Genomic DNA, 70609 nt, shown 5'->3' with positions numbered 1-70609 from the left:
TTCAGAAGGAGTTGAGAGGCCTATCTGTACAGAAAGGTAGCCCACAATTATTTTGTGTGGCCCAGTGTGGCTCTCAGCAGTGTATTTGCGTAATGGTCAGCCATTTGGTCTCTGTTGAAAAAACCTCTCCCCCTTCCATACCTCCCCAGCCAATGGCAACCTGGCTGTACAGCACTTGCTCCATGCAAGATTCTTCAGTGTTGCAGAGGAGCTGGAAAAATGTGAAAGGGCCATAATAGAGTGTCTTCCTCCAATAGTATCTGTTACCAACTTCCTACAAAAATGGCTAGGGTAGGGTTGCCAGGTCCCTCTTGGCAACCGGCAGGAGGTTTTTTGGGTGGAGCCAGAAAAGGGCGGGGTCTGGGGAGGGGAGGGACTTCAGTGCCATAGAGTCAAATTGCCAAAGGGGCCATTTTCTCCAGGGGAACTGATCTCTATCGGCTGGAGGGCAGTTGTAATAGCAGGAGATATCCAGCTAGTACCTGGAGGTTGGCAACCCTAGGCTAGGGGGCTCCCATTATAACACTGCGACAAAGTGGAGGTGGTGTCAGGGTCGGGGGGAGGAACATTGTGCTGGACATCTGTAGAAGAAGGGCTGGTGATATGACTGAGATCTTGAGCATAATGCCACCTCCTCTTGGCCTCAGTGTCTCCCAAATGCTTTCCATTCTAGACCACAAAGCAAAGGAGATCCTGGTGTTGAAGCTTCTGGAAATGTAAGATTTTAGACTCTCAAAAGTGTGAGTAAGAGGGTGTGGGGTGTGAGTGTGTTTTTTTCTTTCTATTACAGAATAGTAGAAGCAGAGCAAACCAGAACTCATGGATTCCTGCTCTGAAGGGAAAGTGGCCTTTGCTGAGCCACACTGTATAGAAAGTGCAGTGGGTGTATTTGTGAGTCAAGACCTGATTCTCCCTGTCCAGGCATGTGAAGTAGGAGCTGGCATTTTCTGTGTACATTAACTTCACTTCCTGTGTATAATTTCATCTTGCATCACCAGGGCAGGTGGCACTGGGAGGCTCCGTGGGCAACCGGCTGCTTCCCAGGCTAAGAATTTCCTCTACCATGTTGCAGGTACTGATGGGCATTCAAAGTTTTTCCTTTTTTTTTTTTTTTTTTTTTGGAGCCCATTTTCATTTTGCCCTTCTCTACTTGTAGGGCTCTTTCAGTTTTATCTGCATGTGCCAAGGCAACTGGGGGCATTTTGAATATTAGTGTGGGAAGGAGAGACTATTCAGACTGTCCATGGCTTCTGTACGTTGGCTATTGTTTGGTTATTTTAGATAAGTCTACCCTGCTTACTTACTGACTGTAGACAACATCATTCTCCACTCCTCCATTGTACTTCACTCCTCCTCATAACAACAACCCCGTGGGGTAGGTTGGATTGAGAGAAAGTGATGGTCCAAGATCACCAGCAAGTTTCCATGGTAAAGTAGGGAATTCGAATGCCTGTCTCCCAGATCCTAGTCTAGCACTCTAACCACTATATGTCGCTGGGAGGGGCCATGGCTCAGTGGTAGAGCATCTGCTTGGCATGCAGAAGGTCCCAGGTTCAATCCTGGGCATCTCCAGTTAAAGGGACTTGGCAAGTAGGTGATGTGAAAGACTTCTGCTGGAGACCCTGGAGAGACGCTGCCAGTCTGAGTAGACAATAATGACTTTGAGGGACAAAGGGTCTGATTCAGTATAAGGCAGCTTCATGTGGTCATGTGTGTTCATCTCTCTGCTTTAGGGCTGCACTCTAGTGGGAATTCCCCCACCCCGTGTTTAATGTATTTCACTGTGATGTTTGTGTGTACTGCTTTGAACAGAGGGAAAAGGCATAGGATTCTCTCAAATAAGTGAATCTGCAAGGAGAACTGCCAAATACTTTTATTCAGGAAAAGCCAGTTCTGCCCTGGAGAGTAACAGGCAATGTTTGCTGAGGATTTTCTCACACTAAGTGGTTTCCTGGTTTCTCTGGTAAAAGCAGTTTACATCAATCTCTCCTCTATTTTATCATAGAATCATGGAGTTGGAAGGGACCACCAGGATCATCTAGTCCAACTCCCTGCAAACTGCAGGAAATTCACAACTACCTCTCCCACACACACCCCAGTGACTCCTACTCCATGCCCAGAAGATGGCCAAGGGATCCCTCTCTGTCATCATCTGCCTAAGGTCACAGAATCAGCATTGCTGACAGATGGCCATCTAGCCTCTGCTTAAAAACCTCCAGGGAAGGAGCACTTACCACTTCCCGAGGAAACAGCCCTGTTTCCTCACAACAACCCTGTGAAGTAGGCTAGGCTGAGAGTATGCAATTGAACAGAGGTCACCCAGTGAGCTTCCGTGGCAGAGTAGGGATTCAAACATGAGTCTCCCAGATCCTAATATGACTATCTAACTGCTCTACCACACTGGCTCTCTAAACTCTTCTGTTTTGTTTCTAGGTTCATTCAAAATGAAACATGCCATTTTCTTCTTCATATTATTATTAGTAGTATTTTCTTCTTAGCCCAAGTATTGAACTGGGAGGTTACTTTGTTCAACTGCTGCTGCGAGGTTTAGAGCCAAAGTTTTCTTTTCAAATACCCATTATGACCACTGTTCCAATTGTTGATGGGGATCAAAGGGTTTGTTGTAGGGGAAACTGTGTTGTTCATCTCCAGAGCATGCATGCAAAAGAGCTTTGCATTCTGCTCTGGTATCAAAGAACCAAATTGGCGTCTATCAGCATTATCCTTTTGGTGCCATTGTTCTGAAAAGATCGCTGCAGTGGGGGTGGGGTGGGGAGCAGACCTCTTTTGCCTTTTATGGAAGGCCATGAGAATAAGTTGGAACCGGAGGGGACCAGCATGGGTGTTTAATCCTCTTTCCTCACTTCCCTGGTGCGCAGGCAAGGTGTGTCTCAGCCCTTCAGGTTGAAAGGATGAAATTAATCACTTGGGGCTATTTAACCAGCCTTGCATATTATGTCCTGCTCTTTTAACAAGGGTGCAAAACCTGATGCACAGCTAACTCCCTGTTGAGAGAAGTACATTGACTGGTCTGTTTTTAAAAAAGCCCATTATTTGAGAGAGCAGTTTGTTGTGGAGATCACATCACACATTTTTTTTAAACTGGGCAGTGGGCTGCCACCTATGTCTCTGGGGGCAGGTGGGGGCATACCCAGATGGAAAGGCTATTCAGGGGATCTGATTTTGCTGCCAGCTCCCTTCTGGTCCATGCTATGCTGCTTCCAAGTCTGCACATGAAAACATTGCTGTGTACTCTCTCTTTTTAGGGCAATTAACTGTCCGCTCCCAAAACTCTCTTCTGACATTCTCATTGGCTTGAGTTCAAAGAAGCGCCTTATTGAGGTACATGTAGCAAGAAGGAGGACAGGAGAGCCCCACTTCACGTGTGGTAATCTACGCAAGGTTCTTTGGATCCAAGCCCTTGCGTTTAATGCTTCCCTCCTTCCAGGGAACCTTGGCAAATGTTCGCCACTTTGGAAATCCAGCTGTTGGAATCTGCATTTCTAGGTCATGGCTAAGGAATACGAATGAGGGGGTGACTCATTTTCCCTGTTGAGGAAGGGTGGTTCTTCCCAAGAAAACGTTCTGGCCCAATCAGGCACTACTACTTTTAACAAGGTGACATCTTTGGTTATTCAAGCTCTTTGCAGTTAGTATGGATAGGAAAAAAGCTGTCCCCTTTTCTGGGGTGAAAAAGTAGATCTGTGTGCTTTAAATGGAATTGCCTAGAAAGGAATTTCATTTTCATGCATTCAGTTAGAAAATACTGAATAAGCTAAGTAAGACCTCTACTTTTTGACGCATGTTTTGGAGCAACGCATAAAGATGCTGCATGTCCTTCTCCTTGCAACCGGACCTTTCTCTTGTGGCTGCTGTTTAATTCACAAGTCACACTTCAGTGACACTCGTGCCCTAGATGGCAGGGCTAGACTGGTCTGTCTGGTGTCAGGCTCAGAGCAGGCGAGCGGAGGGTTTTGTCCTGAGTTTTTGCTGTGTAATGCAAGTTTCTGGAGTGGACGGGTGGCGGCGGGGCGGAGGGGGGCTTCCAATCGCTCAGCCTTCTGTCAGCATGCTCTCATTTGCTGGCAGGAAGTGTTGTGACTTGCTGCTTAGAATTACAATTGTCGGAGGAATGCTGGCCTTCCAGATTAATTTTCTGGGCGTGGGAGAAAGTTCCTCATTGCACCGGGGCTAGGCGAGGGATCGGGTCTGCTCTCCTCAGAAATTCCGTCAGGGCAAGGTAAGGGGGCTAAATTCAGAGATTCAAAACTGCAAATTGGGTACAGTTTTGCTGCAGTGCAGTGAAGAGCGACTCCTAGGCTCAGCTGCAGCCTTGCTCTGTTTCCTCTCCCCTTCTCTTCTGCCAGTGTCTGTGGCAGTCCTTTGCTAACGGCACACGAGGGACGTGGATTCAGTGGAAGCAAATTTTAAGAGGACGCTTCTTGCAAGGGAGCCAAGCAGTTGTGTCCTCTGCCTTTGGGAATGCTTCCGTCCGTCTGGTAGTGGGATGGATCCATAGCTCGGTAGTTCTGATTTGCTTCCTGCTGAAAACAGCTGGGTTAGTCAGTGCCTGGGCTAGTGATATCTTTTCCAGGTTTCTTTCTAGAGGGTTGTTTAAGCCCAGGATTCTGTGAATGTCCTTCCCCTTTAGATCTTATGAAGTAGGGGAGGCCTGGAGGGTTTTAAGGATCTGGGGCGGGGAGCATCAGGAAATGGTAGAGGCAAGACGGGGGCAGCTTTGTACATTAAGTAAATATTTTTGCTGACCTAATGTGAAACAGCAGTTTGGGTTGTGGAAAGTAGTTGCTGTTTGCCTTAGAGTACAGACAGCATTGAAGCAATCAGATAACGAGAGGCTGTAAATTTCATGGCGAGAACAGGCATGTATGGCTCAGTTCTGAAGCTTGCAATTTAATAAAAATTCTTTGTTAGATCTTCCTATAAAACTGTTCTTTGCTTTAGCATGCAAATGGAGAAAGTGGGAGGGAAGCTGAGCAGGATTCAGAAGAGGGGCCTCCTGGTGATGCTTACATTGTTTTGTGAATTGTGCTGTCTCTTCCTCCTGACTCTTTAAATGCTTATTCTGAAACTATTAGCGGCCAGGGCTGCAGTCCTGTCAGTTTGCTGGAAGCCAAATTGTTTGCAGGCCATGTTTTTGCATTTCTTGTCTCATGCCAGACATAAAAGGGCCTGTCCATCTTTGATCAGATGATCAAAGATATTGCCATAATAAGTTCCGGTATGTATTTTGATTTCTGGTTTGTGCCGTTAGTCTCCAGACTGGTAACAGTAGGTTAAAAGTGAATGTAAACAACAGAAGCAGTTTTCCAGATTTCCAAAGACTGTGGATCAAAACTTGGAGAAGTCATAAAACTGAGCAGTATATTTTAAAATTGTTTGAAACTACTGATCCTGCAGATTAAAAAGGTTCCCAGCAACTCCAGATAGGAGAGGAGATGTAAAAGTGGTTTTCTTTGCAAGTTTGTTCGCACAAGGATTTGAAACTCGAGACTGCTCCTCCCAGGGCAAACCCAACAGTTCTGTTATCTGAACTGGACTGGAGGGAGAGCCATGCTGGTCTTTTGCAAATGCAAAAAGGAGTGTTATAGCATCTTGAAAGACCAAACAGTGGTATTGTCATGGAATTGTTTGTGGGCTGTCTGACAAACAGCTCCAGCCCATGAAAGCTTCTGCCGCTGTACACCCATTAGTCTTTAAGATGCTGAAATGACCTGTAATCCATCCAATGTAGGCTACTCTCAAACCTCCATCTTCCGAGCAAGCAGGTGCAATTGATATCAAACTACAGGAGAGCTCAGAAGATCCCATTTTAATTTCTGTTTTGAGTGTACCTGTATGTGTAGTTAAAAAGGAAAAAAAAGATCAACATAATTAACGAGGCAGTTAATTCTGGCTGTTAAAAAAAAAAGAATTTTGCCAAGTCAGTTTGCCAAGTCAACAACATAACATGTGAATTATTTATAAATCCTGAGGGTATTGGTTTGGTTACAGGGTATCCTTTTCATTTTATCTTTTACTTCACTTCAGCCATTTACAGGTAACAAGTTAATGAGTCAAGACCACTCTGTGGGTTTGGAAGCTGAGCAGGGGTTTATGTCCTGACGGCTATGGTCCATTGGCGTGGACAAAGCCCCCTTTGTCTAGGTGGTTCCCATACCATAGAAATGATAAATCGGCACCTGTATTGTCTTTCCACTCTTTACCACCTAGAGTTCACACTACCTGGATTGGCAGTTTGGGTACATGGTCACAAGGCTCCATTGGTGGGGAACACACCCTACTGTTGTTGATGTCTGTTCCCCAAAGCGAGATGTGTTACAGATGTGGGGGGGATAGAATAACAAATACATATAATAGTCCAAAGTTTTTAAAAGTTTATAAATTCACCCGATTAGCTTTCATTTTGATTTGACCTGCACAGCCAAAATTCTAATTTTAGGTCTCTTTCTCACGTGGAGGAAGTGATATTGTAATCCCCAATCTGACATGGAACTAACAAGTAAAGCAAGTGATGAGGTTTCCCAGTGACCTCCAGGACAAGAGCTACATTCTGTTGTATAATCGATGAGTGGACAACCACGTCCAAAGCATGTCATGCACAGTTCTTTTTGTCTGTGCTAAACGGACTGTTGCAGTCCTGAGTATTGTATAATCAGAAGTAAATCCCATTAAGTTCAATGGGGCTTACTGCCTAGTGCCATGTTGGCGAACCTATGGCACTCGTGCCAAAGTCGGCACGCTGAGCCCTCTCTGCCGGCACGCGCGGGTAAGTGGCTCGCTGCGGTTGCGTGAGGGCCGGGCACACGGCAGCAACGTCCGCCCCTTCCCGAGCCTCCCGTCCTGTGCTTCCAGGGCTCCAAAAGGCCTCCCCAGTTCTGGGCCCCTCCCTCTCTCTGGGCTCCTCCCGCTCCGGCTCTGCCCCTCCCCTCCACCTCGGATGGGGGAGGCTGTGGCTGAGTGCCTTGCCACGGCATGGTTCCCGGCGGCAGTGTCTTTTGGGCTCCGCCGCCCCTGTGCCGTGTTGCCGTGGCGTCTGGCTCCTCCCTTCTCGGCCGTGTGACGCCAGGTCCTCCTGGGCTGCCGCGGTTGGCGGGGCATTCTGCTTTGTCCCTTTGGACGGTGACTGCAGGGGTTCCTGCCAGTGTGCCTCCGAGCACTCAGCTCCAGCAACCTCTCGTTCATCCTCCCCGGCGGTTTTTCTCTCTGGCCTCTTATCCTCTCAGCCTGAGATGTCCCACCCCCCGCCCTCAATCTCCCTCCCGGAAATTCCCCAAATGGCGGGGAGGCGGAAGCCTCCGTCTCTTCCTCGCCCCGTGGCAGCGGGCGTGCGGCGCGGTAATTCCTGCCCTGGGCCCGCCCGCCCGTCAGTTGTTGGGCGGGGCGGATGTCTTCCGCCCACGTCTTCACGGTGGTGGCCGGGGCCTGCGCCTCCCTGGTTGCCGCGCCAGCAGCGGCGTCCCCTCGTCTTCCTCCTTGCCCATTGGACCCTGCAAGGGAAGAGGGACACGCTGTGGATGTGGCTGAGTGCCGACCGGTACGTGAGTGGTTGGGGAGAAGGCCCGGGGCGTGGGGCTGGACCCCCGTCCCGGGACAGATATTGTTGTCTGCTAGCCCTTCACACTGTTTAGAAGAGAATCTAAAAGACCTTCTACCTCCCTTCCCCAAAGCTGGAGACCTGCTGGTCTGATAAGTGTAAGGGTCACAGCTGGAGGCCCTTGGCTCAAATCCAGCCCCAGGAGAATTATTTCTGGCTTCCCAACTGGATCTTCTGGCAAACCACATTAGGGGTGAGGTTTAAAGTGCTAGTCCTTGAGTCCTTATTTCCTAAAATGTGGTCAAAAGATTGCCACGTAAATAAGACAAGATCTGCCCAACCTTTGCAGGGGGAGTGAGAGAGCCCAGAGGGAGTGAAGGATTCCAGAGGGAGTGTAGGATCCCAGAGTGAGTGAAGGACTAACAGATGACCTGAGTGCTGCATGTGTTGCTCTCAAACTTACAAAGTATGAGCTAGACAAATTATCAGCATGCACACAACAGCAAAAATCACATTAATTGTTCAAAAGCATGCCAAATGCAAATTTTTACCTTTCATTAAAAAGTTGTTTGTATCATTGAAAGCTCTGTTATTGTTTTTCTTTTAAGGCAAAAGATGTGAATGTATGAGTTGTTTTTTCTAAACTAAAACCTCAGTATTCAGGTTAAATTGCCGTGTTGGCACTTGGCGATAAATAAGTGGGGTTTGGGTTGCAGTTTGGGCACGCGGTCTCTAAAAGGTTCGCCATCACTGGCCTAGTGTGTTTAGGATTGTAGTTTATGTATGTCCACATTGAAAAACAAAATATTCAGACCAGCCAAAATAACACAACACATTGTACAAGTTTTTAAGTTCTCTAGAACTTTTCATTAGGCTGAATGATCCCTTCCAATTTAAACCGTGAAGGAAAGTACAAGTTATATTGTCTTTAGATTTTTACATATTGTTCCATGAAAATTCCCACGTAAAGCTTTGAAATTTGTTAGCATATAACTTTTTTTTATCACCAAGTTGCAGCCAACTTCTGATGACCCCAAAGGTTTTTCAAGGAAAGAGCTGTACGGAGGTGGTTTGCCATCACCTGCCTCTGAGTAGCACCCCTGGATTTCCTGATGGTCTCCCTTCTAAATACTAACTGCGGTTGACCCTGCTTAGCTTCCAAGATCTGATGAGATAGTTCTACCACATTTTTTTCTTAATCAAATATTTCACTACAAGTATTTGTTGGTACTGGGATATAAAATAACATGGGATTATCTTTTAAAGTTAACGAAATAACATGGGATTATCTTTTAAAGTTAACGAAAAACAAGTCAGAATAAATGTGCTACATCAGATCATGCTGTATTTAGGACACTGGATAATTTTCTCATTATGATTGTTCCAGAAAATTCATCATTTAGACAGGTTCCCCCCCCCTTTGGTTTACATTATTTTCCAATTCTGTAATTGTTTATTGGATTTTCTATGCTGTTTGATCTTTTTTGGGGGGGTATTTTGTAAACTTCCTTAAGTTTCAGCGAGAAAGGCAATAAATGAAGTACCGTATTTTCCGGCGTATAAGGCGACTGGGCATATAAGACGGCCCCCCATTTTTAGAATTAAAATACAGAGTTTGGGAATGTCCCAAGGAAGGTGACACCCCGCCCCCCGCTCCCCAGCAAAGCATGGGGAAAAGGGCCCCTTCCCTCTGGCCCTTGCCCTGCCTGGAGAAAGAGAAGTCCTGATCCAGCACGTGCAGCCCCCCGGCCGGAGAGGGGGTGGGGGGCTTCTCTTGGTGTCACCTCCGCCCAGTCCGGATTTCAGCTCTTTCTGCAAGCGGTGGGAGCGCCCGAAGAGGCGGCCGCGTGCCGCTCCGGGTCTGTGGAGGGGTGGTCGTGCCAGGGCCGGGGGGCGCTCGTTGCGCGAGGGGCAGCCGGGGAGAGTGGGGGCGCAGAGCCCAGGCGGAGGAGCCAGCGCGAGAGGGCGCGGAGAGCCGGAGCGCTGGGATGGCGTGCCTCAGGAGGCAGGCGAGCCGGAGCCGAAGGTGCGTCGGGGCCCCCGAGGGGAGGGGAAGCAAAGCCCTCCCCCCCAATAAAACACGGGAGGGGAGGGACGGGAAGGGAGGAGGGAATATGCACGCAAGCCCCGCGCGCTTACGCGGGAGTCAGCGGGCGCGCCTGAACTCCGCAGGGCTGGGACGGCGCTCCGGAGCGGAGCCCAGAACTTGGGGGCAGGGGGGGGAGACCCCAACTCTTCCTGCGGGAGCTGCGCGCGCCCCGCCGAGCGCACTTGCCAAAGTCCGGCTGGAGTTGAGCTGCCCATCCCGGCCCGTCGGCGGGGCGAGGGGCGACCCCTCTAGCGCCCCCTCTGCTGGTCTCGGGGGCGCGCACTCACCGGGCGGGCTGCTGCTGGGGCAGCATCGCCGGCCGGGCACTTGGCGGCTGCTGCTGCTGCCCCTCGAGCAAGGCCTCGTCTTCTTTCCCCTCCCTCCCTGGAGGCGAGGTGGGGAGAGAGCCTCCCCGGGCAGCAGGAGCCCCACAGCCAGAGACGCCGGCTGTAGCCGAGGCTCAGCCCCGGGCTCCAGCGGGAGGGCGGGAGCCCGAAGCGGCGGGACGTGGCTCTCGGGGGGAGTTGGCGAGGGGAGAAGGGAGCGGGGAAGAAGAGGGGGACGGGGGCGAGAGTAAGGGCCCTCGAGAAGGGCGAGGCTAAAGGCGAGGGGAGAACTGAGCCGACGGTCGGCGGAGGGCGGGGCTAAAGGGGGGTTTAGAGGGGAGGGAAGCTCATAAAGGCGGAAGCTGAAGCAGAGGCCGGGGAGGAAAGACGATACCCGGCGTATAAGACGACCCCCCAGTTTGGAGAAGATTTTCCTGGGTTAAAAAGTCGTCTTATACGCCGGAAAATACGGTAAATAAATAAAATAAAACCACTGAAGGGGATTGCCAAGCAATGCTCCAAGTGTCTTGCATTGGACCAGGGCATTTTTTTTACTTCATAGTTCTATCCAGTTTTCAGCCTTGTAAAAAAAATCTGTTACTGGTACACCTGCCTTTGTTGGCCATCTCTGTTTCTCATGGTAAAAACTGGCGGCCTTTGTGCCAACCACAAAAGCATCACAGTGGGGACATAGGCAGATAAGGTGAAGGTTTCTCTATAATTGGGGAACTTCCCAGACATGCAGGACGTTGTAAATTAACAAAAATTAAAAATGCCACCACTCCATCCCCCCCCCAAGCGGCCTGATGTGGTCTACTCTCACTCCAGAAGGCACTTAATACCCACAGCAGCTGAGAGCCATTTAGGGTGGAGGGGTAGTTAGCTAGGGTTTCCAGGTCCCTCTTCGCCATGGGCGGGAGGTTTTGGGGGCGGAGCCTGAGGAGGGCGAGGTTTGGGGAGGGACTTCAATGCCATAGAGTCCAGTTGCCAAAAGTAGCCATTTTCTCCAGGTGATCTGATCTCTATCAGCTGGAAATCAGTTGTAATAGCAGGAGATCTCCAGCTAGTACCTGGAGGTTGGTAACCCTATAGTTAGCTCAAGCACCTGAGAACTTATAGCATTGTGGAAGGGTAGAGTTTTGGACGGCCTGACCTGTATGGTCTAGGCCAGTTCAATTTTATCAGATCTTGGAAGCTAAGCAGGGTTGGCCCTGGTTAGTATATGGTTGGGAGACCACCAAGGAAGTCCAAGGTTGTTACTCAGAGCCAGGCAATGGCAAAGCACCTCTGAATGCCTCTTGCCTTGAAAACCCCATGAGGGGGTCGCCAAAAGTAGGCTGTGACTTGATGGCACTTTCCACCACCACTAGAGTTGTGGAAAACAGGAAATTTCCAAATTCTTTCTCCCACAATGCTTCACATACCCCAGTTGGTTTGTGAGCTAACGGAGAAGAAACACTGACTTCTGTGCAGCTTCCCTACTTGACTGTCACTTGTCATTGGTAAGAAGCTGTTTACAGGCCTGCCCTATCGCTCCCATTTAACGGACATGATCATACCCTATTTGTAGTGTGAACTCTGAAATACCCTTCTTCTGGAGACTTGCCAGAACCCTCGTCTGGGAAAAATGCAAAACCGTTCCAGTTGGTTTTTGACTGGGAAGGTGGATTTTAAAAAATCCAATGAACCAGGGACATTCGTTACCTGCCCTGATCTTTTATGGCGGGGTAGATGTCTAATATAAATGCATTTTAAAAAATCTCTGTTCCTACTTTTAGTTTTTTAGGAGAGTTTTTCTTCCTCTGTATTCCCTGGTACATGATTACCAGAATGGCTTCTTGGGGATGTGGGCGTCTTTTCTAGTTAGGAATGTATTTGTTGGCTGTTTGGAATTTTTTTTATTTCTGTAAGAATGTATTGTTTGTAATCTGTGATGTTTGTGCCATCCTGTTCCTAACCTTTGCGGTCTAAAGATTGCATCTGTCTGACTCTTGTATTGCTATGATGACCTTGTTGAAAAATGCGTTTGAAGAGTTTTTGCTGCTTTTGTGAGGCGAAGTGAAACCAACTGCAGTTCCAAGAAAAAAGCCACTGAAAGGTGTCTGTCAGTCCCTGGCATCAGGTTCAGGAATGCAAAAAGCTCACTTTTTATGACTCTGAAAAGCTCACGTCAGCAGTGAGTGTCCCACTAGTATTTGCTTTACCATCTTTATGTGGCTCATTTTTTCCCATAATCTTCCCTTGCTGCTGCTGTTAAACAGTTTTAAAGACATGAGAGCTTAGCCGTTTTAACCCAGATTCTGCCAGTGCAGGTAATTTAAATTGATCCAGCTGGAAATGCTGCTTTGAATGGCCCCAGATTTGGATAAAATCCAGCCGTTGCCTTGCAGAGAGGCATGAAAAGCAGATTACGTCTGGACTGGGGAAAGAGAAGAATGCGCCATAGACCGCATACAAACTCCTGCCTGTAAAAAAGAGATGATGGCGCCCAGTAGCTTAGATGGCTTTAAAGACACCTTAGGCTGGTTTCTGGAAGCCATCTGTCACAACAGCAGACAGTGGGACCTGCACGGGTCACCCCCGCCGATCCTTTTGATTATGCATGCCTTTCCCAACAGTCAGAGGTCGCCATGCATTTTGCCCGCATTTGCCAGTTTCTGGCTAAAACAGCATCTGAAAAACACAGGCAAAATGCAAAAAGGGCAGCGAGGTGACCTCTGACTGTTGGAAAAGGCATGCATAATCAAAAGGAAGTCCCGAAGCAGTTGGCGGGGTTGACTGCAGGGAAACAGCCCTGCATAAAAGGCCTAAGATAGTGTGTCATTGATTACCAGGTAATGAGGAAACAAAAGGCAAAGTAGTAATTATCATACTTCGAATGTATATTTTGGTTCGTCCGTATGACCAAATGTTGATAGTTTTGTACTACAGGCCATATTATTGTCATTATCATCCATATGGGGGTGGGGGGCTGAGGTTGCCTTTTCTTTGGCTACTCAGCAAGCTCCTGGCTAAGCAGAGAGCTGATGCTGTGGCTCCATAGTTCACACCCTCACCCATTACTCTGCCACAGTTATTTAGCTAACTCCATCTCCGTTGTATCCTGCTGGTAAGTTATCAAGGAGGCACTTAGCTGCGCCCAAGGAACATAGAAACATAAAAGCTGCCTTGCTGGATCAGACCAAAGGATACATCTGACCCAGCATTCTGTTTCCAGTGAGGGCTAGCCTGGCAAGCAAAGCCAAAAGGTATAGTGTATCTGTACATGGAGGTTCTGTTAATCTATCTTTTGTCTTTAACCTGATCATCAAGGCACTGGATCACACTGTGTTTAAGGTGTCCAGGTGTGGGCATGTGCACATGTGAGCACACACCCCTTGCGTCTAGCAGCTTTTAAAAGCTATTGCATGACTACAGCATGAAATAAATCTTTTTGCCTCTGTTCATGTGATCAAAGCAGACCCCTCCCTGGAAACTCCGTGGAAACTCTTTGCCTCTGGTTGTAGCAGAAGCACCCACAGCATATTTAATTAAAAACATGTCTCTTCACCACTGTATAATGTGCATTCTTTTCTCTATGAAACTGGCAGGGAAAGGAGACACTGGAAACATTAACTGCATTTCGTAGGTGCTGCCCCACATTGATACACCTTTAACTGTTTAGGAAGTAGTTAGGTCTATACAAAAAAGGGTGAGGAAAAGATTCACTTTCCCAAGGGTGTTTGGGAGTTTCCCCAGCCTGAAAGGAGAGGCACCCCTGCCAGGCAAATCTTGTCCTGGTTTGCTACTTTGTGCTAGCACAAGCAGAGCTGAAAATAGTCATACTGTTGGAAGCTGGTTTCTAACAAAACGGATAGTGGTTACCATCAAACCTGAGTCTGGCAGCCAGACACTGGAGATGCTTCTTCCTGGTCTGTGGGCAGGCACACCTGGCTTCTCTGTGCAAATCATCACGTGGGACCTTCTGCTGCCAAAGAGTGAGTGTTCCTGTGTTGAGGGATGGGGCTGGCACCAGCCCCTCAATTTTCATTCAGCCACAACAGCATCATAGAGAAAAAACTATCTTTACTGTCTTCTACAATCCAGTGTAAATTTGAAAAGCCCTATTAAGTTAAGCCCCTGTATTAACTTGTTTTTAATCAAGAGGATTATCCTGTTTAGTGCTACCAAAAAACCAAACCTTCCATGCGGAATGCTAATCCCCTCTGCTCTCCTGCCCCTGCTTAGGCCTGATTCCATCGGTAACTTTTTCCCCCTGCCCAAACGAAGAGTGTGAACTCACCTTCCAGGTGTCTGTCACTAAATGCCAGGCCCTGTGTCTGATAAATTTGGGAATAGATCTCACCTCTCTTGTCAGTTTACTGAGTGGCCTTGAGCAAGCACCTCACTCTCTTTCACCTGCAGTATGGGAATACAATTGAATTGCAAGGTTATTTTGACAGTGGATAAAATAACCATGGTACAGAGTACTGGTTGACCGGAGTGCACACCTGAACATTAAGAGTTACCGGTGTGCAGGATCACAGCAGATTCCTGAAGGCCCCTGTAAATTGTGATAAAAAGAATTTGTGCCACAGAGATTCGTCTTTCAGGGCCCCCACATCAATCCCAAATTGTGCTGTTGCCTCTCCAGAGACCCAGCTATCGGCAGCCATGGCCAGTTAGCAGGTGAATTTGTGCAACTTCCCCAGCTGCACCCGAAAGTGCCTTTGTCCTGTTTCCACTCCTTTTGGTGTGGCTGGTGAGTCTGTCCTTAGTCAGCGCGAGCAAATGGCCTGGTTTTCCCGTCCTCTGAGCTGGGCGTTTCCTGAGCTTGTGGTTTTACTCTCAGTCAGGGCTTCTGATTGCATCCAGCAAGCTAAAGCAAATACTTAACTAATTTGTGAATAAATACATCTTTTGATTAACTAAATAGTGTCTTTGTCATCAAGATATTGTGGCTGTGTCAGTCAGTCAACAATCATTGGCATTCTTATGGGTCGCTTTCCGCAAACCTGAATGAAACAAAGACTGAGCCTGGAAAATCTTGTGGAGTTGTTTTTGTTTTTAAGTTGCCTTGTGCTGGACCATTTGGACTTTGTCTTTCTGACTTCACCTAAATTTGGTTAAATATGGGCTAGTAAGTAATATTCCCAGGCAACTCAGGGTACATTAAGAAAGAGAAAGAAGAAAGAAAGTTGCATTTCTTGAGAATTTATATACTGTGCATGAGGGTCAAACCAGACTAGAGCCAGCAGAGTGTTGAGTATTGAACTGAAGAAACTTGGATTCAAATCCCTATTGAGCCATGAACTCATGAAGATGCCTTACCTTACATCAGGTCTGTCCAGATGTGTACTGTCTACTCTGACTGGCAAAAGTCCCTCTCCAGGGTCTTAGATCTTGGTCTTTCACATCATCTACCTACATGTTTCCATCAAAGAGGCAGGTAGCCTGTGCGTATGAGGGGTGCCTTCAAATCAGGCAAATTGTGCTATTGAGAAGAGGTAACCCCCCTTCTGATGCTGTGAAATGTTATGATATTGAAATCACTGAACTCTTAATTAGTGTATTATCATTGTACACATAGCATATTATTTACACAAAATTAATTATGGAGATAGATCACGATGGGTAGCTGTGTTAGTCTGTAGCAGTAGAAAAGGGCTAGAGTCCAGTAGCACCTTAAAGACTAACAAAATTTTAGTCTTTAAAATGGTTATCCTTGAAAAGACCGTATATGTTTGCATTACACTCACAGGAGTTATTCACTAATGCTGTAGATGTAGGGAAGGTGGCATGGTATAGCCTGATCTCATCAGATCTCGGAAGCTAGGCAGGGTTGGTTCTTGGAAGAGAAACCACCAAGGAAGACTCTGCAGAGGAAGGCAATGGGAAACCACCTCCGCTTCTCACTTGCCTTGAAAGCCCCTTGCTGGGGTTGGCGTAAGTCGGCTGCGACTCGATGGTGCTTTACACACACACAGTGCTGTAGATTGTCTTCATGCTATACATTTTGACTGAGTAAAACCTTGTATTAAAAGCATTTCACTGGCTGCTTCTACACGGAGATCTTTCTGTGCATGGAATGCATGGAGGGAAGGTGAGGGGGTTGGCTCTGAACCACAGAGAAGGATCCGAGCAAAATCTCCATCATGGCGGCCCTTTTGTGTGGGTGTGAGGGGAAAAGGAGGAGGAACTGGGGAGGTGGGCAGCAGCAGTGAATAGCATGAGAACAGGTTAAGTGTGACAACACTGATATTTTCCCCCTTGCCATACAGCTTTGTTCAGAGTGCTTTTGGATGGTGGTGTTAGAAGTGCAGGCTGTTTAACAGTGTGTTGGGCAGTTTCATGCTTTGTGGTTTTCCTGCAGCTTAGCAAGTGATTATGCTTGTTTTCAAATGTTTGCTGAGTCTGTTTATATATATCTGTATAATACACATAAATGCATAAATTGCCTCTGGACACTTTTGGGGAGGCAAGGTGGGATAGAGGGAGGAAATAAGTAGAAGAAGAAGAGGTGGTTTTTATACCCTGCTTTTCTCAACCTTAAGGAGTCTCAAGGCGGCTTACAATCGCCTCCCCTTCCTCTCCCCACAACAGATACCTTGTGAGGTAGGTGGGGCTGAGAGAGTTTGGAGAGAACTGTGACTAGCCCAAGGTCACCCAGCAGGCTTCATGTGTAGGAGTGGGGAAACAAATCTGGTCCACCAGATTAAAGTACTTACAGCCCCCAGGGGAATTTAGAGAAGGATTGCCCTGTTGTGGTCTCTGAGGGAATGTGGCAAAAGCGGAAAGCAGAAGTGAACGTCAGGCAAGAACAACAACAAAAGGAAGTGATACAATATTAAAGAAAGGAACAAGGGAATTAAATTGTGCGGAAACCGAGAGCAGAGAGGCTGAAGTGTTTTCTGCAAGAGACCCCCACAGGAAGACCCATTCAGAGTGGTGGGTGGGAGTCCATTGCTCAGTGAGGGTGAAGGAGATCAAAGGGCTCACTTAAAGCCTCCCGTCTATGACTCGGGTGAGACCTCTGAAGTAGCTGCTCGTCCGCTCTCAGCCTCTCTTCGGGCTTCATCAGCTTGCCCTCCAAGCTCCGGTGTCTGTTTCAAGGAGAACTTAAAGCGCCTCCAGCCAATCACTTGGGAGTAATCTTGATGCACCAAACGGTGCCCTTGGCATGTGAGGAATTTGGTAAACAAGGCAACAGGTTAAACCTTCCAGCTGTCTGGAGTCGTTGCGGAGAAGTGGAGATGGTTCATCTGAAAGCCTTCAACTCCCATCTAGGGTTCAGGCAGCCAGCATGGTGTAGTGGTTAAGAGTGGTGGTTTGGAGCGGTGGAGTCTGATCTGGAGAACCGGGTTTGATTCCCCTCTCCTCCACAAGCGGCGGAGGCTAATCTGGCAAACTGGATTGGCTTCCCCACTCCTACACATGAAGCCAGCTGGGTGACCGTGGGCTAGTCACATTCTCTCAGCCTCACCTACCTCACAGGATGTCTGTTGTGGGGAGGGGAAGGGAAGGCGATTGTAAGCCGGTTTGAGTCTCCCTTAAGTGGTAGAGAAAGTCGGCATATAAAAACCAACTCCTCTTCTTCTTGTGCTGTGCCTTTTCAGGCCCTGTTGGGACAAAGAATGTGAAATTAGACTCTTTCCTCCTTCACAGGTTAGGTTTTCACTACACCAAGGACATTGAAACCAGGGGCGGTCTTAGCCGATGGGTGGCGGGGCAGCTGCCCTGGGCCTCATGGTGGGAGGCACCCTTACACGGTTCCACCTCTCCAATGAAGGGGGAAAGAAGAAAAAGAGCAGGCTTTCTGCTGCCACCCATACCTGGTCTACTGGGGGCTTGGGTGCCTGCTTGCAGCAACAGCCACTCACACCCACTGAGTTGTGGCTCAGTGGTAGAGCATCTGCTTGGCATGCAGAAGGTCCCAGGTTCAGTCCCCGGCATCTCCAGTTAAAGGGACTAGGCAAGTAGGTGATGTGAAAGACCTCTGCCTGAGACCCTGGAGAGCTGCTGCCGGTCTGAGTAGACAATGCTGACTTCGATGGAGCAAGGGTCTGATTCAGTATAAGGCAGCTTCATGTGTTCATGTATCAGGGGCTTGGGTGCCAGCTCAGCTGTGACTTCTTGTGCCCTCTCCATCTAGGGCTCAGGTAGCCAGTTTTCAGCAATGGCTCCCACCTGCCATTCACAGGATGAGGGCTGCCATTTGCTTGTCCCCAACAGGAGGGCTCTGGCAGAGGATGGCAGTGATTCTGGGGCCCTAAACTAGACTTTTTCCCAGGATCACCCTGAATGAAACGCTGTAGTGCACTTATGAGTAAGCAGTACTCCTTGGGGTAGAAATACAGCCCCACTCGTGGCTGTCTCTCAGCCCTACCACCATTTTTTCCCTGGTAATGGATTAATTTTTCAGCTTGACAGCCACAAAGAAAACAGCCTCCAAGTTATTCTTTCCAGGGCATTCGTATCTGTTTTCCTGGGCAGTACTCTTTTGGTACCTGTTGCCAATGGCGACTTCCCCAATAGACACCAGCTTCACACCCTGATGGGTAGTGTAGGTTACTCATCCACAACGAGCCAAGTTAAATTTTCCTCAAACGGCAGCCTCACTGGGAAAATTCTATTAAATAAAGGTGTGAAGCAAGGTTGCATTCTTGCTCCCCTTCTTTTTAATTTGTTTCTGTCAGACTTGGCTTGTTTTTTAGACCCTATCAATGGACACCCGCCAAAATTAGGTGGCAAAACAATCCCTATCTTATTATATGCCGACGATACTGCCATTTTATCCTATACCAAAATTGGACTCAAACGCTATTTAGTAGCTTTTGAGAAATATTGCCAGCTAAATTTTCTCAAAATAAATTATTCTAAGTCCAATGTTTAGTTTTTTCTAAGAAGTGGTCGCCCTCCAGCTGGCGCATTGGGAGGGCCAAAATCCAACAGGTTAAGAGTTTTAAATATCTGGGCATTTCTTTTAATTATAATTGTAAATGGGCAGTACACAGAAGTAGAATCACTAAATTAGGGAAAATATCTGTGAGTCAATTGAAGTCCTTTTTCTTTTATAAGGGCAACCAATACATCCCTGCCACAATTAAGGTGTTTAACTCTAAAATTTTACCCCAGGTCTTGTATGGTATCCCTATCTGGGTAAATGCTTTTAATCGTGATTTAGAATCTCTTCAAGCCAATTTTTTTAGACATATTTTGGGTTTCCCTCGTTGTGTGTCCTACTACGCAATCATCTCTGAACTAGGCCAAAACCTGTGTGAAACCAAGGCCTGGTTATTAACTGTTCGTTACTAGCTTAAACTATATTTTAGAGCGGAGCAAGGTTCCCTTTTATCTTTATTATTAAAAGAACTTCATAATACATCCTGGGACAACTTGATATTGACTAAAATAAGATCAATCGGAGTCTCTCTTGATGACTTGGTTCCATTTACAGAGGAGCACATTTTTAAAATAATCAAACATCGTCTTTTAGATATAGAGTTACAATGGTTGCATCCTACTCAACCTTTTGTCTGCTCCTCAGCAATGTTGTGCCTTTTGAATAAAACAGACAGTATTCCCCATTATTTTTATAATTTGGATATACCTACTCTCCATAGAGCTTTCTCTCTTGCCAGGGTCAATGCCTTCCCATCTAGGATACTGTATGGAAGGTTCCATCAAATCCCAATTCATGAACGGACTTGCCCCTGTAATTCAAATTCCTTGGATACAATTGAACATATTTTATGTGATTGCCCTCTATATGAAACACCTCGTAGAAAATGGTTAAAAAACTGGTTACATCCCAAGTTTTACCTGTCTAATAAAGTTAAATGTCAATTTTTAATGAATGATTCAGTTCCAGAGGTTACTGTGGATGTCGCCAATTTTTTAGTAGAAGTGCTAAATGTCCAAAAACGTATAACCTCTGATATCACTGGCTATGATTTTATCTTATCGGTTTTAAGATTTATGACCATTGTTCGTATCAATTGTAACAATTTATATGCCATTAAAGGTTTATGAATGAATGAATGGGTAGTGTAGGTTCCCCCTCCCATGTGTGTGTGGGAAGGGGGGTGTCTTCACACTTGGTTTGCAGAACTTTCTGAGGAATTTGCTCGTATGCTTGGTGGGAAAGTTTCTGCAGGGCTCCAGCAACACCTGCAAGCTAAAGAGGAAGTAAATAGCAAAGGAGCATGTGGGTAGCGTGCATGGCTCTCCTCCATGTGGGAACTGGGTCTGCAGTGATTATACTTCTCTGGGAACCTCAAGTGGGCTACAGGAAAGAGCTCTGTAGCTCATAAACTGCCTCCTCCCTGTCTAGAATTGAACCAAGCTATCCTTGAGACTTCGATAACTGCAGCGTTCCAGACACGTTCCGCCTTAGTACTACCTCACCCCACCAAACTCCACCCTCCCAAAGCCTCTTTCCCCTTTATAAAAACATTACAAGTGGTTTTACTAGCATGCTCTGTTTCTGAAAGCAGTAGCTGACCTCACTGTTCTCTATGTTTAATAGAGCCGACCAGGCATTATTAACCGACATCTCTCTCTCTTCTCCCCCGCCCCCATCCCCAAACAGGGCCTGAATCCCCACAGCCGCAATCTCCAGTTGGCTGCAGCTCTGCTTCTATGCATTCCTGGCCCAGAGGGTGACCCTGTTACACAAACTAGAACACCGTAAGTAAGAACCGCTTCAAAGGTGTGTGTTCACTAAGCAGGCCTGTTTTTTTTTAAATCTCACTTTCCTGATGAAGAGGGCTTTCCCTTCAAAAGTGTGTGTATGAGAAGCATCTTAGAAGGCTTGAGTCAGTGTGTGTGTGTGAGAGAGAGGGAGAGATGTAGCCTTCTTCTTGTATTGTTTGCCACGATGCAGCCCTCCAGTATATTCTTGGCTGGAAGCCTGCACTCCTGACTCCAGTATATTCTTCCCCTTTACATCCAACTGGAATAATTTGACCCAAGACAACAGCCACTTTCCCTGTGGTCTTCAAGATATTCTGAGAGCATCCTTTTAATCTGTGGCATTCCACCCATGCCATTTATGTGATGAGGGCGGGACTCCGGCTGGACTAACACTGCTGCTCTGACCCATTCTCAACAGCAAACCTCTCGCATTTCTCTCAGTTCTAAATTCTTACTGACAAGAGCTACAAACTTCTTAATATTCCACACCATAGGACCAAGGGCCATTTCCTGCCACTGCTTGGGGGTGGATTCCTTCCCCCCACCATGGGACTGGTAGCCCTAGAAACTGAGGACCAGTACCTGGATAAATGTGGGATTCGTATCACATGTTCTGATGTACATGTGTTGACTGTAATGTGAGAATTACTCAATACAGATATAAAGAAAAACCAAACTGTACAGATTGTATGTGTGTTCCTGAAACTTGTGAACCTGCTTTTTGCAAGGTAGGTCAGTATTCTTATCCACCACATTGCTTGATAAGGTGAGACAGTGATCTGCCTAAGGCCACTCCATGAGTGTATGGAAGAGGGAGATTCAAACCAGGGACTCTTGGCTGTTATGCTGCATTAGCTCTTTTTAAAGAATGTTTTTCCCTTTTCTGTCTTCTTTCACACAACTATAATCTTCCCCTTTCTTTGGTTTCAATGTCTGGGCCATATCTCTCAGTCTCTAACTTCAAATCCCCGAGGGGTCGGCCACGCTAGCCTTTTGCAGCCAAAACAACAAAAGAGTTCTGTGGTGCTTTAAAGATGAACGGTTCAGTCACGGCAGAAACTTTTATGGGCCAGAGCCTCACTTTATCCAGCTGAATAACACTTTTGTCTAAATTGATTCTACTTGGCAGGAATCGGCCTTGGCTTTAAAACTTTTGCCTTTGCAAGGTCAGCTTGCTGGGGCAACAAAGCTGCAATGGCAGGTAAAGCTTGCTGATGACAACCTGTTTATCGAAGAAACTCCTATAAAAGCTGGCTTGGTCCCTTCAACCTGTTTACCTGCCGTTCCTCTCTCTCCCCTCCCCTGGGTGCCACTGTTAGCCTGTGTTTAAACTGTGGGTGTTTCTCACCTGGTAGCAGCTGGGGTTGCTGATTCCCTGACAGAAATCAAGCCTCAGCCCTTGCTTGGACACCGGTGTTAGTTCAGAAGCTCAAAACGGTCCGTCGCTGAGGTAATATAAATTGCCCAGATGACCAGAAGCTTGGTCAGAATGGTTTGTAGCCAGCTGGGAAGCAGCCCTGGCTTGCTGATATTTCAGCTCTTCATTTGCTATAACAAAGCTTACAACGAAGCCTATCTACTGTGAACATGTAGGTAATTTTAGTCTTCTCAGATGCTCGGAGCCTCAGAACTGGCCAAATAGGGAAATCTCCCTTTTGCCCCCCCTTTTCCCCCTTGTAACTACTGTGTGGTCACTTGCCTTCGCTTCCTGTTTGTGTGTGAGAGAGAATTGTGTTTTTGTTACACTTCTCCATTGTTGCAAGAAGTTCCCTGAATATTCAGCATTCACTGGGGAGCTGCCTCCCAGCCTGGGGAGTAGATTTTGACAGAGGAACTAAAGTGTGTGTGTGTGTTAGTGTGTGCATACATGTGTGTGTGTAATTGCACACAGGACTAGCTTCTGAATGCAGCAAAGGTGTACAAGCTATCCAGTTGGTGGGAGATGCTAGTAGTTGGGAGTGGGAGGAGATTTGGCTCTACTTTGCTTTTATAAAATTACAAACTGGGGCCAATGATAAACTGCAAGAGGGAACGTGAAAAAAATAATTGGAAGCTTCCCTCATGTGTGTGCCTGTGCCATCAAGTCACAGCAACCCCATAAGATTTTCAAGACAAGAGTTGTTCAGAGGTAGTTTGCTATTGCCTGCCTCTGTGTGGGCTGAAAGAGTTCTGAGAGAACTGTGACTGGCCCAAGGTCACTCAGCAGGCTTCATGGGGAGGAGTGGGGCACTGAACCTGTCTCTCCAGATTAGAGTTTGTCACTCTTAACCATTACACCCCTACATACACACATCCAAATCTCCCTGTCCAGGATTCTATATGGAACCCCATTTCCTGACTTTAGATGGCCTGATTTGGCTGCTTTCTTAATCAGCAAAAGCCACTCACTTTACTATTAGATACCATGATAATAGTAATGGGGAGGCTCACCTTTCTCTGGTACTCTGATTTGTGCGTATTCCCTAGTGTGCTGTGCAAAAATCCAGTGTGCCCAGTCACTAACAGAATGAAACAGCAAACTGGGGGTGGGGAGTATGGGAAGCAAAACACTGGAGTGTTTCAGTCAGCTGCTTCCAAGCAAGCCTTAAGCAAGTGTGCACTTTCAAAAAATTAATGGGATAGTAGGAACTAGAAGCATGGCGTGCCCGTTCCTCCCCAACCATAGCACAAAAGCAGAGTCTACCATAGATTTAGCCACAAGCTAAGATCAAGGGAGCCTGGTTGATCAGTGAGCCAAGTTGCCAGTAGTGTTGGATCATTCAAAGACATGGTCAAGCCACACACGGTAGGGGAAGGGAACCACCTGCTCTCCTTCTATCCATTCTGGACACTGTCATTCTGATCTGGGATGGGGAAGGAAAATTCCTTCCTGACACTATATGACATCAGCCATACTCTGGGTGCAAAGAGATGCGTATGATAAAGCCACTGCAGATAGTGCTACAGAAGCACTAGATGTTTAGGGTGCCTCTTTTCCCTGGAGGCTCCGGCACTTACCCTGTTTTTATTTTGTGACCTTTTCACACACAGACACACACACCCCATTAGAAACTATTCTTTGAACACACAAAATAACACACTCAAACTAAATATTTGCAACCTCAGGCAATATGCATTCTAAACATAACAATTGCTGTGAGCACACTCGAAGCTTGAAACGACAAGCAGATTCTCTTTAGTCACTCTGCAAACATTTTGGCGGGGAGGAGGACACTCTCAGTGCTTGTTCAAACAACATAGTCTGGCAAGCAGCCACCACTTGACAAAATGCTTTGGTATGACCCATTTTATGGCCTGCTCCTCCCTTGCCAGAAAGACCTTGTGACTCCCTTTCCATATTCAGCTGGAAATGTGTAACCCTCTATTGTAATGCAGGGTGCTGGCTGTTGGTTTGGCATTGATAATACAGGGCGAATTATTGCTCTATCCAGTATGTAGCACAACTCTGCGTTTTACTGCAGGAATGAGAATGCTTGTGGCTTATGTAGCCTTGGCTCTGTCTTCAAAGTCCCTTCCCTCTTTTTGGGGTGTGTGCTGCTGTTGCCCACAGAGGGGAGAATTTTGGCCTCGCTTTCTACATGGACCTCTCCCCACATCCTTGCCCACTTTGCCAGTTCCTTTGTCCTAGGTTGGAAGGATTCTCATTGCAAGAGAGAGCTTTACGGCACTTCTGAAACGTGTTTTGTCTCAGGTGAATTTCCAAGAAGGATGCAGATCCGTCAAAGTGTTGGGAGAAAGTGTGTCTGCTAACAATTTGCCAGTGTTTCTGGGTAGTCTGAAGCCAGGACAGTGAAAACCAGTTCAGAAAGGAAAGCAGAACTGTATATAATTATTGGAGCATATCTTCTCTGTAGATGCTAAAAACCCAGAATGTTAGTTAAGAGCTATTCATTAAACGCACACTCCACAAGACCAGAATGAAATTGTGCATCTGTTTAACAGTTAATTGCAAGGCATTTTTTACATGTGTATCTAGAAAGATGCATTTCCAGAGAGTTTTGCAAAACTCGGGAACCAGCAAGATTTCCTAGGAGCCCAATAGGAGAAGAAACTTGCTTCCTGATCTTCTAGTCACGAGGCCAGATTTGTAGGGTGCCTCCAGCTACTTGATGCCTGGGGTTTTGCACCCCGAAGCATTACCTGTGGTCATCTTCCATAGCAATCAACAGAAATATCCATTGCCAAAAGATATTTCATGGATTTTTGTGTGCTGCTTTTTTCCGTTTGAAGCATGCATGATAATGAATCCTGAAGGGCAGTCACAGTTTGTGCTGTTCTCAGAAGAAAATGGTTACAGACAGAGCTAAATATTAACAACACTAATGGTTTATCTAGGACTGGGGGAGGGGATGGGGTATACCTCTCTTCTGGTTGGAGAAATTTCAGCTTCAAGAGATTCAGCAGTTGTCCATTTTCTATTTATTTCATGGCAGACTCTGTTAGTTAATGGGTCTTTTGGTCACAGGCGCTCATTTTCCTAACTCATTTATGTCTTCCTCTCTCTTTTCTGCAGGTCCTTCTTGTAGTGCATGAAATGGCCAACGTTACACAGATATCCAAAGATGAACTAGAAGAACTCCGAGAGGCCTTTGCCAAAGTGGGTAAGTGGAAAGATGGCTTCTGCTGTCATGGATTATGCATTTGGTGTTGAGAGCCAGACATTGGATTGGCTCCCTGGTAAGAGCATTTGTGCAGCTGTCGTGTATTTATACATCCCCTCTTCCCCTAACGTTTGCTTGTATTTGCACAAGATTAAATTACCGGTGTAGAGTTAAGGAGAGGAATACTGATAGGGCTCTTCGCCCCTGCCCCATGTGGCAATATTCCTCTATTGTTCTCAGTGGCTTTTGTGATATTATGCTGCCTGCCAGCCAAAAGTGAGGTAGAGTCGAGGTAGATGTTGCACCAGATCCTTATAACTTTGGCTGTCAATGAACTGAAAAATCTGATGGCTAAGCATGGACCACACAAATGAATCCTCCAGTCCAACGTTTCCTTTGAATGACTGGGGACTGTGGCTGAGTGGCAGAGCACCAGTTTTGTAAGCAGAACGTTCAGTCCCTGTCAGTGCCTCCAGTTAAACTCTCTGGTATCTCAGACAGATAAGGGGGTTTCCCAATGCTTGCTAACTGAGATCCTTTACTTTCTAGAGCAGGGGTGTCAAACATATGGCCTGCAGGCCGGATGCGGCCCCTTGAGAGCACTTATCTGGTCCGTGAGGCAGCCATCCCCCCATCCCAATTTGGGCTGGCAAGGCATGGCCTGGCCCAACCAGGTGACATTTATGTCATATCTGGCCCTCGTAACAAAGGAGCTCGACATCCCTGTGGTAGAGGATCTCAAAGGACAGTATAAGGCAACTTCATATGTGCATATGACTCAGGTTCTTTGAGTCAGGATTCCTTCACTAACAATAAGGCTAATAAAATAGTAATTAATGTGAATACTTTTTCCCGAGCATTTCATATATATTGTTTTAGTGATATTTACAATAAACTTATAAGACACCTTTGCAAAAAAAAAAAAAAAAAAAAGTCCACAAAACTGACTGGCCCCATGAACACCTAAATATCCCTCTGTTAATCATTTGTGGCATAAAAGGTAATAATTTTCATCATGTTGCCTTGCCCTGAGGCAATTAATTCCTAACTCGCTACAGGCAGCCAGGTGAGTAGCTTTTTATTCTTTTGTCGTCAGGTCACAAGCGACTTATTGCGACCCCTCGTGGGATTTTCAAGGCAAGAGTTTTAGAGGTGGTCTGCCGTTGCCTGCCTCTGTGTCGTGACCTTGGACTTCCTTGGTCCCATCCAAACACTAACCAGGGCTGACTCTGCTAAGCTTCCAAGAACTAATGAGATTGGGTTAGCCTGGGCCATCCAGGTCAGGGTGCTATTTATTTACAAATGGACAGTATACTTTTCAAGAAATTAAAAAATAAAATAAACGAATTGCAGAACAACAACAGAACAAGGCAAGGTGGGAGAAAAAAGTTTCCAGGTAGAGTGGGAGCTAGACACATTTCTATGGAACCTTTCATAGAATAGAATCATAGAGTTGGAAGGGACCACCAGGGTCATCTAGTCCAACCCCCTGCACAATGCAGGAAATTCACAACTACCTCCCCCCCACCCCCAGTGACCCTTACTCCATGCCCAGAAGATGGCCAAGATGCCCTCCTTCTCATCATCTGCCTAAGGTCATAGAATCAGCATTGCCGACAGATGGCCATCTAACCTCTTCTTAAAAACCTCCAGGGAAGAGCTCACCCCACCTCCCAAGGAAGCCTGTTCCACCGAGGAACCACTCTGTTAGAAAATTCTTCCTAATGTCTAGATGGTAAGCATTTTGGCTGTCATAGACAAGGCCCTGCTATTTGCAGAGCCAGGTTAGATTCCACACTTCAGTAAGACCTCATTAGCAAACCTTAAGTGGCAGGATGGGGTGATGGTGATTCGTGAAAGCCTGTTACAAGGTATGGTGGCATTATCAACCCCACCTGGGGCTCATTATGCGAGGGATGGGTGCTAAGGTGGAAGAGAATAGCTTGCGTAATGCTGCAGCTAAGATTTGAATGGGAGCCCCTCCCCCCTCGCTCACAGCTTGCCCTGCTCTGTAACAGCTCTTGCTAAACCCAGTATAAAAATAAGACAGTTGCTCCAGATTCTACAATTGCTGTTTCTTGGGGCGGAAGGTTCTCTCCATTGGATACTCTGAGAAAGGAGGGAGCTCCCAGGCCTTGTGTGCCAATGCAGAAAAGCCGGTAAGGTGGCAGACAAGAATCTAAATTTTGTTATCCCTTTGAATCGAATAATTTTGTTTGATGTGTAAAAATTGTCCATATGGGAGGTTGTTTAATAAATGCTTTGGATGACAGGAATGAAAACGAAGGAAAGAATTTCTGCCTGTAGGTTTAAAGTATGTTTTTACTGCTAACCTGTTTTTAGGATCTCTGTATATCATAGTGTCCAAAAACGCAATGGAATTATTGTTCCATTGACAACTAAATTTATTGGAGTAATGGATGTAATTAACCCATTTAAAAGAATCTAAATTTTGTTATTTGGAAAAACATCTGAAAGCAGTTAGACCACCTGCCTGATCCGCAATAGTGAACACCGGATAGTATCCGCCTCCTCACTGAGCTTCTGCATCCTGCCGTGCTATGCAGAAAGGGCCTTTTCTTTTTCCATTTTACTGGATGCATGTGAAGTTGCCAGAGGGGCACATTATCCAAGAAATGGGGGGAGAGGGCTAGAGATTTGATCCACAAAGAAAGGAAGAATTCTTTGATCCAGAGTTTGCCTCGGTGGCTCTGGGAAGCCAGCCAGATCCAGAAAGCTGTCCAGCATGTTTGCTTGTGAACCTGGAACTGCCCTCTAGTGTACAAACTCGATCCTGCAGCCATCCCATACTTTTACTTAAAAGTTAGCAACAACAATAACAAAAAAGGAGATGCCAACCAAGCCACAAAGTTGAACTGTACACAGGGAGCCTGTGCAGAAAAACTTATGGGTGGCTCAGGTATCCATGGTGATGCACCTGCTTTGCATGCAGAAAATTTCCAGTTCCTCGGCGCCCACTTGCTAAACCATCTCAGGTTGCAAGTGTTGGGAAAGGCCTTTCTCTGCTCGAGGCCCTGGAGAGCCGCTCTCACTCTGAATATGTTAGGCCAGGAGCCAAGTTTACCCTGGGCCCAAAGAGTGCTGTGCAAGAGGAATTGGTTATGAGGTAGCCAAGCATCCTCCCTAAAGTGTGTGTCTATGGGGGGGGGGGTTACTATGACAAAGTCCTAGACTTGCTGGGTTGCTACCAAGCAATATTTCACCCATATCACAACTTGCTTTTCTGCCTGTCTCTTCCTTGTATGTGCCAGACCTCAACAGCAATGGGTTTATTTGCGACTATGAACTGCACGAGCTCTTCAAAGAAGCCAACCTGCCTCTTCCTGGCTACAAAGTGAGGGAGATCATTCAGAAACTCATGATCGATGGTGACAAAAACAAAGATGGAAGGATCAGCTTTGAAGAATTTGTTTACGTAAGCATGTTTTAAGGTTCCATGCTGCTACTCCAAGTTTTCTGTGGTTCTCTGCATTGCAAGAAAACCAGCTCTCCCATCTCTGAACCATAGGAAAATAACATTCTAGGACTGAACAGAAATAATTGGAGCAGCAGCAGGAGAAAAGTAGAAACATTGCTGGCCTCTGTGCCAGTATGTCACTTCTGGGCATACTCCAGAAGTGACAATGGGGAGCTCTAGGAATTATGGGAAACTCTATGTTTTACCACAGAGTTTCTGACAATTCCTAGTGCTAACCAGTGTCACTTCTGGATTGTACCCAGAAGTAACGTAGTGGTGTCAATGACATCACCGATATCACCCCACCATATCCCTGTTCCCCCAAGCCTCCCACTGGTTGCCAGGCTTGGTATAGCCTCCCTACCCCCACAGTGACTGATGTGGTATTGGGGAGGGGATCTGATGTGGTATGGGGGATGAATCCAAAATCGCACTAAGAATTATCAGGTTGTCTAGAGTCAAAGCAGGTCAAATGTATTTATCTGGGTGCAAATCATGATTTAATATGTAGGAAACAGAAGGTCTTCTTCATCTTAATGTTCTGGTTCCTGCTTTGTTATGATTTGGATTTTGGAAAGATTTAATACAAAAACCTGCTCATAGATTGTCTTTCAAAACTCGTTTCCTAAGGACCAAACTACATATGACACTGAGCTGTGTATAGTTTTCCCCTGGTGTTACAGAGTGGGTTTCTTCCCCCTCCCCTTCCAAAAATGCATCTGTGGAAGCTGCAAGCTGCCTTCAAAGATCTGTGCAGGGACAAAAGTTCTCATACTGGTACTTGGGGGTACCCAATGAAATTGTTCAGTGTGACACATAGAGCACAGAAATGTACCCCAGCATCACAGGAGCCAATCAGAGCAGCACTCTGAGCCAGCCAATAGGAGTGTTGTACTGGGAAATATTAAGATATGACGGGAGATTTAGGGAGTATGGGGTTGAGGACTGGTGGGTGGGAGTTAGGAATAAGAGGGAAGGGATAGTTTAGCAAGAGAGTGAATTGATCTATGAAGCGCTCAGTTCACCTGCCTGGGTAACTGAGGTGTTGCAGTATGCCAGCAGGGATTGCAGGGTCCAGTATGAAATTTGGTTGCAGCAGCGTGCTGTATTTATATATTATAAACCTGCCTGAGAATGTTTTTCTTTAGACATGTATTGTTTGAAACCTAACTCCCCACAACTCCCGGTTAAGTGTTAATATTTACTTCAGTTGTGTGTATCCCTCTGAATAAACTTTGTTCTTGTTTGCTGTAAAAGCAAACCATCATGTTCCTACCACATTATCTGCCTGAACCCTTTTACAAATCCCACTGAGAACCCTGGTGTAGTGGGAAATTTATGTGATGGTGGAGAAACCCTGTGGGGTGGTGTCTGACTTCCAAGAAAGCCATCCCAGTGGGCAATTAGCATAGACAAAAGGCAGTACTTCTTTACACAATGAGTAATTAAATTGTAGTATTAATTGTCAGCATGGACGCATTTACAATGAGATTAGACAGAGGATGAGTTCATCCATAGTTACTTGCCATGGCAACTAAAGGGAACCTCCCTATTCCGAGGCAGGGAACCTCTGAATATCAGAGCTTAGGAGGCAACATCAGGATTTTTGCCTCTATACCCTGTTTGATGGCCTTTCAAGGCAACAAGGTGACCACAGTGTGAAAGAGGATGCTGTAGATGCACCAGTGGTCTGCTCCAGCAGGGCTCTTCTTATGTTCTTATGATCTTAAAACCTTCTCCCGCTAGCAGGTGTTGTGCCAAAAATCTGTCACTCTTGAACACATGTGGACACGCACATACATAAAACTGCTCTACTCCCACATAGTTACCTAGAACTCTCACTGAGTTGTATCTGGTGAATTTGTCCTATATCTGAGTACACATGAAGCTGCCTTATACTGAATCAGACCCTTGGTCCATCAAAGTCAGTATTGTCTACTCAGACTGGCAGCAGCTTTCCAGGGTCTCAGGCAGAGGTCTTTCACATCACCTACTTGCCTAGTTGCTTTAACTGGAGATGCCGTAGACTGAACCTGGGACCTCCTGCATGCCAAGTAGATGCTCTACCACTGAGCTACGGTCTTTCCCCAATATCACTGAGGTAATATCACTGAGGTACAGAAATCATGATTCTATTAAAAAAAAAAAAACACACCTTCACATAGAAAACAAGCATCCCAGAAAGAGGGTTCGAGTCTAGCCTTCTCCCTTAAGTCTTTATTTTCTGCTACACTCCTTTTTTGTATGGAGGAGTATTCAGCCTTCTGAATACCCAATTTGCTATCTGACAACGATACATTCCACAGATACGTTTATCAGCTCATTGAGTACTAGCCTGAAAATGCTGCATGTTTTGTAATCATTATTTTTTAAATATATATTTTCTTTTTATAACATTATTTAACAAATTAGATCTTTCAAGAGGTGAAGAGCAGTGACATTGCTAAAACGTTCAGAAAAGCGATCAACCGGAAAGAAGGCATTTGCGCTATTGGTGGGACATCCGAGCTGTCTAGTGAAGGCACCCAGCACTCTTACTCAGGTATTTATGTGATATTCAAATAGTTTTGGGGCTAAACCAAAATAAACCGATGAATTAGAAGCCACCAAGGAGCTGGTGTCAGGGAAGCCCACTGGAGTCAAGAAGCTATGTTTATGCAGATCCGTGCCTTTCAAAAAGTTACACTGACAGCACGCAGCCCCCTCACGCTGAAGTCCATTTTGGCAGCCCTTCTTTAGACCAGACCAGCGCTTCTTTAGAAACCGTATTCTGCAGTTTGTATGTGGCAGCTTTCGTCATGCAGGTACATCCCCCTTTGGTTGCTAAAGTCACAGCTGTTAATACTGTGCCACGTCCAGTGTAGCTGGTATTTCTGGTGGCACATCCCTAAAGAATTTCATACCTTCTCCTTTCCCCATAGTTTTTATTCTCAAAAGATTGGGCAGTGAGGAACTTGGTGCAAGATTTTCTGGTACCACTGAGCTCTGTGTTACTTCACCAGGGTGAGGGAGTGGTAAATGTACAGGGTGGGGACTTACAATCTCTCCCTTTTTTAGAGGAAGAAAAATACGCCTTTGTGAACTGGATAAACAAAGCCTTAGAAAACGACCCAGATTGCAGGCATGTCATTCCAATGAACCCAAACACAGATGATCTCTTCAAAGCTGTTGGGGATGGGATTGTTCTGTGGTAAGTTGAGAGCTTTGGTTGTTTCACATTGTAGATGCAACTAGAAACATGCAGGGAGGAGGAAATGGCTGTCTCTGTACTCGCAGTGCAGTCCTAAGCAGAATTACACCCTTCTAATTTAGGATGGCTTGGTGAAAACTGAGTTCATGCATAAGGCACAGGTGATATTTCCTTATTAATTTTTTGAGGTCACTCCACCCATATGTAGTAGAGTCATGATTCAGCCACACCGAAAAGATGCATTTCCAGTCACTGCATTTTATGTGATTAAATTTTGATCTTACTCTTCGTTCCAAATATTTGTTTTTATCCAGTGCATTTTAATTGCATGTTTCAAAGAGGGCAAGCATTCTGATTACATTTACGTCCTGCCTTTCTTCCATGGAGCTGAAGGTAGTGTTCATGCCGGGCTGGAGGGTGTTCCTAGGCAGTCTCCTATCCTGCCATTGACCTTATCCAGATTTGCCCAGCTTCCAGAAAGGTGGTGGCATTGTGCCCTGACAAATCACAGAAAGATGCTATTTTATTTTCATAAGTGTTCAAACCTGACTGAGAAGATTTTCACTTTATTTCCAAAACTTCCCCCAGCGTGGTATCTGAACATAGTAAATAATTTTCAGGCCAAAATTAAAAGCTGAAAGGTTAACCAGCAGTTAGGGAGCAGAATTTAAAACAATTCCTAAACAAGTTCACTGACTAGTTGTAATGCTGCCAACTAAATGTCTGTATACTAAATTAAAGCTCCAGATGAAAGATGAAATCCTTAGCATAATTCGAGTAATCTGAACTTCCATGTCTAAGAGTTTAAACAGACAAGGTGCTGGAAATTCATCAATGGACCTCCATGGTTTGCTGTTTCCCCTCTAAAAATCACGGCATTCAGGGTCCCAATTCAGATTGGGGGTGTGGTACAAAAGGAAGGGGGCTTAAGCCTCTCCAACTTGAAATGGCTCCAGGGAGCTGCTTTTTTTGCATTTTGTGGGCAAACTTCCAGGTACTGATTTCAGTACTTGTCTGTTTACTCATCAGTACAAAATAGAAAATCCTCAAAAATCCCCCATAGAGCTTAATGGTGTATCAATGCCACAGCACGAAGAGGCATTCCTGGGGCAAAAGGGGTCTGGAAGCTGACTAATGTCAACTCCGCCCCTGGGAATGCCCCCACCCATGCCAGCGCAGGCTTTCCCTTCCAGGATTTCCCTGCTAGCGTGGCAGCAATGGCAGAGGAGACTGGTGCAGCTCCATAGCTCCCCGGCTCTAGCATGTTTGCCCCTGCTGCAGCGTCCATGCCACTTTGTGCCGAGGTAAAGTGGCACGGATGCCAGTACAGGGTCACTCCGGCTCCTATCGAGCTTCACCCCTCTTCAAGAATGCACAGTATTGTGATTATTTCATAGAGTTTTGCTGTGAGTGTTTCCTTTTGTAAAAAATCTGGTTTCGCAATTAGTTATAAGGAATTATTCAGCCATCACAGGTGTCACTTGAATTGGATTCTGCATGTTTTAGTTGAAAATACAGTTTGCCTTTTGCATAAATACTCAACGCATGTACTGAGCACTTGAATATTCTTCTCTCTCTCTTTTCCTCCTAGTAAAATGATCAACCTTTCCGTTCCTGACACAATTGATGAAAGAGCAATCAACAAGAAGAAGCTGACACCATTCATAATTCAGGTGGGGGATCTTGTTCCGACTGGCTCTTCCAGCAGGCTAAAATAACGCTGGATTTGTTCATTGATCCAAGGGAATTGCCTCAAGAGAGGAGTTTTGTTTTCCTTTAATTATTAAAGGGTCCTTTGTACAGTGCCTTTGTTTCCTCCTGAAAGGGAGCCTCATTGCAAAGGGACACTGTTCAGTAAATATTAATCGCAGTGAGAAGACGGGGTCTGCACGTGACCAATAATGTACATGGAGCTTATTGGAGTGGGAGAGCTTTCTAGCGAGGCCAGCTTACTGACTTCCCCAGATCTGTTAGTTTTCCCTTTCCACTCGGAAGTTCAAAGCCCCAAGCCGGATCACATTCCTAAAACAAACATAGGCATTTAACTGTAAGGTTAACATGTTTTTACAGAGCTAGATTCAAGTCCAGTAGCACCCTAGAGACCAACAAGATTTTGTAGGGCATAAGCTTTCTGGAGTCAAAGCTCCCTTCGTCGGACTCCTGAAATTGTCCTTTACAGTTTGCCAGCTGTGCAAGTTCATGCTTTGCAGCAAAGTTGCCAGGAAATATTAAACACCACCGTCTGTCTAGTTAAGCTTTTATTCCACCCAGTTCAAAGGTAACGCTTTTTTGGGAAAAATAACTAGGAAACTTGGGCCATCTGTCAGCCTGTGGCACATGTTGGTCAGATGTTTTGGCTCAGAAGAGAGCTGTGAGCCTCTCACCCAAGACTAACCTGGCCCTTTGGCCTGCAGGAGAATTTGAATTTGGCTCTGAACTCAGCCTCTGCCATTGGGTGCCACGTGGTCAACATTGGAGCTGAGGATCTGCGGGAAGGGAAGCCACACCTGGTCCTGGGACTCCTCTGGCAGATTATCAAGATCGGCTTGTTTGCAGACATAGAGCTCAGCCGAAATGAAGGTAAATGAAACCTGAACTTTTCACACCTGGAGAGGAGACTAACCGCAGCCTGGCAGCTCCCTTGTGTCAACTCCAGGGTTTGCTGTGTTATGCATGTGCCAGGTTCCCCCCTCCCTTTGTGTTTTGGAGAAGTGCCGGTCTCTCTTCTAAGACTGCGGCATGGGTGGGAGGGAGAAAATGGAGGCAAAGGGGTTTTTGCTTCTAGCCACAGAAATCTGAATAAATTTGTGTTTCTAACCTCTGCAGTGGAACTTGAGTTGTCCACATGCCATGCACAGAATGTGATGTACCTGGTGTGCCTAGATTGGCATCTCAAGTGTCAGAATATTTTAGTTTGCAATTTTAAGATAGCTCATACTGAGGAAGTACACTAGGGCTAGGAGGAGAGGGGCTTCCTCCACACACAAATGTGATACTGTTTGATTTTGATTGCTCACCTCTTAATTTAAAAGAGCTGTCCCATCAGTTGTCATTGTGGAGGACTGAAATGCATATCTGGCATCTCCAGTGATCTTTCCCCTCCATGCTTGTGTGCCTCTTTTCAGCTCTGGCTGCATTGCTTCGAGAGGGGGAAACCTTAGAGGACCTGATGAAATTGTCCCCAGAAGAGCTGCTCCTGAGATGGGCGAACTTCCACTTGGAAAATGCCGGGTGGCACAAGATCAATAACTTCAGCTCGGAGATCAAGGTATCAGCAGGCCTTGGGATAAGGGGCGATGTGGCTTCATCTGAATGGCTTGCTCTTGTGGAGTGCCAGTAAGCTGAATAGATTGGAGAGAAGGCTCTGAAGCCAGGCCAGGGTGGTGGAACTGGACTCTGGCAGAGAGGAGCAAACTGCTCTAGCAAGGTTTTAATATGCATCTAATTAGCTAGCATGGGAGGAACAGCATGTTTGGAAGGAGGAGTGGTTAGAGAGTCTAACTAAGATCTGGGAGATCTGGGTTCAGATTTCCCCTTTGCCATGAAGCATGCTTGGAGACCTTGGGCTAGCTTCTCTCAGCTGCTGCACAGGAATGTTGTGAGAATAAAATGATGAGCCTTCTGTGCTGCTCTGAGCTTCTTGGTAGAAAAACTGGATAGAAAAGTACTAGATAGATGAATAGCCTGCCCTAAACACACTTCCCACTTGGTGCTCTCTCTCGCTCTCCCACCTCTCCACTGCTATGTGCCTCTCTGTTTATCTTGCAACCTAACTGTCTTTAACTCTTTGGCTGCCCTGAAGGAAGAGTTTGGCTAGCCCATCTCTTTTTTCAAACATATCAGCTTTTCCTGAGCTGTGGCCGCCATTTACACATACAGGCAACAGTGCCTGATACCAGTGCTCCCATCTGTTTCCACCAATTTGGGAAATATCAGCATTTCTTTTTTTGGTGCAGATATGGTTCAAATAGATAGGGAGCTGCTTCTCCCAGGCTGCGTATCACAGTTTTGTGTTCATGCAATTGCAATTCAGGCAGCCTTTACATCCCAGCAGCCAAGTGTGTTTGGGGTGCCTTTTGGTTCTGCACCTCAATGCACATATGGACTCCACTGCTGTGAATTTCTCTCAGTACCCGCCATGATGACTCCATTAAACAACTGTTAATTGTCCACGTTTGGGAACTGAATGTACTTCATTCTAAAAACATTTAATATTTTGCATCAAGAGACATTATTCATACTGAACCCATTTTGTTCTGATAAATCATGGAAGTTTACTCAGGGGGTTGAAATCCTGCCACCTAAGCAGTTGAAATCTTATCCAGCCACATTACTGACTTCCAGCATTTCAGCAGGCCCACACTCAAATCCCTGCAATCACAAGGCTAGAAATGTTTTCCTTTTAGAAAAAAATAAAAGCTTTTTTTCTTGGTGAGTGATTCACCAATTCCACCATCTGTATCCCTTGCAAAGTTATGGCATGTAGAAGGTATGTAAAATGTTTAGGTATACAGTAGTCTTTCTAACATGTTGCCTAACCTAGTTCAATCATTGCTAACCAGGTGTCTGGTTTGGTCCAGTTTCCATAGCAAGCACAGAGGAGAGAAGGGAACAGCTGGTATAAAAGTTGTACCCCAGAATTGTGCCAGCCCAGTGATATTCAGCTGTTTCTTCTTCTCCACCGTCACAATGGATCCACTAACCTCTTTCATTCTCTTCTCTCTTGTGCTTCCTGGATATCTGACGTGCTTCCTTGCACTCTCTCACCCTGCTTTTCCCTCTGCTTTTGTGCTTCACTTTTGCAAGCTTACTGACTTCAATAACTCTGTTAAGGTACAGAAGCGATTTCTACTTGTGTAGTTTTTAAATCAGCAATTTAGCTAATGTAGTAGAAGAAAGCATTATACATGTTAAGTATTGCAACAGGCAAGCTGCTTGCTAACTCATTCTCTTTTTATTTTAAATCGGCTCCAGGACTCCAGGGCATATTTCCATCTCCTCAACCAAATTGCACCCAAAGGGCAGAAAGAAGGAGAGCCACAGATTGATATTAACATGTCTGGCTTTAATGTAAGTACTGGCACATTGATGGTCTGCTGTGACTCTACCAAGCTTTGGGGCTTTTTGGCTTTGAGTAAATATGTAATTTTTAATGCAGTCTAAGGCTATACTGAAAATACATTGCCCATTAGAGATTCATGCTTTTTGAAAAAACATATTTTTATGTGCTGTATCCCTATTATGAACACGGCATGCGTGTTGCTCCTGATTGGTCATTGAGGCAGGCTGTAGTGTGAGAACTCTTGAAACAGGGAACCACAAGAGCTTGGCTGTATCAGTCCAAAGGTCTAACTTCCTGTTTCCCACAGTGGCCATCCAGATGCCCCAGAAAGCCAAAGCCTTAAAAGGTAAAGGTAGTCCCCTGTGCAAGCACCGGGTCATTCCTGACCCCTGGGGTGACGTCACATCCCGACGTTTACTAGGCAGACTATGTTTACAGGGTGGTTTGCCATTGCCTTCCCCAGTTTACACTTTACCCCCAGCAAGCTGGGTCCTCATTTTACTGACCTCAGAAGGATAGAAGGCTGAGTCAACCTTGAGCCGGGTACCTGAAACCGACTTCTGTCGGGATCAAACTCAGGTCATGAGCAGAGCTTGGACTGCGGTATTGCAGCTTACCACTCTATGCCACAGAGCTGCAGCCAAAGCCTTACCCTCCTCTTTTGTTGCTCCCCAGCAACTAATATTCAGGAAGTACACTGCCTCTGAACATGGAGGTTCTATTTAGCCATCATGGCCATGGCCAGTCACTTTTGACGGCCCTCTTCTCCATTAGTCTGTCATCTTCTTTTAAAGCCATCTAACCTGTTGGCCAGAGTTCTGCCAGTTAATGGTCTGTTGCATCAAGAAATGCTTGCTTTTGTCTACCTTAAACCTTCTCCTCATCAACTTTATTAGATGCACCCATGGGGTAATATTATAGGAGGGAGGAGAGAGAGAGAGCGAAAAGTCTCTCTGCTTTCTCCACACCATGCATAATGTTATACTTTTTAAAATAAATGTACCATGGTGCTTGTCTGATACGGTTGATCTTGAAAACAAATAAGTATGCCCTCTGAGGACAGTTCTGTGCCATCATGTCTTCTGGGAAAATGCCACCGTGTAATTCTTTTATGTTTGCTCTTTCTTATTAAATTCACCCCCATGGGGTGAGAGAGGGATACAATGATGGAAAATTCACACATGAGTGCATCTTCACTTTATGAGATTTTATTATTGTACATGGCTTTTAAATCCTTTGTATAAGCAACCTTGAAGGTCTGTTAATGATGGAATGCCAGCATAAAAACACTTTGATTTTTTTAAAAAAACTTCCCTGGGTAAGAACACATTTATAACAGGGAAGTAACCATGAAAGATTGCAAAGAAACATCACTTTGCTGTGGGTTTTCCTTGTAAAAGTGGTGTATACAAGCCTGAGACCCAGGATATAGCTTTGTGCTGTCTCCCTTGGGAAGAGGCTGCTCTGTTGACAACCCTTGACACATAGGCCATTTATGCTTGATAATTAGCAGTGCATTCCAGAATGAAGTGTCCCGCTTATTTTTCTTTTTAGTTTTTCACTCTGAACCATCATTCAGGAAGTGACTGTGAAGCCAGCACATACCTGCTTCACATTTCTTAAGAGCCCCTTTAACTCGACCTTTTGTGTTTGCTCCACCCCCGCCTCGAAGAATCCCCTCAAGGAAGCATGCAGAATCACGGCTGCATGTTAGCTATGCAAACGATCATTGCTAATGGCTATGGAAACGAAAGAACGAAGGAGCAGGCGATTGGGGGTGTGGAATTTCTCCTTTTGCATTGGGACCGTGAATAGCCATTTTAAAGGTCACATTTTTAAAAAGAGCTTTAAGCTAGCATCAAAATTAACCCTGCATAAATGGCCATAGAAAAGAAAATCAGCTCTGAATAGATGGGCTGATGCTCAAAGGCTAATAAATATCCCTGCACTGTGACTGACTGTGCCGCTCCTGCCTGTTTAGGAGAAAGATGACTTGAAGAGGGCCGAGTGCATGTTGCAGCAGGCAGACAGGCTGGGCTGCCGGCAGTTTGTTACTCCAGCGGACGTTGTCAGTGGTAACCCTAAGCTGAACCTGGCCTTCGTTGCAAACTTGTTTAACAAGTACCCAGCGCTCACCAAGCCTGAGAACCAGGACATTGACTGGACCCTGCTGGAAGGTGAGCGCGCCTGCTTTTCCCCCAGACTCTCTCTCTCTTCAAAAGGACAATGCATACATGCTGTGCTTCCCCCAGGCAGAATTAGTAGCTTTCTAGTATTTGTAGGTTTGCAGTTCATGTTGTATTAATAATATGCTAGGAAATAGTACTTGCTCTTTTAGAAAAGTGCATGCTAGTTATTGTAGTTTTAGGAAACCCCAGGAGTCACATGTCTTTGTATTAGTTTACTGATTGGTCAGGCATAAGGCTCCAACTTGCCCGGGAAAAAGCACCATTTTTATTGTAAATGAGACTGGAGGAGCAGAGAGGCATGAGAATTCATTATTCTTTCACAGGATAGCTACAAATAGGGCTGTCGATTCGGTTCATCTCGAACCGAAAAACCGCCGAATTTCCCCCGATTCGGCGGTTTCCGGTTCGGATGGAACCAAACTCAAAAAAAGGCGGAAAAAGGACGTGCCGAATTTGGCGAGTTCGGGGCGATCGCCGAATAAATTCAGCAGGTTCGGCGTTCCCGAATCTGCCTTTTTCTGCTTTTAAAGCCCCCCCCCACGCGCCTTCTTGGGGCTTCCCTGAAGGCGCGCGGGGGGCCCTTTAAACAGATCTGTGCCTCCCAGCTGGAAGGCACAGATCTGTTCTCCCCCCCCGCGCGCCTTCACGGGGCTTTCCTGAAGGCGCGCGGGGGGGGGGCCTAAAACAGATCTGCGCCTTCCAGCTGGGAGGCGCAGATCTGTTTAAAGAGCCCCCCGCGCGCCTTCATGGAAGCCCCCTGAAGGCCCGCGGGGGGGGGGATTTCCCCCCGAACTCCAAATCTCGCACCGAATTTCGCAGATCCGAAGCAGGGAAGTTAGGACTTCGGCATTTCCCGAATTTAAAAGGGCCGAATTTTGCCGAAGCCGAACTTTACCGAATTTTTTTTCAACAGCCCTAGCTACAAACTGAACTTTTATCTAGACAAGGACTGCAGATTCTGTAGATTCAGGTGTGAGTAACACTGAGCTGTTTTGGATATATGCAGATTGCAAAATAAATAATGATTGAAAAACCAGGTAGCTTCCAGTTGAACACTTACCTTGCGAAGGGTCTTAACTAACAGCTCCCTGGCCGAGAATACATGCATAGCACTGGTTCCATCTCACGTTCTTTCCTCAGGTGAGACCCGAGAAGAGAGAACATTCCGCAACTGGATGAATTCCCAGGGCGTCAGCCCACACGTCAACCACCTCTACGCGTAAGTCTTGTCGGATTGCTAGAACAGCCAAGTTCCAGTGAAGTCTGTAAAGAGAGCTTAAAAACAACAGACATGCACAGCATTCATAAGCAGGCCCAGCTAACTTCTCCTCTCCATTTTAGAGACCTGCAGGATGCCCTGGTGATTTTACAGCTCTACGAAAAGATCAAAGTTCCCGTAGACTGGAATAAAGTCAACAAGCCCCCCTATCCAAAACTTGGTGCAAACATGAAAAAGGTAAAACTGTCTGGTTGCTGTAATGCAGTGGGGGTTTCGTTTCAAGTTTCTGCCTTCCAGAAAGGCATTTGCTTATTGGTTTTTCCGTTGAGGAGTCCCCATGCATTGTAGAAGGGTCTGGGTCAAGTTTCAGGGCAGCCACTGGACAGGCCTCTTGGGCCTTGCTGCTGCTTGGCATCAACTGTGTCCATCCTAGAACACACCCACCAGTCCCACATTGCAGAGGGAGATTGGCCGTGTTGGGCAAGATGCATTTCAGTTCACCATCTTCTCATTGAGAAACTCTGGATTCATTGACGCTGACGAACTTGGTTTTAGTGGAGCTTGTTTGCCATGTTCTCATTGAGAAACTTCTGACAAATTCCAGGGTTAAAGCTAGGGGTGTGAAAAAATAATGTTTGTTTTTGTTTTGTTTTGTTTTGTTTTGTTGCTTCATTTGGTCCACTGAGACCTGATGAGGAGTTTCCAGGGTGGAGAGATCACAACACCATGAATCGTTTACAAGCCCCTGTGATGCAATGGGGAAATTTCTTCCTAGGCACTTACGAACACAAGATATTTCTCTTTTGCACAAGCCACTGAGATGCAGTGGGCAAATTGGCCCTGGGAGGATCAGAACGCCATCTCTCAGGCCAGAGAACAGTCGAAAAGTAGTGTTCTGACCTTCCCAATGGTCACACAGAGATCATGGAGACCAGTGCCGTTACAGGGGAAGTGATTTGGCTCGAGTCAGGATCCTATATGTCTGAGTTGTGCACCCCTGGAGCCAAATTTTGCCAGGATCTTATTGGGGAGCATCTTTACATTCCCTGTGAGTTTTACGTTACAGTTTAGACGGACCTCGCTTTGTTTAAGGGTCCGGCAGATCTGGCTCCAAAGCAGGATTGCTCATTTCAGAGTATGATTCTTTCCTAAAATGAATGGACCTCCTTATTTCAAGCCTTCTCAACAATCTATAGCCAGGGCCTTCAGAAATAATATGACACTTGACACTCCTATTTTTTATTTTTATTTTTTGCTATTTGTTGTCTTTAAATGTCACTTTGTGTAATGTCATGGCTCAAACTCTAATTTGATCCTCTCTTCTTTCTACTATCTCCTCTTTCTGTGCATACAGCTAGAAAATTGCAATTATGCCGTAGACTTGGGGAAGCATCCTGCGAAATTCTCCCTGGTTGGCATTGGCGGGCAGGATCTCAATGATGGGAACCAGACCCTCACGCTGGCTTTAGTGTGGCAGCTGATGAGAAGGTATTATCAAACCATGGTGTAAGATGGGTAATCACATGCCGGTCCCAGGCCTTGGGTGGTGGGGGAGTTTGACACGGCTTCCAAAGACAGACATAGGTAGAAGAGCTGTTTGCATTTGTTAAGTTGGCTGTTTCATAAGCCTAATCCTGAAGTACCTTTCCCCAGATGCCAATATGTCTAAAAACCCCAATAGTCATGAGTGATATCCCCAAAAAACCAGAAATAGGTCCTACCAGTTTTACTATAACCTTGCTTTGGTGTGGGTGGGCTGTTGTGCTGTGCTTCAGCTGTAGTAGTACCCAAAACAATTTACCAGCAAGAAGAGAACTTGGACCTATCTCAAGAAAAGAAGCCGTGCTCCCATTCCCTACCCCCATTCATACACAACCATGAGGAGGAAGAAGAAGAGTTGGTTTTTATATGCTGACTTTCTCTGCCACTTAAGGAAGAATCAAACCGGCTTAAAATCACCTCCCTTCCCCTCCCCACAACAGACACCCTGTGAGGTAGGTGGGGCTGAGAGAGCGTGAGAAGCCCAAGGTCACCCAGCTGGCTTCGTGTGTAGGAATGGGGAAACAAATGCAGTTCACCAGATTAGCCTCCGCCGTTCATGTGGAGGAGTGGGGGAATCAAACCCGGTTCTCCAGATCAGAGTCCACTGCTCCAAACCACCGCTCTTAACCACTATACCATGCTGGCATGCTGGAGAGAGTGTTGCCCAGAGGCACAGCTATGCTTTGCATGCAGAAGGCCCAAGGTTCAGTCCCTGGCATCTCCAATTAAAGAATCTCAGGTAGCAGGTGCTAGGATTTTGAAATCTTTGCTTTCCTTTTTTGCTCACCAACCCATCTTCTTGGTGCTGGAGTTGCACATAGCAAGGTAGTTTTTGTCAAAAGCTCTTATCTTTGTGCAATGAGTAAACGAAGTCTTGCTTCTGTGGTCAGGTATACCCTGAATGTCCTTGAAGATCTTGGGGATGGTCAGAAAGCCAATGATGACATCATCGTTAGCTGGGTGAACAGGACCTTGAGAGAAGCAGAGAAGTCGAGTTCCATTCAGAGCTTTAAGGTAGATGTCTGTGTATGTTAATGTTTAAATTCCCCTCCTCTTTTTTTACAAACTTAGGAGGATGGATTTCCATGTCTGTAGAAATAGGTCCAGGCTAGGCTGATCTCGTCACATCTCAGAAGCTAAGCAGGATCAGCCCTGGTTAGTACTTGGATGGGAGACCTCCAAGAAAGTCCAGGGTTGCTACAAAGAGGCAGGCAATGGCGAACCACCTCTGAATGTCTCTTGCCTTGAAAACTTTATGGGGTTGCCATAAGTCGGCTTTGACTTGACAGCACTTTCCACCATAGAAATAGGTCTGCAGACACACTGACTGTAACACTTGGTGGGGGTGACCATTCCTAGTGATCTGAGGCCCTTGTTGTCCTGTACTTTTTACACACACATGTACATATAGGATAGGCACCAGGCATGTCATGCCATAGGCTCTTGCACTGATGCTTCTGTGGTGAACAGTTTTCTGGCTCCTTCCATAATCCCCATGTTCTGTTAATGATTCAGCCTAGTTCTCACTGGCCTGCATCCTTGCAGGTGGAAAGTGGGAGGTTTTTACACAGTCAGATGCTTGTTGTCCCCCTCCCCCCCAAATCTTCTGATCACAGAAAACTAGTTTTTCAAGGAGAATGCTAGGCTAGAACCTTTCTATAACATCATAGTTTTCTATGAAGAGATATCCATTTGTCGAAGGCTTTCACGGTCAGAGTTCATTGGTTCTTGTAGGTTATCCGGGCTGTGTAACCGTGGTCTTGGAATTTTCTTTCCTGACGTTTCGCCAGCAACTGTGGCAGGCATCTTCAGAGTAGTAACACTGAAGGACAGTGTCTCTTCACTGTCCTTCAGTGTTACTACTCTGAAGATGCCTGCCACAGTTGCTGGCGAAACGTCAGGAAAGAAAATTCCAAGACCACGGTTACACAGCCCGGATAACCTACAAGAACCAAAGATATCCATTTATTTATTTGGTATGGCAGAAGCTTTAATCATGCGCACCTCCATCTGCTGTCTGAAACGATAGAGTCTACACACAGTTCAGCCCCTCAGGGAGAACAAGGCCCCAGTAGACATTCGTTCTTTTCAGATGCAACAGCTGCTCTTGTTTCCGCAGTGTGCATTTTCTCATGCAGTTGCTGGATTACATGTCTGTTTTTGTATGCATATAATTCCCCCGCTTTTCTTCCTGCCATATATTGAAGTACCTCCTGTTGTTTTTTGCCAGGACAAGTCGATCAGCAGCAGCTTGGCAGTTGTGGATTTAATCGATGCTATCCAGCCCGGTTGTATAAATTATGACCTTGTAAAGACGGGAGATCTATCGGAGGAAGACAAACACAGTAACGCCAAGTAAGCCTCTCCAGTTCGTATTGATGGTTGCCTTCTGGTTTTTAAGAGTTCTGCCCATTTGGGGGCCTCGCTTGGAATTCTGGTCTCACCTTTATTTATTTAGTACATTTTTATCCTACCCTTCATTCAAGAAATTCAGGGTGGGGTACATGGTAGCCCCCTCCTCCATGTTATTCTCACAACAACAACCCTGTGAGCTAGGTTAGGCTAAGAGACACAATGGCTGGAAACCCAAGTTTCCCTGATCCTTGTTGGACACTGTGACTACTACACCACACTGATTTTCCCTGTTGCTGCTTTGAGAGTCCAGACCCATACTAGGTAACGGGATTTTTGTGGTGCCAGGTCCCCCGTGCATGAGTAGATATAACCCCCCCCCTTTGTTTAGAGTGCCAGATGGAGTCTTGGAAAGATATTTATTTATTTGTTTGTTTGTTTGTTCGTTTGTTTATTACACTTCTATCCCTCCCTTCATCCCAGGAGCACATGGCAGTGTAAATGGTTTTCCCACTCCTCCATTTTATTCCCAACCACAGCCCTGTGAGGTAGGTTAGGCCAAACAAGAGCAACTGGTCCAAGGTCACCCAGTGAATTTCATGGTGAGGATTTGAACTTTGGTCTTCCCAGACCTTGTCTGACACTCCCAACCACTGCACATACTGGCTCTCATTTACAACTACCAAGACAGCCAGCGTGGCAAAGTGGTCAGCGTCAGACTATGATCAGGGAGACTCAGGTTCGAATCCCCACTCTGCCACTGAAGCTTACTGGGTGGCCTTGGCCGGTCATGCTGTCTTATCCTAAGCTACCCTGCAGGGTGGTTGTTGCAGGGTTAGAACGGGTGAATACGTATGTTATTTGGGTCCCTGTTGGGGAGAAAAGCAGGGTATAAATATACAAATCAACAGTACAACGGCTCTCCTCCTTAGGTACGCTGTGTCAATGGCTAGAAGAATTGGCGCCAGAGTCTACGCTCTGCCCGAAGACCTCGTAGAGGTGAAGCCCAAGATGGTGATGACGGTGTTTGCCTGCTTGATGGGCCGAGGAATGAAGAGAGTTTAAAACCGAGCTCCACACCAAAGCGCCCAAGCCTCCCCACTCCTTAGCTCGTGTCTTGCAAGATCAGCTGTTTTCAGCCCGAAATGCTGTCAGCCCTAAAGAACTGTACAAGTGGTTGTTTATTTTATTTTTGGTTTGTTTTTAAGAAAAGGACACCGCATTTTGCTTTGCGAGGCAGGAATGCAATGGGAATTCCTGGGGAGGGGGAGTGTAGTCTCACAGAACCTCTCCTTCAGTGGAGTTCCAAGTTGCGTTGACCCTCACTGGGTTTGTTTTCTCGCGTGCCCAGGGAGTTGCACCCAGCTCAGAATAGCTTCCTGGAGCAGCCTGCCAGAATGGTGACCAAAACTTTCTCTCCCCCAGATGCTCAGTTCTCTGGCGGGCTGCTGGAGGTGGCTGGCACCGCTCTTTAGAAAGACACACTTTGCTCTTCTGTTTTTACAAATTAAAACAAGCTTTTTTAAAAAATCTCATAGTCCATGCATGTGATGGGTTTGAATTTTAATTGAATTTGCTGCCACTCAGTTGGTAATAAAGACCATAGCCGGGGCTGTGTATAAGCAACGTTCTGTGCTGCAAAACTTAGAACTCCGTGGCCTGCATGCACGATCCGAATCTGGCCATTGCATACCTGCTATTTGGCATAACTTATTTGCAATTTTAACTACTTTGCTTAATTTAGTCACAAGGAGCTATGCAAGACCCTGAAGCTCATCTGCCTCCCCCCCCCCCGATACACACATACACACATTATAGTAACAGGAAATCTTATTGAGCCCCCTTTTGGGCTTCTGAGATTTCAAGTGGTCATCACCCACTCCCAAACTATCTTTGCAGCGACAAGGAGTAGAATCTTAAATATTTAACACTTTGATTCTCAGGAAGTGGGGTTGTTTGCCCAGTAACCATGTTCTTTGGGTTTTCTGCACTCCTGCCACGCCTCAGTGTACGCACAGTTCTGGCAATGGCACAGATGTCTAAGGGTGTAGAGCGTGTGTGTGTGGAGGCAGGGGAGATACTTCCAAAGAACAGTCTTCCTGCAGTATTCTTCATTCATGGTGCTGCTCTTTTCCTCTGTACAGCCTAGCAATACCTTTGATTACTTTACAGACATAAGCATAGCCAGTTTATTTTTGCTATGTCCTTTTTATATAAAAAAAGTTCTTTGTGTGAGAAGTATCACCTTTTCCAAAGCTACTTGCATTGCCAACGGCTTAATTAAAATCCAGAGAACTGAACGAATGCAATTTTTTTTGTACCGTAGCTTGGGTCTGTTGTTGGCCGAGATCATTTTTGTTTCTTTTTTCCAGGATCTGCACAACAAACTCCTTGTTAACTCTTTTTTTCTTTCTTGTTTTGGTTTTTAATTATTTAAAGTGCTATTAGAAATATGTGAAACTGTATGGGAAGTGTTTGATGGATGGGACCAAGCCATGGGTGGATGGGACCACATATGTTAGGGACCAGTATCTTGAAGAGTGGAATTGCTGAGACTTGAGAAAGTATTTTTTTAATAAATAATAATAAAAAAGAAATGTTGTCACCAAAGAGAAACAAAAAAGCATTTTATCCATAGGAGCAAGTGTACTTTGGCTTTGGCAAGCTGTTAGCTATCCTTCAGATCCAGTTGGTCTCCCTGGATCTTCCAAGCAATGTAATATGACAGCAAAAGAACAGATGAAATAAAAATCATTTTAATAAGACCAATTTCATTTCTGACAACCAACATCTTTGCATCAGGCTGCCCTAATTCAAGCCAGGTTTAATTGCAGTTTAGCCTGTTGGGTAGCTTTAGACCAAGCTACTTCCTCTTGACTTCAGCCGGGGGGGGGGGGGCATACAAGACTGCTGTAAAAAGTAATTATCTAAAAGGTTAGATTTTCTTTGAGATGCGGCCGCATGAGATGTGAAATGGTACTCAGAATAATGTCTAAGGAGAAAAAAATCTGATGCCAAACATCCATACAATATCTCAAAAAGGGATCATCACCACAGTATGGTATATAGCAGTGATGGCGAACCTTTTAGAGACCGAGTGCCCAATCTGCAACCCAAAACCCACTTATTTATCGCCGAGTGCCAATGCAGCAATTTAACCTGAATACCACCCCCAGAGGGGGCCCAGAGGCAGAGGCTAGGGTTGCCAAGTTCCTCTTTGCCATGAGTGGGAGGTTTTTGGGGTGGCACCTGAGGAGGGCGGGGTTTGGGGAAGTTCTTCAGTGCCATAGAGTTCAATTGCCAAAGTGGCAATTTTTTCCAGGGGAACTGATCTCTATTGGTTGGAGATCACTTGTAATAGCAGAAGATCTCCAGCTAGTACCTGGAGATTGGAAACTAGTTCCTTAGTGTTTTCTCTCTACATATCAAGACAAATGGAAAGGTGTTTGGAGGATGGCTTGTGGGCACTTCAAAGGTGGAATAGGACTGCATGCCCCTCCGCCCGCACAGACCCAGAGGGCATCGGAGAAGCCACTGGAGGGAAAGAAGGAAGGAAGGGAGGAAAGAAGGAAAGGGAGAGGGAAAGGGAAGGAAGGGAGGGAGAGAAAGAAAGAAAAAGAGAGAGAAAGGGAGAAAAATGGAGCGAGGGAGAGAAAGAAAAGTAGGGAAAGAAAAGGACGGAGGGAGACAGAGAAAGAAAGAGGCCATTTATGCATGGGAGGTTTTGCCTTGGATTTGCCACTCTCCAGATGTACACTTTCCCCGTCCGGATTTTCAAAACTCTGCATGGGGACTTACTGATGAGTTCTGAGAATTTGGATGGGGAAAATGTGCATCTACAGAGTGGCAAATCCAAGGAAAAACCTCCCATGCTTGAGTGGCCAGAGTCAGAAAAGCCTTTCTGCTTTCTCTCTCTCTCTCTCTCTCTCTCTCACACACACACACACACACACACACGGCCCCTGCCTCCTCCCTCAGCCCGCAGCAGAGAAGTGTGTGGGGGGGGGGGAGCATGCAGAACAGCCTTCAGCGCACGGGCTCCGGGAGGCCCTTCCCTTCCCGCGGAGGCTCGGTGTCCTGCCCCGCTCCTACACACCCATGGAGGGCTGGGGCAGGTCCTGGGTGAGGGAGAAGGAGCTGGGAGAGGAAGGGTGAAGGGGCAGGAGAGGCAGAGCAGCCCAAGGAAGGCCAACAATGCGGCTGTGTGGCTCAGGCCCACCAGCCAGCTGTGCGGCGCGCAGGAAGGCATACAAGGGGAGAAGGGGGGAAAGGGGGGAATGGACACGGGCCCAGACGCCTTCCCCAATCAGGCACCAGCTGCAAAGGGGGAAGAAGGGAAGGGGGACAAGAAGGGAAAAAGAAAAAAATCCTGCCCAGCTGACAGCTGCCCCTACCCAGCCGGGCCCGCCGCCAGCGGGGGAGGGGAGGGAGGTGCCCCAAAGCCTCCACCTGACTTCCTACCCTGCAGCTCACCAGCCACCAGCCCTGCTGCCGCTGCGTCCTTTGCCTATGGACGGGGCTGGGTCCCACCGCCTCCCACGTGCCAGGGGCAAGGAGGAGGAGGATCCCCCGCCCAGCTGGGCCTCGCCGCCACTGCCTCCACCCACCCCTTTCAGAGTGGAGCTCCGGCAGAAAGGAGGCCCGTCTGGCGTGGAGGGAAGGAGGGAGGGAGCCCAGCCTAGCTCAGCGTCCCTCTCTGCCTGCCTGCCTTCCCAGGCCCCTAAGCCCCCCGCCCGGAGGGGATCTCCCACCCGGCCTACCTGCCCCGAGGAGGGGATGCGGCGGTGGGGCGCGGCGGCGGCAGGCTTGTGAGAGGCGAGCGGGGTGGGGCAGAGGGCCCCTCCTTCGCGCCCACCGGCCAGCCACACACCCTCCGCCTGCACAGGCCCAAAGGGCGCTGGAGAAGCCGCCGGCCATGCCGAGTGCGGGCGCTCGGCTTCTGTTCCCTGCTCTCCCACCCCCTGGCCTGCTGCACACGCTCCAGCGGCGGCAATGGCGGCGGCTTCTCTGGGAGAGTCTGGGGGCCACCGCCAATTATGTCGGAGGTTCCCCACCCCTAGGCTACAGCCTCCCCCATCCGGGGCAGGGCAGAGCCGGAAAGGCCAGCAGCTTGGAGGAACCGCGCGTGCCGGCAGAGAGGGCTTCGCGTGCCGGAAGTGGCACGCGTGCCATAGGTTCGCCAACACGGGTATATAGCAAGCAGGCAGAAGGTCAGAACATATTTCACGGGATGACCCATTTCAGGTGGACCACCCATTTTAGGGTCTCTTTCAAATACTAGACTTGATGGACCTTGGACTGCTTCAGCAGGATACCCTGTTACGTTCTTGAGCAAGAGTGCAGAGTCAGGACTGCTTAATACAGATTGCTTGTTATGTACCATCAAGTGGCTTCCAATTTGCAATGGATGAAGTAATGACCTTCAAAACATCCTATCGTTAACAGCCTTTCTCAGGTCTTGCAAGCTGAAGGCCGTGGCTTCCTTTATTGAATCAATCCATCTGAAGTTAGGCCTTCCTCTTTTCCTACTGCCTTCAAATTTTCCTAGCGTTATTGTCTTTTCCAGTGAGTCTACAGATTTAACTTTGCCTTAATCGTTCAGAGCCCTAACTAAGCACTTCTGCATTGTAGATTCAAAACACAACCCATGGAGATTTTAAAAGGAGACCACATAAAACTCAGCCCATAAAACTCAGAAGAGCCCAAAGCTTTTCCCCAGGGCCAGGTTGGACCAGGTGAAGGCCTTGGAGGATGTCCAGCAGGAAAACTCTTCACCCAGAAATGATGGGGGTGGGGGAAGTGGCAGGCAGGCATACTCCAGATACTTCATTGAGCAGAGAAGGTGCAGGAAAGAGGAGGAAGAAGAGCCATTTACCATTCCCACTGTGTTCCCATACCAACCCACAGTCGCCCGAGGCAAAAGAGGCTGAGGCTGTTTTGCTTGCTACACTAGGGAAGCTCAGCTTGTCATGCAGGAGACAAGGAAAGCTGTAGCTATGAAAATTCCCTTTTCTACATGACCCTTGAAAGGGACAGTTAGGCACCCCTTTCTGACATATATTATGCAGGGAAATGTTTGTCTGTCTTGTTTACTGAGTGTGGTTGAAGGCTACAGGTGGCCAGTTGATTACAAGGCATGAGACTGAATTTGGGAAGAGTGGTTTGGGCCAAGGTGGATCCTGCCGCTATTAACTGTTTTGGGGCACCAGGGGGCGCCGCTCCTCAGCATTCTGGATAGTCAAGGCAGCCAAAGGATACCTTTCCAGACTTCGTGCAGTTTCTCTTTGTTGGTAATACCAAAGCAGCAGGGCTTGTGTTGACGGCTGTCAGGAGGGAATGCATGGGCTCCAAGACATCTTGGCAGCTAAGCCTGTGGAGCGGAAGGTCACATTCCCTGGTGAAATTTGTCTCTCTTGGGGGAAAGCTGCGCTGGGGTGGTGTTTTGTTTTTAAACTTAACCAGGATCGTAATTGATCGGCATTTTTCTATGACATTCTCATCCAGCAGACAAGAGAACTGCATGGGGAAACAGGCATCCACTTGGGAGCTTAGGAGGTCCCTGGCGAAGGTGATCGTAGGATCTGAAGAAGAGTTGTTTTTTATATGCCGACTTTCTCTACCACTTAAGGGAGACTCAAACCGGCTTACAATCACCTTCCCTTCCCCTCCCCACAACAGACACCCTGTGAGGGAGGTGAGGGTGAGAGGGAGTGACTTGCCCAAGGTCACCCATATCTGGTGATGTCGGTGAACGTTGCACGGGCATTGCAGCTCCAGAGTAAGGAAACAACCTGAAGACATCAGTTCAGAAATAGGAACTGCTACTACTAATGGGTTTAAATCATGGGCGGAAAGGTACCGACTATATTAGGAAAAAATGTTTACAGTGAGAGTAGTTCAATAGTGGAATCGGCTGCCTAGGGAAGTGGTGAGCTCTCCCTCACTGACAGTCTTTGAGCGGCGGCTGGATGAACACTTGTCAGGGATTCTCTAGGCTGATCCTGCATTGAGCAGGAGGTTAGACTAGATGGCCTTTATGGCCCCTTCCAACTCTTATGATTCTAGTGGGGGGTGGCACTGAGACATAGCAGGAATTGCCACTTTAGAAAGCTGAGGGCCAGCCATTAGCTTTCTAGGAGCCTTGGAGCTGGCTGTGGATCAACATGAAAACAGCTAAATGGCACAGTGCACCTGGAGATCTGCTTTTGACCTCTTGGCTTAAAAACACCCTGAAATGTAGTTAAGGGTATTCCCCACCTCCCTTGCTGGGCAAAAAGCAACTCAAAAATGTCTGATCCAGAAAATGGCACAGGTTGGGGGGGGGATTGAACACTCCTACCCCCAGCACTGCTGCTGCAAGTAAATTTGCAATTTCCCCCTCCCAGCTTCATTTCAGTTTTTTTTGTTTTTTTGTTTTTTTTTAAAGAGCTGTAAAGCTCTTGGGTTAATGGGTAGTTTAGCCCCTTCTACTGCTCAGATTGGAGCGAGAGGGTTGCACCCGGCTCGTGTTTTCATGCTGGCTGTAGCACAGCTTGATGGTGTGTTGAATATTGTTTCCTCTGAAAGTCTTATCATGTTCTGTTCTTGAACATATTTGTTTAGTACAAGCCAAGAACCCCCCATGGATTTACACTCAAAAGGTATCTAACAGTATGTACCTTTCAGACTTTACTAAGGCTGCTGGTATCCCAAGAGATAACATTGTTCTCTACAGAGCAAAATCCAAATTCCTGGATATTTTTGTTTTGGGGTGTTTGTTTTTTGCAGCCCTGCCACCTGAGATCCTCTTTTAGTTGGTGATATTGGGGATTGAACCTGGAACCCTGTGCATAGAAAGTGCAATTCTACTGCTTAGCTCAGGCCTCATCATCCTTGTGTGGACTACTCTGGCTCAGGGGACATCCAATTAGGCCTATGTGGTTTTAGCGGTTGGGAGAGGAACCAAATTGGATCGGGCCCATAGCACTGGGGCAGAGGGCTGCTGGTTAGCATTTTCCACTTTTGGACTTTCTCAAGAGAAATTCTTCCAAGCAACTATCAAACCTGATAGAGGAAAAGGCAAATGTATTGCACTTGTCATTTCTAGGTGTAAAAGCAATTGGAGTGATTTTTCTCAGAAGAATTAACCTTCCCTTGCTACTGTGGTCCAAAACCACCTCCCATCCCCTCACAGCCACTTTTAAAAAATTAATTTATAGGTCAGAAGGTGGTAGTTTGTCCCTAAGGAAGCACCTCAAGAAAGCATACAGTGTGATATTTCTCAGGCCAATATTGCCCCTTTGGGGGGGCAGTATGTGCCCCTTGCCACCCATCTGGGTACTCTCAGGTCATTTATGCATGGGTACTTTCACTAACGTTCGCTCCTGGTCTGTCTCAGTTGTTCCTTGGAGTTATGATGAGTTTTCCAACCATTAGAGATAACTTTGCAGCCAGCCCTCACAAATCCTGGGAGTTCTCATTCCTCTAATAACCTGACTCTTCGATCTTCCCTGAGATCAGCCCAGATGAAATCACCATGCATAAGGCAAAGTGTGGGGGAGAAGCTTGGGGGAGTGATGTGTCTCTCACAGAAAGCACTACGGCCAGTTACAAAGCAGCGTGTCAAGGGAGGGGGATTTAAATGCTTCTTGCTTTCTTGGAATTCTGACCAGAAGAAAGGATTTTTAAAATGAGACTTGGGTTTCTTCCCCTCCCCTGTTCCTTTTAGAGAGCACCATTTTGTTTTAGTTTTTAAAATGCTTTTTAACATGGCAGTTGGGTTTCTGTGGGGGGGGGGACTTTTCTCTCACAGTAAGCACTACAGTCAGTTACAAAGCAGCATTTCAAGGAGTGGAGACTCAAATGCTTCTTGATTTGAGCTTGGAGACTGCTGGTGCATAGATTCGCAACAGGAAAGTGTGGGTCCAGCGAGCAACGAACCTCAGGTAAAACTCCGATGCATAAACGACCTCAGACTCAGGGAATCAAAGCGGCATCTCACAGGAGCCAGGTAGCTTGCAAACATCCACATCCAAACACCCCCTTTTAAAGCCCCTGAACCTGGTGTCTAAATCAGTCTCTTGAATTCTGACCCGCTTAAGCATGCATTCCCCCCTCCCTCCCCAGTTAAAACAACAATGAGATTAGCATCAGGTACCTGCAGCACTAATTGCATTTGGATGTCTGTGGTTAACAGCTGACTTTTTTTGGACTGAATTTCCCCCCAAAGGATCGATCCATCCCGCTTTTTTAATTGGCAGACAACAAGGACCTGTTTTTAAAAGCATTAACTTGTGGCTGCATCTGGTTGTCCACATAAGGACCGAGCGGCCGAGAGCCAAAGCTGCAAAGTGAGCAGGAAGCAAAGCAGCGTCTCAGGAGCAGCAGATGGAGGGAAAGCTCCGTTTGTGTGGGGCCCGTCGCAGGCATCCTCCTCCATTAGCCCCGACGGAGGTGAGCAGCTGGCTAAGGCATCTTGGGTAAGGAGGCCGAGCAATGACGTGTTCTGAACCACAGGGATGGTGCAGTGCAGGCCTTCGATCACCCCTTGGTAGGTCAGTATCCAGGTGGAAAACCACAACATTCCACAATCACACTCCCAGGGGTTATGGGACAAGAAGACGTACCTCAGCTTGGGTAGCTCCATAAATAGGCGGCTGGAGAGATGGCTCAGGTTATTCCTGTTTAAGTGAAGAAAGCTCAGTTCCTTCAGAGGTGAGAAGGCGGCGGCGGCAATGAACACGATGCGATTGTTGTTTAGATACAGCTTCCTCAGGCTGCGCAGGCCGTAAAAGTCACAGTTGATCCTGGTGAGCCTGTTTGCCTCGAGGCGTATGATCTTGAGCTGGGCTAATCCACTGAAAAGCTGGTTAGGCAAATCAGAGAGATGGTTGTGCCCTAAATTTAACACGCAGAGCCTGTCTAGTTGGAGAAAGGCATCATGGTGGATGGTCCAGATTCGATTCTTGCGGAGGTTCAAGTCCTTCAGAGCTTTCATGGCCTTCAGCGAGTCTCTGCCGATGGCTTCGATGTGATTCCTCTCCAGAGACAGTCTCGTGAGACTGGTCAAGCTTCGGAAAGCTTGCGGGACATAACGCATGTTGTTGGCGGTCAGGTCGAGCACTTCCAGAGAAGGCAAGTGGGAGAACATGAACGGGTGGATCTCAAAGAGATTGCAGCGGGATAAGTCCAAGCTGATGAGGTTGTCTAAACCTTGGAAGGTGTTGGCATGAAGGTAGGTCAGCCTAGAATTCCTGCTGAGATACAGCACCCTCAGGTTGTAGAGGGACTTAAATGCACCTGGGTACAAGAAAGTTAGATTGTTGTGATCCAGCCAGAGGCTACTTAGAAAAGTGAGGTTGCCAAAGGCATCGGCAGCTAAGATACGCAAAAAATTATTGGACAGGTTCAGTGAGACGGTCGAAGCTACGATGTCTCTTGGGAGGCTTCTGAGTCCAGCTCTGCCACAGTAGATAATGGCTTCCGAAGAACATTTACACATGGGGGGACATGCACAGGGACTTGTGCCCAGCCCAGACCTTAGAGGACCAGCAGAAAGAGAAAGGAAAAATAAGAACAGCATGTTCTTGGCATAGGCCAAAGAGCATCAACAATGCCGTGCCGCTCTTTGGAAAGACAGCGGATGGAGTAAGAATGACAATGTTTTCTACAGAAAGGGAAGGAACTCAAGGGAGCTTAAGGCTGCTGGTAGGGATAAAGTTCTTAGTCAAATGAGAGCCAACATGTTGCGAAGAGCCAGGATGGATGCTGTTTGAGATCATCAGAAAGGAGAGGGCCGTACAGCTGTAAAAAGATGTAGAAAAACCAGGGTATACATTGTACTGGGACATTTAAGGTACAGAGTTGAGTCTGATGGTTGAGAAGGGGTGGGTGTCAGATCGCCGGTGCCAGCATGAAAGGCCATTGCACAAAAATGGAAAAAGCTGCATCTCCCCTTCTTGGGACAAGCGCTGTTTAAGGTCTGGGATATTTCTATGATCATGTGGGCCACTACTACATGGATGAGAGAAGGAAGACCCATTGGTTTATTAATTGGTTTATTAGAAACTTTATTTTTGATGTCTTGGAATTATGAGATACAAAATAATGCAGATCTGCCTGGCTTACTAAGGTATTTATGACTGGTTATTGCAATAAGCAAAATAAGATGCCTTTTTAATGAAGAAAAGGGTGACAGTCTGCATTTATTTAAGCTGTTGAAAAAGACAAATGCAATGCTATTTATAGGTCCTCTGTGCATTGAGTGAGTAACATTCTCCTTCACCCAAACCAATTGCCTGCCACTGCAGGACTCCCCCCTCCCTTATCTAAATTTGTACTTCAGAGCCTTAAACTGCTCTTGACCCACTTCTGTAACCAGCATTGGATTCTGGTTCAGCCAGGGCAGCTAGTTGGCAGGTTTACCATCCTCCAGGTGCATTAGAGTTGCCAACCTCCAGGTACTAGCTGGAGATCTCAGCTATTACAACTGATCTCCAGCCAATAGAAATCAATTTACCTGGAGAAAATGTCCCCTTTGGCATTGAAGTCCCTTCCCAAACCCCGCCCTCCTCAAGCTCCACCCCAAAAATCTCCAGGTGTTTCCCAACCTGGAGCTGGCAACCCTAAGGTGTGTCCTGGAGGTCTCCAAGATTTACAACTGGTTTCCAGACTACAGAGATCAGTTTCCCTAGAGAAAATGGCTTCTTTGGAGGGCAGACTCTAAAGTAGTACATCCTTTTTTACACACACACCCCAATTCTGCCCTCCCCAGACCCGCCCCAAATCTCCAGGATTTTCCCACTCCACAGTTGGCAACCCTACAACTCAGGTTGCCCACAGCCTCTTCTGTTTGCCTTCTTACATTCTTCAACAGACATCCCCAGGGGTGGCAGGCTAGCAGCTATGGAGTCAGGCAATCTCTGACAAGTCTTTGTTAACTCAGGCAACCAAGTCCTTCCCAACAGACTAGGCAGAGGGCTCCCCTCCCCTTTAAATAAGGGCCATCCACACCGGGATAGTCGTTTATTGGGCAAGGGGTAGCTGTCTTAAGACTCCAAGTTCCTGATTGTTCAGTGGATCCATAAGCCATCCAGACCTGTCAATCTTCCTTTCCCCGCAGAGAAGAAAATTAATTGAAGAATAACAGACTCTCTCAAATGAAGGAATTTGATGACCCAAAATTTTAAGGCCCAAATGAATTAGTATACAATTCACCACAAAGGTATTTCCTTTATTCCTTTATTCTGTTCTTTATGCTCGCGGACCAACAGGTCATGAGCATACCACAAAGGTATTTCCCCCCCTTCCAAATAGAAGGATGCCTAGTTGAAAGAAACGTGCATGGGGAGGGGGACTGGAGTTGAAGGGGAGGGCTGCATACCATCCGTCTTGCCAACCTCCAGATAGGGCCTGGAGTTCGCCCAGAATTACAACTGTTCTCCAGAGATCTGCAAAATTCAAAATCACAATGTAGGACTGCCAGTAAATCAATCAAATGTGACCCTAGATAATTAAAAAAATGTCTTCAACTGTCACCTAAAGATTGAAAGAGTGAAAATTCTGGGAGATTTGGGGGCACAGTTTGGGAAGGGCAGAATTTGGGAAGGAATCTCAGCAAAGATGTGATTCCGTAGTGTTCACCCTCTGAAGCTACTATTTTCTTCAGGGGAACTGGTCTCGGTAGCCTGCAGATCACTTGTAATTCTGGGAAATCTCCAGGCACCTCGTGGAGGTTGGCAGCAGTGGCAAGAACGGCAGTGCCCAGCCAAGTTGAGGTAAAGCGGGGCTGTCTGGACAGGTAAGAGGATGCTGTGGCATCTCCTTTCTTCTTGCTTTCTCTTTCTCTGTTCCTCATTGCAGGGGCAGGGCCCTTTTCTAGTGCCGTTTTTCCTCACGGAAAGCCTCTGCACTAAGCCCATCTGCCAAGCCTTCTCCTGTTGTCTTCAGCATCTGGTATTCAGAGATATACTACTGCCTCTGGCCATGGAGATTCTATTTAGCTATCATGGCTAGTAGCTTTTTGTAGATCGATCTTCTATGAAACTGCCAATACACCTGGTCGCTTTCCGTAGTATTCCTAGGTTCTCACCCAACCCCAGGCCTCTGTTCTAAAGGAAGATGAGAGATTTTCCCAGGGATTCTTCTTGGTTGGCAGGTGGCACATAACGTACCCTCAGTATGATAAAGTGGCCATTTTTCACTGTTTATGCACAAACATTTTATGCACAAACCTTTAGAAGGGTTAAGAGAATGCAAGTTTGCCTGGTCTGGTTCCAGACTACCGTAGCAACCGTTAAATTCTATATATGCTGGGTTTGGAAAATTCTGGCATTTGGGAGTGAAACTTGTTTGCATCCCACCCAAAAACACAATGTACACGGACACAAGTTCCAACTGCAGTGGCAGGATAACAGCCCCGCGGTTCTCAAGTGGGTTATGTTCTCCTCAGCCACTGTGGCTGCAGCCATCATTGTGGTACGAGACAGGCAGCTGCTTATTTTCTTACAAAAGGTCAAGGCTAGAGTCCAGTATGCAGCAGAAGGGGTCTGTGGTCCAAAATCAGGCATCCACTCAATCTGTTCTCGGAGCCTTGGCAAAAACACAAGTCCCAAAGGACTCCTTGGCATGAACAGATCACAGTGTTTGAGATACTGATTTGACTAGCTTGTCTGCCCCCACAGCTGACATATTAAACAGCCCAAACAAAATCCCCGCACAGATCTGCAAGGCTCCAGCTATCTTTGCAGTGGAATTCTCTGGTTTTTAATCACAGCTCTTTGGTGCCCCCTTCTCTCTCTTGGGGTCAAATTCTATACATTCTTAGCCAAGGGGTCTCTCCGTACCATTTCCTCTTCCAATCTGTTCCCTTCCTTCATATCTCACTCCCCCACTCTCCTCCCCGTGCCTGGAGTCAAAAGGAAATATTTCTTATAAAGCACCTGAAAAAAACACTAAATTAATTTCAATAGTTTAGATGGAGAAACCATTCATTCTCCAACGTACAAAATATCACCACTGCCAAACTTTACAGGTTGTTGCCTCCCAATTAAAAAACAAACAGAAGTCTACCCAAAACAAGAAGGCATTTCTCTACCAAATACCCTAGAGATGAGAACAAAAGAGACGGAGACAGAGAGAGGTTTGAACGTTACAGACTATTGGAGAAAGCACCTTTGTTTCAGGTCAGTTCCAGGGTAAATATGTGGACTGGACTGAGTCCAATGTGGACTGAAGGAATGTACCTTTGCTGCAGCACAGAGATTTCTGGCCTGCAGCCAAGGCTTGTTATGCCTCCAGGACAGGAGCATCTCGGAAACCCCATATAGGGCTGAAATGTACAGTGTCTTAAGGGGGCCTCTTTAATAGTCTCTTTCCCCCTGATTTTCCTAAAAGCAGCAAGAAAAAAACTTGCAAGTGTGTTCAGCATCTGGATCCCACACTGGAGCCTTGGCCTGCCAAGGACTTCTTAAACTCAAGAGTACGATTTGACAACCACGCCAGAACATTGTGAAACACTGCACCGTTTGGCAGACTCTGTGCCAGAGAAGCTATATTTGAGAATGAACTTCTCTGTGGAAGCCTGGAAAATTTGCTTTTTCAAGCATATTTGTTGATTTAGAAATAGCCCAGGTAAGACTGGGGTGGGGGAATCAGAGAAAAATCAGACTTTGACCCCACCCCCCATTCTTGGGACTAAATGATACATCTTTCTTCACAGGCGCAAAACTTTGTCCTCATGGGCAAGTTTCCTTCCTCCCCCTCCCTCTACGATACATCCATCCATCTCAATGATGCCTGGAAACCAAGAGTTGCCAAAATGTTAACCTTGGGCGAAAACACATGGTCGCTTTAGCCTCCTTTATTCCCTGTTTCAGCCAGGATTTAGCCAGGATCGGACACACGTTCGGCGAAAACACATGCATTCAATCCTGGCTGAATCCTGGCTGAAACAGAGGCTAAAGCGACCATGTGTTTTCGCCCCTTGTTGCTTTTCAGTTCATATGTTACAAAGATCTGTCAACCTTAAAGTTAAATATGATAAACAAGGAAGAGGCTTCCTCTTCCCTTTACCCCCAGCAAGCTGGGTCCTCATTTTACCGAACTCGGAAGGATGGAAGTCGTAGTCAACCTTGAGCCGGCTACCCGAAACCAACTTCCACTGGGATCGAACTCAGGTCGTGAGCAGAGCTTGGACTGCAGTGCTCCAGCTTACCACTCTGTGCCACTGGGCAGAGGCAAACTTGGGGGATATGTTGATTTTAAGATTAAACTTGCATTCCTAAAGCCCCATATATACTGTAATTTGGACAAATAATCTTAATTTGCAATTAATGCAGGATAATAAAAGTTTATATTTCTTACCCACAGCATATGTATTGCTTTTGGCTATATAAAATTCCCTGGTCTTTTTAGGATTTTGAACACAAATAAACAAACTATTAAAGTCATGAGAACACTAGCAATTTTTTTAAATGTTCTATTTCTTGGGATGATGTAAGGAACACTTAAAAGCATGAGAACAGAATGACCCCAGACAACAGGATCCCATCCTTTCAAGAAGCGTATTTTTAATTCCATTCTACCAGTTGGAGTGGTGGGGAAATGGAGTGTGGGGAAGAATGTAGGGGGCAGTGTATAATTAATGATCTGAAGACATGTCAGGTTGGCAGCCTTGGAAGCCAGATCTCAGAGGAAACTCTTCTTTCTGATGAAAGATTGAAGTAGCCCCAGCTTGGCATCTGAGAGAAGAAGAAATGTTTTGTGCTGCTCTTTCGTCTCCCTGGCAGATCGTGTCTCATGGTTAGACCAGCCGAGTTTTCCCCTGGAGTTGGGAAGCTTGCTGCAGATATCAGCTCACAAAAAGAAAAAAAGGGGGTGAGAAACTTGAAAAATATGCCCCGCAAAAACTGCAAAATAGTGTGTCCTGCTCAGCGGAGTGCAGTGGTTAAAGAAGTGATCCCCCAACATCGTTCTTGTGAGGTCCATGTCCATGATGCCTATCAATATGTTTCCTGGTAGTCAGTTGCAGATATTTAGGACACAGATTACTGATGTAGAGAATAGGGATTCCAACCTCAGGGAGGGAATCCCATTTGTGTCCTTATTTATTAATATTAATAACATTAACATTGTTAATATTATTCATATCATATGCAAAAGTATCAGGCAGGCCAGCCCTGTAACCTACACTTCTTACAGGAAGTGCTCTTTCTGCACATGAAGATGATACGGTTGTCAGCTTTTCAGTTGGCTTCTATAGCTATGCCTCTGCCATAAGGTTACCAAAGTCCAGGTGGGGCCTAGAGTTCTGGAATTACAGCTATCTCCAGACTACAGAGATCAATTCCCTTGGAGAAAATGGCAGCGTCGGATCATGGACTCTATGCCATCACATTCCTATTGAGCTCCCCCCCCTCCACAAACCCCACCCTCCCTAGGCATCGCTCCCTAATCTCCAGGAGTTTTCCAAGCCGCAGTTGGCAACTCTAATTTGACAGCAGCTCTACGTGCTACAATTTGCAGGGGACAACCTAGTGATAGTAGGGTTGCTAGGTCCCTCTTTGCCACCGGCAGGAGGTTTTTGGGGCGAAGCCTGAGGAGGGAAGGGTTTGGGGATGGGAGGGACTTCAATGCCAGAGTCCAGTTGCCAAAGTGGCCATTTTCTCCAGGTGAACTGATCTCTGTCGGCTGGAGATCAGTTGTAATAGCAGGAGATCTCCAGCTAGTATCTGGAGGTTGGCAACCCTAGGTGATAACCATGTCCTGAAAAAAACAGTTCAAGCAGATCAAGCTCCAGTGGTTAGCTGAGAACGGGCTGCAGAGATCATGTTACCAGGAGGCAACAAGAGGCACATTAGGGTGGTAAGTCAAGATGGCGGAAGGGGAACTGAACTGATTGGACTCATGGGACATGCTCTGGTGGGAAATTCTTCTGCACCAGCCTCATGGAAATGAATGGGAGCTGCAGGAGAGTATGAGGGACATATGCATGGGGGAACATCCTGCTGAATTGTGCCCTGTGTTAACTAGTGGGGAAACAGTGTGCCACGTGGATTGTCTGCTACTTGGCAGTGGAATTGTTGGGCTTGTGCATGGGTGGACAGAGGAATTGTTTGCTTGTACCCACGATGACACATGCTCACAACCGAAGGTCTCTTTTCTACAGCTCCATCCTCCCTCAAACTTTTAGTGAGAGATCGCTGCAAATTCCACACATTTACCATTCCAGTGATGAAAGAAAAGGCAGAACGGCTGGGCCTTTGGCACAGTTCCAAATGTATTTGACAGCTAATCCTCCACTGTCCTTTTAGTAAACATTATTGCTCTGCAACTTCCATCTTCCTCAAAATTTATTCTTCCCAGCTCTTTGCAAAGCTCCCTGCTTTTTTTATTTAATTAATTTATGGAGCCAGAGAAAACCTCCCCAAACACAGAACTGATTAATGCTCTCCCACTGTCTTCTGAGACTAAACAAACATAATCTGTACACTTTTGAGTGCCACTTTGCATCTTTAAGGGCGAAAATCATTTCGTTTTTTAAAAAAAGCGAAGGACCAATATTAAAAATCCATTCAATGAAGAAAGAAAGAAAGAAAGAAAGAAAGAAAGAAAGAAAGAAAGAAAGAAAGAAAGAAAGAAAGAAAGAAAAGCTGTGTTTAGAATGGGTTGGCTTCATGCCCTCCCCATATGATAGCATCAGTCCCATTGGCTGTGCAGAGATGTGTAAATCTTCCAACCCTCTTGTGGGCTGGGACAACAACAGTGGCTGGTGATGCGCATGAAATCCTTTCATGAGGAGTTCTGCCTATGCTCACGTGTGCTAGGAGGGAGGGGGATGCTCTAACAAAAAATTTTTTGCTCCCTCAAACTGGGCACAATCGCTTTGACGGGACCTTCAGTTCCAATCTTCGAGTTGTGTACGTTAACCACTCTCCGTGAGGAAAGTAATACAGGAAAGCAGAGACTGCGGAGTTTTAGGATATTTGGAAAGAAACATCTGGGTCTGCGCACCACTCAGATCGGAACATTGCCAAGGTAAATGACATTTACTCTGGTTCTTACTTCAAACTGATTATAGTCTAAAAGGGCTTTTTATGGCTGCACTCACCAGTACTAAATACTGGCACCTTGTGGGGAGGACTATCCCAAGTCCCGACGGGGGAATTGGTGGCAATCAGTGCAACCTTATAAATGAGTACTGGCACCTTTTTTATTACCAAAAAAAGTCTGAAAGTATTTTAATCTTAAATTAATATCTTGCGGTGCTTTTTGTACGCAGACGTTAATATAAACAGCTTTGCGCTGAAGGTTCTTTTGGCGCTAACAGTATGTAAAGATAGAAACATCTGGATATAATTAACGGTATAACAAGGAATCGTTTCATGACAATCAAATGGAACGATCGATCCTTTTTCTGTCTCTTGGATCTCTTTAAATTAATGGTGAATATTTTTTACTCAGTGGGCAGAATACAGCATGGGAGGGGCTTCACCATGGTATGAAAATATGGCTTGACCAATTCTCACAAATGGCCACAAAATATAGGATTGGGGTGTGTGTGATTCTGGTTATGGCAACAAAACAGTTTGCAAAAAATAATAATGGAAATCTGATAAAATTCCCTTGGTGAACTGGTGATTAAGCAAAGTTAAGGGAGTGCCTTTTCATAGAGAACGTCTCACATCAAATCAAAGAAATGACAGACCTTGACTAAACGTTTTCCTGTGGAATCCATTTCCAGTTTACTCAGAAATACACCACTTGACAGCAAACCCCAACATTTTAGGTTGCTGTTGAACTCGAATTCTTAATATAAATAAATAAATACAAATGTTTAACAATATTTATTTGTTTGTTTGTTTAGATTTTTAACCCATCCTCAATCCGTGGCTGAGCCCAGGATCAGGGCGGCTATCAGCAATACTCGATACATAAAACCAATTAAAAAATATATAAAATATGATATAAATAAAACAATTAGCATTTGGCATTAAGATGCTGCCAACACACCAATTAATAAGTAGATGGCACACATTTATTAGGGAGTAGTAACCCGCTGTGGGCCTGGAAGCAGTCAGGGCCCCCACCTTTTGTGAGAATAATCAGTTGGTATCAGTGTGTGGGGGGGTAGGGAGGCCAGTATTGATAGGAAACTGTAGCTGCCCTCAACTATAGGCCTGGCGGAACAACTCTGTTTTGCAGAGGGCTAATCCTACATTGGATGTATTAATATTAAAATTAATTTAAATTATTGTAATTGGCTTGTAAATTCTGTGATTATTGGACATTGCAATTATATTTTTATATAAATGGACCATTTAAAATTTTAAATATATCTTACTTAGCATTGCAAGTAAGGCAGCTTCCCAAAACCACAAATCACCATAAAAATCTACAATCTGAAGTAATTAATATTGGAAAAATAAATAAATCTAAAAGCAAGGGGGCAATTAAGTCAACAAATTAAGGGCATTTCTAAAAGATTTTATAATTCTTAAAAATCTAATAAAGATTATTTGAACATCTAAAAAAAATAAACTGGGAGGAAACAGAGAGAAGCAAAAACCAATTAGTAGATCCATAAAATTAGCAAGATTGACTAAAATTCATGGGAATTAAAATGTCCTTCACCTGCCATGTAAAATTTGGCCAGATTAGGTGCCAGACAAATTTCTGTGGAGACGAAATTTCTGTGGAGTTCTGTAATTTCAGTTGCCTTCCATTAAAAAAAAAAAAAGATTGTAGTTTGATGTAATTTTGAACTGGGGTTGCCAGGTCCCTCTTTGCCACCAGCAGGAGGTTTTTGGGGTGGAGCCTGAGGAGGGCGGGGTTTGGGGAGGGACTTCAATGCCATAGAGTCCAATTGCCAAAGCAGCCATTTTCTCCAGGTGAACTGATCTCTATCAGCTGGAGATCAGTTGTAATAGCAGGAGATCTCCAGCTAGTTCCTGGAGTTTGGCCACCCTATTTTGAAGTCACAAACAATGGTACAGACAGTACTGAGAAGCTTTCATTTTTAACGCAAAAATGTTTCTGCCAACTGTGATAAACAGCTTGACAGACTGCTGAACCTGCAAGACTCTGCCTGGATCCACACATTTCTGGAACCTGCGCCATCATTGTGCTAGAGCAACAGTCTGCAACTGGATTTTCCTGGGCAATGGGACAATCCAGTTGCATACAATTCCTGAAGTATAATCATAACACAATGTCCCGTGATTAGTGGATACAGCCTCCTGATGCAAAACTCAATTTAGAGCCTCTGTCATTGACTCTCAACATGTTTCTCCCATCAGTTATCTGAGAATAATGAGGACATACTTCACAAATGTACAGTTCACAGTTCTAATGCATTTTCTTTTTCCCTCCTCGAAAAATTAGCAATTGAACTATGTGAAGTGAAAAGTTTCACCCAAAAGGTCCCAAGAGAGCCACTTTCCCCATCAGCTGGCAACATGCTCACCAATAACGACTCGATTATCGTTGCCACGGAACAGACGCTGCCGGATCCCGACTTATCCCCAACCAATGTCTCTTCTTGGTCCCACTGCTCTGTGCAGATCTCCAGTTACCAGTTTGTGCTGATACCTGTACTCTACAGTATCCTCTTCATCTTTGGACTGGTAGGGAACAGCCTGGTGATTTCAGTGCTGTGTCGACCAAAAAATCTAAAGACTGTGGCCAACGTTTACATTGTCAACTTAGCCATTGCAGACTTATTGGCCCTGGTCACAGTGCCATTTTGGGCCACTTATTATGCTTATGGATATAATTGGCTCTTTGGCTCAGTCATGTGCAAACTCTCCAGCTCGGTCTTGGGCCTGACCATGTTTGCAAGCATCTTTTTCATCACATGCATGAGCGTGGACCGCTACCAGGCAATTGTCTACCCGCTTCAGTCTCAGCGAAGGACGCTGCAGCGGGCTTCTGTTACCGCCCTGCTTGTTTGGGGTCTGGCTGCCTTGACCTCCCTGCCCACCTTCTATTTCCGAGATACCCAACGTGTTAAACATTTGGACGTGACTGCCTGTGTCATGGCCTTCCCAAATGAGGAATACTCTGAATGGTCAGCAGGGGCAGCCTTAATGAAAAACACTCTCGGCTTCCTGATACCTATGGCCATCATAGCCACATGCTACATCCGGATAAGGGTGCGCTTGATGAAAGCTCGAGGTTTGGGGAAGAACAAGCAGAAAAGGGACCGTGTGTTGAAAGTAGTAGCCGCTGTGGTTGTGGCCTTCTTGATTTGCTGGCTCCCGTTCCATGTTTTGACCTTTCTGGATGCCCTGACCTGGATGCACGTGATCAATGAATGCTGGATTGTTTCTGCCATTGACACGGCCCTGCCGTTTGGGATCTCCATGGGATTTGCTAACAGCTGCATGAATCCTCTCTTGTACTATTTAATTGGCAACCAGTTCCAGGATAAACTCCAACATTTGTTTAAGCTAAGGCTTTATCAGTTCAACAGTAACAGGCAAGGTTTCCTCTCAAGCAAAAGTAGCTCGGTTAAAGACACCGACCCCCTGAAGGATGCCAAACACGGAGAAGGAGACTCTGGAAGGCCCCAAACCCACCCACTGTGGGTTTCCTGAGTAGCATCTGGAAGTTATTACAAGAGGACTTTCCCCCCTTCTCACTTTTTGTTCTTTCTTGGATTCTTTCTTGTCCGTTTTCGAGGACAAACTGTCCAATGAAGATTTCTTGGTTTTGGTTTCCTTAGGGATTTCCAGTCCGTTGGAAGAGCTGTCAGATATTAATTCTTGTTTAACCAGGGGTGTGATGTATTGCTAATAAACATCTGAAAAACATTACAAATTCAATGACATTATGTGCTTAAAGTATTACAGCTGTTTTTAATGCTAAGAGGGGTGGAGAAGCATGGGATGAAGAAACTTATAGCTAAAGACTTTACATGGCAGTTTGTCACATAAAATAATATACAGTGTGCATTCTTCCCTTTAACGTGCTTGGAGTGTCTTGCTGAAAAATAACTGTCAGGTAATAAGTTTTAAAAATCACAGTGAGCCTAAGTTGTGGAGGGTTTAAAAAAAAAGAAAAGAAACCAACACGAGTCTGTCATATGGCGAAAATGCCATGTTCACATGTTACAAAGTCCTTGGCCAAAAACGCATGGTCCCTTAACCCACTTTATTCCCTGTTTCAGCCAGGATCAAATTGACCCAGGCTGGGGGGAAAACTGTACGCATTACCTTGAAAAGCAGGGACGAAACTGTGCCAATCGATCCATGTAAACAGAAAGTGCGGGAGACATGAAGTTCTTGTTCAGTTTGGCACACACCCCATGCCCCCGGTGATTGGTCGTTTCAAATTGACCAATGAGGGCCTTTCCTGCCCCGGGAAATGACCAATCACCGGGGGCGGGGTTGTTGCAATCTAAACAGGAACTGTGCACATCTCCCGCACTTTCTGTTTACATGGATGGATTTGCACACAGTTTTGTCCCTGCTTTTCAAGGTAATGCGTACAGTTTCTCCCCAGCCCTGGTCAATTTGATCCTGGCTGAAACGGGGAATAAAGTGGGTTAAGGGACCATGCGTTTTTGGCCCTCATGTTTGCTGGGCAATGACGCAAAGACTCAAAGACTTTGAGTAAGACATTCAGTGGGTGTTTTGTGTCTCTGAGACCCACAGATGCCCTTTTCTCTTTATGACTGGACGTGTGGGCAGGAGGGACTTCAGCTTTCCTCCCTCCCTGTGCCACTTTTTGCTTCCTCAAACTTCCCTTTGGAGCCACCATTGGCTGCAATGTCAAAATTACATGCAGCCATATAATGAAGTAATGTGATTTCTCAAATGGAGCCAATAGCCAGAGCTCTCCCAAACACTAGGCTAACCTAGGCAATAGCCTAGAAGAGCATCAGATTTTGAGGGACACCAAAAAGACAAGAGCCTTGAAGGGAGGCTTGGTGTTCTAGGGTTGCCAGCTATGCGATGGGAAATTCCTGGAGATTTTGGGGGTGGAGCCTGGGGAAAGTAGAGTCTGGGGAAGGAGGAACCTCAGAGGGAAATAATGCCATAGAGCAGGGGTGTCAAACTCATGTGTTATGAGGGCCAGATATGAAATTAATGTCATTTGGTTGAGCTGGGCCATGCCTAGGGTTGCCAGCCTCCAGGTACTAGCTGGAGACCTCCTGCTGTTACAACTATTCTCCAGCCAATAGAGATCAGTTCACCTGGAGAAAATAGCTGCTTTGGCAATTGGACTCTATGGCATTGAAGTCCCTCCCCTCCCCAAACCCCGCCCTCCTCAGGCTCTGCCCCAAAAATCTCCAGGTAGTTCCCACCCTAAGAGCCCCGTGGCGCAGAGTGGTAAAGCTGCAGTACTGCAGTCCAAGCTCTGCTCACGACCTGAGTTCGATCCCGACGGAAGTTGGTTTCAGGTAGCTGCCTCAAGGTTGACTCAGCCTTCCATCCTTCCGAGGTCGGTCAAATGGTAAAGGGAAGATGACTGGGGAAGGCCCTGGCAAACCCCCCCGTAAACAAAGTCTGCCTAGAAAACGTCGGGATGTGACGTCACCCCATGGGTCAGGGATGACCCGGTGCTTGCACAGGGGACCTTTACCTTTTACCTAGTTCCCACCCTGGAGCTGGCAACCTTAGCCATGCCTTGCCAGCCCAGATCGGAGCCCCTCAGCTCTTTATACACAAGGTGTTCCAATGGAACCAGTTCACACATTCATCAAGTGACATTCATGCACATGGAAATCAGCACATAAACTAAAGGCAATCATTGCCGTTTTGATGTAAAAACACAGGGTTTAACTGAAAAATGTTTTTTTTGGTCTTCAAAGCGGAGTGGGTTTCCTGATAATCCCATCAAGAAGCCCTGTAAATTTTTACAAAAGCATCTCTTTACAGTACTTTCAGAGCAGCACTAGCAGAAAACAACAAAAAGTTGCCACAATGTGGGGCGTTTCGTATGGTCAGCAAAGTTTCTTGTTTGTCTAATGTGTGTGTACTAGTAAACACTGCTTGGGACAGTATGTTCCCCCTCCCCACCACCACTCAGAAATCCCTTCACAGCAGCCTCAGCAATATCTTGGCTTTACTCAAGAGGCCTCTGTTCAGTGTGTCTTGATTTATTTCGTGGAAGAACGAAGCTTTACCACAAACAGAAGGCCAGCTGGATAGTTTCTCCCTCTGGATCCTCCTTTTCCCTCATGGCCTGAAAATACAGCTATTGAAATTATGAACCTTTCCCAAAGCGCTGCCCCCCCCCCCCCGCTGCTTCGTAGATTTGGCCATGATCCCACAGCATACGGTTAGGAATGTGGAAGCTGGTTTATTTTGGTGGGCTTTAAGTATGCTAAGCTTGGGTGATAATCCCACAGGCATTTTTTTTCTCTCCCTGTGCAATGGTGTGATTCATGCTGAGTAATCTGCAAGAAAATGAAAACAAAATTCTAATTCCGCACCAAGAAAACCCAGATTCTGCAACGTGTGTAATTTATACAAATTCAGCAGATTAAGGAGCAGATAGGGAGCCAGTGTGGTGTAGTGGTTAAGAGCGGTGGTTTGGAGCGTTCAGTCTGATATGGAGAACCGGGCTTGATTCCCCACTCCTCCACATGAGGGGCGGAGGCTGATCTGGTGAACTGGATTAGTTTCCCCACTCCTACACACGAAGCCAGCTGGCTGACCTTGGGCAAGTCACATTCTCTCAGCCTCACCTACCTCACAGGGTGTCTGTTGTGGGGAGGGGAAGGGAAGGTGATTGTAAGCCGGTTTGAGTCTCCCTTAAGTGGTAGAGAAAGTCGGCACATAAAAACCAACTCTTCTTCTTCTTAAAATAAGCAAAAAGTGGGGGGGGGACCCAAATCGATCTGCTCTGCCAGTCTTGAAGAGGCACAAGCAGTTCTGCTGGGCTATGAGGCCACAGACCTGCCCCCTGGTGGCTGGAATTTTGCAACACTTGCCTCTGGCTTTGGAGATTCCACCCCCCTCCCCAGATTGCCCACCCACTCTCGAGTCTTATCGCTGCAGCAATAAGTATTAGCAACTTGCTCATCTATATGAAAGCTGAGTTTCTCAAGAAGCAGAATTCTCCCCATACACCCACATTCCAGGCTTTTTTTTTTTTTTAAGTATGAAGTCCTGAAGTGACATTCGATCCGCACTTAATCAAGGATTGTGTCGCTGCTGGAGAGATTCCTGCCATTCGCCTCACAGCCTAGACAGCCACTCTTCCCTCTCTTCAGCAAGGGGCTGGTCCTGATAACAGTTCAAAGGCAAGGGCTCTCTGAATACCATTTGCTGGGATTTAACAGCAGGAGAGTAATATGGCCTCAATACCTTACTGGTGCTTCCTAAAGTCATTTTCCTGGCCACTGTTTGGAAGATAGGGTTGCCTGCTCCAGGTTGGGAAATTCCTGGAGGTTTGGAAGGTGGAGCCTGTGGAGGGCAATGTTTGGGGAGGGGAGGGATGCCATAGAGTCCACCTTACAAAGTGGCCCTGGAGACTGGCAACCCTATTGGAAGAGGATGCTGGACTAGATGGGGTCTCTATCTGGGGACATGCAGAATTCTTTCTCACCTGAATGCCTTCCTTCCACTTCCCAAACCATGTCCTGAGCCAGTTATAAATCTGAAAAACACATAAAAATTGTTTGTAGCACTATCACCATCTGGCAGTCAGCAGCTTATATAATCTTACCATTTAAGGAGTGAAAAGAACCCATCATTATCTAGAGGTCAAACTATACAGCATCACCAGTATAGGATGTAGGCAGGCAAGAGAGTATTATGAAAATCCTAGGCAGAGACTTATAATTAAAGCATTAAAAGTGATAAAATGTCAAAGGAAAACCAGCATTTACTTGTCACCTACAGTTGGACACTTTCTGCACTTTAATTGTATGTGACAGGTAAATTCTGATTTTCACCACCGCCGTTCTCAACTGATGGGCTGATGGAGCCGCCAACAGGCCCTGCTATCCCAGCCTATATGTGGACGGGCTGTCTTTTAAGATGGGCCTCACTTAAGCAAGAGAGGAGTCTGAAGTCGTTGCTAGGAGGGGCGGACAAAGGAAACTTCACAGCTTCAGGAGCTCAGAGCTGCCTCTGGTCTCCGTGCTGTCACCCTCAGTTGCCCTACCCCCAACTCAGCTTACTGAGGAGGGGGAGGAAGAAGAGGAAGAGCTGGTTTTTATATGCCGACTTTCTCTACCACTTAAGGAAGAATCAAACCGGTTTACAATCACCTTCCCTTCCCCTCCCCACAACAGACACCCCATGAGGTAGGTGAGGCTGAGAGAGTGTGACTAGCCCAAGGTCACCCAGCTGGCTTCATGTGTAGGAGCGGGGAAACAAATCCAGTTCACCAGATTAGC

General features: G+C 46.3%; 3 protein-coding genes across 5 annotated transcripts; 2 read left to right on the top strand and 1 right to left on the bottom strand.

Moving 5' to 3' along the window:
• The first annotated feature begins 20548 nt into the window (after nucleotides 1–20548).
• PLS3 (plastin 3) lies at nucleotides 20549–45540 on the top strand. 3 transcript variants are annotated; one of them, XM_056859913.1, is made up of 17 exons: nucleotides 20549–20642; nucleotides 25158–25245; nucleotides 28518–28681; nucleotides 31136–31265; nucleotides 31781–31913; nucleotides 33505–33586; nucleotides 34328–34493; nucleotides 35039–35181; nucleotides 36720–36746; nucleotides 36888–36983; nucleotides 38957–39152; nucleotides 40305–40383; nucleotides 40506–40620; nucleotides 41738–41871; nucleotides 42816–42939; nucleotides 44156–44280; nucleotides 45210–45540. In XM_056859913.1, exons 2-17 carry the CDS (start codon nucleotides 25179–25181, stop codon nucleotides 45340–45342), a joined length of 1914 nt encoding a protein of 637 aa, XP_056715891.1. In that variant the 5' UTR covers nucleotides 20549–20642; nucleotides 25158–25178; the 3' UTR covers nucleotides 45343–45540. The 3 variants fall into 3 exon arrangements, with proteins under 3 accessions (XP_056715891.1, XP_056715890.1, XP_056715892.1); XM_056859912.1 differs by having other exon boundaries at nucleotides 20550–20638; XM_056859914.1 differs by lacking the exon at nucleotides 36720–36746 and having other exon boundaries at nucleotides 20551–20638.
• An 8002-nt stretch (nucleotides 45541–53542) lies between these two features.
• Nucleotides 53543–54757, bottom strand: LOC130485863 (nyctalopin-like). Its single transcript, XM_056859009.1, has one exon. It carries the CDS (start codon nucleotides 54755–54757, stop codon nucleotides 53543–53545), a length of 1215 nt encoding a protein of 404 aa, XP_056714987.1.
• Nucleotides 54758–64712: 9955 nt separating this feature from the next.
• On the top strand, nucleotides 64713–65972 carry AGTR2 (angiotensin II receptor type 2). Its single transcript, XM_056859916.1, has one exon. It carries the CDS (start codon nucleotides 64713–64715, stop codon nucleotides 65850–65852), a length of 1140 nt encoding a protein of 379 aa, XP_056715894.1. The 3' UTR covers nucleotides 65853–65972.
• The last annotated feature ends 4637 nt before the right edge of the window (nucleotides 65973–70609 follow it).

Source organism: Euleptes europaea, chromosome 13 (assembly GCF_029931775.1).
Source record: "Euleptes europaea isolate rEulEur1 chromosome 13, rEulEur1.hap1, whole genome shotgun sequence".
Classification (NCBI taxonomy): Eukaryota; Metazoa; Chordata; class Lepidosauria; order Squamata; family Sphaerodactylidae; genus Euleptes; species Euleptes europaea.
This window is presented reverse-complemented; position numbering and strand designations above follow the sequence as displayed.

Coding starts and splice junctions, on each gene's coding strand:
- PLS3 (XM_056859913.1), top strand. CDS start 25,179: ATGGCCAACGTTACACAGATATCCAAAGATGAACTAGAAGAACTCCGA. Junction 39,153..40,304: donor TGACTGGACCCTGCTGGAAG/GTGAGCGCGCCT, acceptor TTCTTTCCTCAG/GTGAGACCCGAGAAGAGAGA. Junction 42,940..44,155: donor GTTCCATTCAGAGCTTTAAG/GTAGATGTCTGT, acceptor GTTTTTTGCCAG/GACAAGTCGATCAGCAGCAG.
- AGTR2 (XM_056859916.1), top strand. CDS start 64,713: ATGCTCACCAATAACGACTCGATTATCGTTGCCACGGAACAGACGCTG.
- LOC130485863 (XM_056859009.1), bottom strand. CDS start 54,757: ATGTGTAAATGTTCTTCGGAAGCCATTATCTACTGTGGCAGAGCTGGA.